Raw genomic sequence first — 72089 nt, 5'->3', positions numbered from 1 at the left:
TGTAGTCTTGGGGTTGCTGCCGGGTGAAGGTTTCCTTTTGAACAGGTCTGAATGAAGAGCGTCCACATGTTTGGTACTGTTGCAGAGAGAACATCTGATGGCGATCTTACAGTCTCTAGCTAAATGATCGAAGGATGCACAACACTTAAAACAGATATTATGCTCTTTGAGAAATGACTTGCGTTCTTCAATAGGCTTGTCCTTAAATACTCGACATTTGGAGAGAGAGTGTGGCGCATTATGAATAGGACACTGTTGATTAAGATTGCTTGCTTTGATGTCTGTAGCTAAGACGTTGGATGCTATTGCGGTCTTCCTCACGGCAATAGGATGCCTTAAATCCTTGAATTTACTGTTGGTGGCAATACCCCTTGAAGTACTTACAGGAATGGTGGTTGTATCTGGATAGAAGAAGCTTGGGTCATTCTTGGATCTTGCAACCTTCCACACGAACTCTGAAAAATAAGAAAAGGGAGGGAAGGAAACACGATGCTCATACTTATACTTTGATCCTACACTAGTCCACTTTCCCTGAAGATGACTAGGCAACTTTGCTACAATAGGATTTACGCCCTGAGCAGTGTCTAAATAGCTAAGACCTGGTAAACTAGGATCTAACTTAGCAATTTCAAGTTCTTGAAGGAGGTCACCTAACTCTCTAAGCTTATGATTGTCCTTAACAGAGATTTTAGGAAAGTCGTTTAGTCTCTGGAATAAGGCAGATTCAATGACTTCGGGGCTCCCATAGTCTTGTTCTAGACGTTCCCAGGCAGCATCAAGGCCTGCTTTAAAGTTATAAATGTAGACAGATTTAAGTCTCTTTACTTGTTCTGAAGATTGACGCCCCAACCACTTTATTAGTAAGTCAAGTTCTGCTTGAGGATCAATGTCCAAGTTCTTGGTTACCGCCTTAAATGTAGATCTCCAACTCCTGTAGTTTTCTGGGCGGTCATCAAATCCAGATAGTCCAGTTGTAATCAACTCTCGTCGAATCATATACTTGCTGAACTCTGCAATGTCAGTGCTTTCAGTTTTTATAGCCACAGGGTCTACTGATGGTGCGCCGTCTTGGACCATGGTTGGTATCTGATGTTGGCTGGTAGGTAGAGAGAAAGGTGTTGCAGATGGGTTTAATCTAGGTAAGGGTCTGTCGTCTGAAGGTCTCTGAGCATTTGAAGTCAAAGAGAGCTGTATCAAAGGGGGTATAGAGTTCATTCTGTAGTCTTCTGCTGTGCCCTTGTAATCTTGCACATAGGGTTGTGGTGGCACATGAGCTGCGTAGGTTGATTCACTTGATTTTGTGACGTGCGGTAGTTGTGGAGGGTCTCTGTTAGTAGGTGCGTCTAGTTGACCAGCTTGCTTTGGTGACACATTGCCTTCTGATCCACTTGCTGGATGATTATGAGAAGAATCTCCAACTGTAGGTGGGACTGTATTGTCGTGGTTCTGAGTTAGGACAAACTGTAGGGTCCTTTCAACAGGGTCTTGACAAGCAGGCAAGCTGGTACAAGCTGCTCCTTCTTCTTCCAATAGGGCTTGTTCCAAGACAGATAACTCTGCTAACGCTACTTCCTTTTCTCTATTCTTCTGAAGAATTTCTAGCTGAGCCTCTGTTTCTGCTTGTATTCTTGCATTTAGCTTCTGCCTTGAAGGCTGCTTCTTTTTCAGAGCAGGCGGCTTGAACCTGGGCTACTGCAACCTTTTGGCGAGCTTTGAGTATTTGGTCGCTCAGTATTGACCTTATAGAGCAGGACCGCAATGACTTAGAAGAAGATTTATGATATGAGCGGGCAGACCTAGAAGATTTTCCTGAGTGTCTGGAAGAAGCAGAATTACAGGATGTAGTTTCATGTAGCTGTGCCAATCTCCCTTCTATCTGTGCCTTTGCTTCAAGATATGTGCTATGCCTCTGCTGGTCATTAGAAGTAAAGTCCTTTAATTCCAATGCAGCTTCCTCTATGTTGGAATGTAACAATAGGGAATAGTACTTCTCAGAAAGTCTTTTATAATTCTCAAATGCCTTCTTAACCCTTGAGAGAGCAGTGTTCAATTGCTCAGAATTGATGCAAGTTTCATTAGTGGCTGTTATACAACTTAAAGTCTTTTCCCACAATGCAGTCAGGTTACTAGATGTTTCTTCCTTACTTGCTTCATAAACCTCCCTTGCCTTCAAGGATGGATGAGGGGCTCTGACAGGACGAGCAGAATGAAGTAAGGAGTCTGCTTTATCTTGACTAAATGCAGGTAATTCTGTGAGATCTCTGTCAGACATAATAAGTACTGTATTTCTGGTGTCTTGTTAGAAATCTGCCAGAGCTCAGCTCTGTAAGTAGTGACTTCTGTTATTAAGCAGGCTGGGCTGAGGTATTTTTTGTTACAATAGTGGCTAGTGCTGGAACTAGTTCAAACTTGATCACCTCAGAAGGCTGTAACAGTAATGAAGCATTCAGTAGGTGGCTGGTTTCATATGCAGAGTAATGCTTCTGGTTACACACAGGTGTGGTACTTACGTTTCTGAAGCTGGAAATTTACTATTCTGAAGCTGCAGAGATACCTGTGTGATGAAACAACTGGAAATTTACTTCAAGTACTTCTTGGAAATGTACTCTCTGAAGCTGTGTATTCCTGGAAATTTACTGTTCTGTCTCAGCATCGATTGTACCTGTGACCTTCTTGTAGACCCCCAGTCTGTAAGTGTGTGCAGCAGGTTGAATGATGACTTTAACAGATAGTTTACTCAATGAATAAAGACTCCAGAGGTGTTCTCCAATGCTTCTTTATGCTTCAAGTTAGCAAAGGCATAAACATAGAGGCTTTTTCATAGTTAAATTTCCAATGAAGTTACACAGCTTCCACACTCTGCAGTCTCCTCATAACAACAAAACAAAATGGCAGTTACAGCAGGAAAATGGAGGATGGGAGAAACCATCTAGCCAGAAACAGCAGGGGTGCAAGGAAGATACCAATAACATAGCATAATATAACATGTAATAACAACTGCTAGACAGTTAAAGCTGTGTGGCAGCACATATAGTGTGATACCGCCTATGATGAAGTATCACATAAAACGTGCGCACATTATCACCCACAAATTGTGAATAGTGGAATGTGGAACATTCACAAAGGTGCACTGACCAGGGAGAGATAAAGTGACCAAACAAGCCCGTCACCAGGTATAGAGATTAAATATGCATTTACCAGAAAGCAAAAAATAAAAAAACAACCAGAAGGATAATTTTCCTGAAAAGATGCTAAAATCCACCAGTAACGTATGAGTCCCATCAGCAAAGGGAAAATCCTGATATAGTATACGCTTACCAGATAGTGTGGGCCTATGATACTATACATCATATAGGCTAAGCAGGCATTATATAAATATCCATATAGGCTGAGCAGGTATTATATGAATATCCTCCACATGTAAAAGGATAGGATCCATAAAGGGGTGATCAACTAGATAAAGTAGTGTGCCATCACCATATGAAGTATAGTCTTAAACACTCTTACCAAAAATGATGGACCCGTAATACTATACAGTAGACAGGTCAACAGAGCGTAGCAGGAAAGATGTATATGGATTCCTCTTTAACCAGCTGTTCACAGGAGAAATATTGAAGATCTCGCAGGCACATGTGGATGTGGAAAGATGAACTCCACGTTCAATGACCATGTAAGCAAGCCAAACGAAAGCACATAGTGTAAAACTGCTATATTACGTTTTATTAAAAAAGGACATGTACTCACAGACATCCACAAGTATACAGCATGATAGGTTCAAATTTGGCCAATATGATGTATCCTGACATGTTTCGCTTCACCAAGCATTATCAAAGGCTGAATCCTTTGATAATGCTTGGTGAAGCGAAACATGTCATTGAACGTGGAGTTTATCTTTCCACATCCACATGTGCCTGCGAGATCTTCAATATTTCTCCAGTGAACAGCTGGTTAAAGAGGAATCCATATACATCTTCCCTGCTATGCTCTGTTGACCTGTCTACTGTATAGTATTACGGGTCCATAATTTTTGGTAAGAGTGTTTAAGACTATACTTCATATGGTGATGGCACACTACTTTATCTAGTTGATCACCCCTTTATGGATTCTATCCTTTTACATGTGGAGGATATTCATATAATACCTGCTCAGCCTATATGGATATTTATATAATGCCTGCTTAGCCTATATGCTGTATAGTATCATAGGCCCACGCTATCTGGTAATTGTATACTATATCAGGATTTTCCCTTTGGTGATGGGACTCATACGTTACTGGTGGATTTTAGCATCTTTTCAGGACAATTATCCTTCTGGTTGTTTTTTGCTTTCTGGTAAATGCATATTTAATCTCTATACCTGGTGACGGGCTTGTTTGGTCACTTTAGCTCTCCCTGGTCAGTGCACCTTTGTGAATGTTCCACATTCCACTATTCACAATTTGTGGGTGATAATGTACGCACGTTTTATGTGATACTTCATCATAGACGGTATCACACTATATATATTTTCTTTTTATGTTACTCATTACAATCTGGTCTGGATGAGGAGTTCCTCTCTTCTGCCCCCGGTGGAGGATTATACATTCAGGAAACAGCACCAGATGACATCTTCTTCAAAGACACCTGAAATTAATTTTAAAGCCTAAGTGACTTGCTTGCCTTATGATAGTGTAAATCCACTTGCTCTAGTAAGCACATATATTTACTATTACAATGGAGAACAAGATTTCTACTCTTTTATTTGGACTTTAGATATTTATACTTTTTGTCACTAGTGACCATTTTTTTCACCCATGGATTGCATTTATGGAACATTTCAATAATGAACTTTAAATTATCAATTTCTGAATAGGGGAGTTTTCATATTTATTCACTTCAATATATAACCCTTTCAATGTTATGCACTTGATAATATGAACAGTTTTGGGTTCATTCTTCTTATAGCGCTGCACTTCATATTTTTTTTTTATTCTTTTCACCAATCTTTTTATCAGTCGGTAGTGCTGGCAGCTTTAGTTTTGTGGTTAGCGCAGTATTTACACCTTTTATATTTTGGCATATCAAGATGCTGATTAGACAGCATGATTATTGCCCAGATGTGCCTTAGGCTGGCCACAATAAAAGGCTACTCCAAAATGTGCAGTTTTATCACACAGCACAATGCCACAGATGTCGCAAGTTTTGAGGGAGCGAGCAATTGGCATGCTGACTGCAGGAATGTCCACCAGAGCTGTTGCCATGAATTGAATGTTCATTTCTCTACCATAAGCCGTCTCCAAAGGCATTTCAGATAATTTGACAGTACATCCAACCGGCCTCACAACCGCAGACCACGTGTAAACGCACCAGCCCAGGACCTCCACATCCAGCATCTTCACCTCCAAGATGGTCTGAGACCAGCCACCCGGACAGCTGCTGTAAAAAAATCATTTTGCATAACCAAAGAATTTGTGTAAAAAGTGTAGTTTAAAGTTTGCCGCAAGCCACCTGGGAGACACACCAAACATGTGGAAGAAGGTGCTCTGGTCAGATGAAACCAAAATCGAACTTTTTGGCAACAATGCAAAACGTTGTTTGGTGTAAAAGCAACACAGCTCATCACCCTGAACACACCATCCCCACTGTCAAACATGGTGGTGGCAGCATCATGGCTTGGGCCTGCTTTTCTTCAGCAGGGACACGGAAGATGGTTAAAATTGATGGGAAGATGGATGGAGCCAAATACAGGACCATTCTGGAAGAAAACCTGATGGAGTCTGCAAAAGACCTGAGACTGGGACAGAGATTTGTCTTCCAACAAGACAACGATCCAAATCATAAAGCAAAATCTACAATGGAATGGTTCAAAAATAAACATATCCAGGTGTTAGAATGGCCAAGTCAAAGTCCAGACCTGAATCCAATCGAGAATCTGTGGAAAGAACTAAAAAATACTGTTCACAAATACTCTTCATCCAACCTCACTGAGCTCGAGCTGTTTCGCAAGGAGGAATGGGCAAAAATGTCAGTCTCTCGATGTGCAAAACGGATAGAGACATACCCCAAGTGACTTACAGCTGTAATCGCAGCAAAAGGTGGTGCTACAAAGTATTAACTTAAGGGGGCTGAATAATTTTGCACGCCCAATTTTTCAGTTTTTGAATTTGTTAAAAAAGTTTGAAATATCCAATAAATTTCGTTCCACTTCATGATTATGTCCCACTTGTTGATTCTTCACAAAAAATTAGTTTTATATCTTTGTTTAAAGCCTGAAATGTGGCAAAAGGTCGAAAAGTTCAAGGGGACCGAATACCTTAGCAAAGCACCTTAACTGATATCTGTTTTTAAGTATATTTTTCTTTAGGATTGACAGTTTGAATTTCTGCAAATCGTGTCATTAATTATGGAAAAGGTAAATTCTTGTCTGCTTATAATTATTGGGTTCTGATAGAGATAATCATGATTACTGCAAATTTTAAAGCAAGTCCTATAAAATAGGATACTGTAAGTCTTGATAGTTCTACATGGTTACATCTGACACTTTGCAATCTTTTGACCACATTTGATTACATTTTCTTGATAATTGATTATGAAATTAGATAGGTACTCACATATGGGTTTCTCCAGCTCCCTTTGATTACCTAGGTTTGGGTCAGGCATGCAGAACATGATGACACATATATGTATGAGTAATATGTACACAGAAGCTGGGGTAAATATAGATAAAAGCGAATTCGTTTCCAGAATGTCTTTAGATTATGAGAGGAGCCCGGAATACATATATGGAGGAATGCACACATTAAGTGGTTAGCAGTTGGGCCTATGGTTGAACATTGTTTAGTTTAGATACAAAGTTCTGTAGAAGTTTAGTTGGGAGTTGGGTGGTGGTGTTTTTGTACCAATATTTTACCCTAAATGGGAAAGTTGATTTTTCCTTTTAGTGTTAGGTCTGGTCACTAGGGATCATGGATTTAATTGTTTGGAAATCTATAAGGGGCTATATGGGCATTATTATTAGTTATCAGCCAGAGAAAAGGAAAGTAGGTATCTACACATTAGATTAGATATATTTCAGATCCCCCATTTTTCCATTTAAGGTAAGCTGGGTAGGGAACAGAACTGATTATATATATATATATATATATATATATATACACACACACATGTGTGTGTGTGTGTGTAGGATAAGATATGTGGTGACTGGGAGGATGTATGGTGGACCACAGCCCCCCACAAGTAGGAGACCAGTTCAGTTAGGATTCCCCCAGATGACATACCTACCTATCAAAGAATCTCTTTAGCAAAGGTAAGTCAAGGAAGCATTATCTTTACAATAAGAAATCCAGAGGTCAGAGACAGTGGGGTATACAGGCTGGGAATAACTAAGTCAGGCACGGATCCACGGGCTGAAGTCAAACTTCAGGTACACCCTTTCCAAAGTGTCCCTGCCATCGCTACAGGTAGCTCACTCCCTAAGGTTGAAGATAGACAGGACAGCGAGGTAGTTGGGGTAGTGATACATCCAGAGGATGGGTTGAGCATAGAGAGTGGCTACTCTGACAAGAATGAATGGTTGGAATGGATGAAGTTTACAGCCAATTCGACTATGCCTCTGACTGTGTAGCGTGCGCCAGTGGAAGACCAAGGCTAGCAACTGTTCCAATTTCCTCGACTTTTAATATGACATGTATCTTATTGATTATGCAAGGAAAAGCAGACAGTGAGAAGGTACAAAACAGAAATTGATACATTTCCGGTGACTGGTGTGACAGTCTAAGGGGAATTTTACTGTTTTAATAATACTCTTAGACCGGCTGCACAAGAATTTAGGTATTGTACAACTATATATCAGGTCAGGAATGATGGAAGCTTCCCAGACTCACTGTTTACCAATCAAACGCAAACTTTAGCAGACACCTGGCAGTTGTGTGGAGATAATAAACTAAGGCCTTTATTGAGCTCAAACTGGGATGGGACATGCACGCTGGTGAAAGTAGTTTAACACTTTTTAATCTTCGCCGCCAGATTAGGTGTTCCTATATGGGATAAGGCCCTAGGCAAGAAATTAAATAAGCTAACCAAGAGTGACATCCCTGGGGGAAGTTTTGATAGATCAGTATACATAGATGCTATAGGAGTACCAAGAGGCGTCCCAGGTGAATTTAAAGCAAGAAACCAAATAGCTGCAGGTTTTGAATCAATTTTTCTGTTTAGATCTGTAAATAAAAACAGAGTGGATAAACTATATATACTACAAACTGCAGCGATTTGTCAACTACACACGTGATGCAGTCAAGGGCCTTGCCGAGCAGCTTGATGCCACCTCACTGACAGCCTGGAAGAACAGAATCTCTTTGTACATGCTCCCGGCCGAGAGGGGAGTGGGCCTGTGTAATGTTCAGTAGCACGTGCTGTACATTTATCCCCAAAAATACTGCCCCAGATGGCAGCATCTGCCGAGCATTGAAGGGCTTGGAGATGCTGTGTCAAGAGTTGGCAGAAAGTAGCGGGATCAAGGACCCCTTCACCGGATGGATGGAACACTGGTTCAGAAAATGGGGCAAGTATTTGACCACCTTAGCCACTGCGAATGCAGTGGTGCTGTAAGTATTATTATGCGCAGGCTACTGTCTGGTACCATGCATGAAGGGACTCATCGCAAGAGTGGTGGATAGAGCTGCGAGCGATGTAATGTATACAGTTCTGTCCATGCAGGACCCTAACTTACATGATCGATCAAAAAGGAAGAGGGGAGGAGCGCCACTGGAGTGCAATTAAAAGTGTTATTAGGAACAAACAGGATACGGTGACTCACACCTGGGATCAAATCTGAACAATCGCTGTGGTGCCCTCCGTGGGGTAGTCAGATTGCTGGCAGCTTTCTCTTGGTCCGGTGCAGCTCGATCGTCCGGTAGGGGTCCGAGGGTAGTCTCAGGCGGCTTCCGGGTCGGGACAGCAAAGGAGTTGCAGAGAGCTGTTGTGGCGGCGGTCGGCAGCGTCTGACGTCACGGGCAGTCTGGGCTTCGTGGGCGTATCCGGGCAACACTACATGTTTCGGAGCATGCGCAACAAGCCGTGATCAAGCATGCGCACTCAAGCGGTGTTCTTGATGGGCATAAAATTGTTAAAGATATAAGTGACCTCTAATTTCCCAGCATTTGACCCTCACAGCACCGTGTTGTCATTGTTCAGCCTTGATGGTCATTTCACCATCAAACAAACATGGCGGCAGAAGCCATGTGCGCACATCTGTATGCCCATCAAGAACACCACCTGAGTGCGCATGCTCGATCACGGCATGTTGCGCATGCTCCGAAACATGTAGTGTTGCCCGGATACGCCCACGAAGCCCAGACTGCCCGTGACGTCAGACGCTGCCGGCCGCCGCAACAGCTCTCTGCAACTCCTTCGCTGTCCCAACCCGGAAGCCGCCTGAGATTACCCTCGGACCCCTACCGGACGATCGAGCTGCATCGGACACAGAGAAAGCTGCCAGCAATCTGACTACCCCACGGAGGGCACCACAGCGATTGTTCAGATTTGATCCCAGATGTGAGTCACCGTATCCTGTTTGTTCCTAATAAAACTCTTAATTGCCCTCCAGTGGCGCTCCTCCCCTCTTCCTTTATGCTACACATTGAGCCGCTTCGCTCACCCGGATAAGTAGCCCAGAGTGCCGCCCACCTCTATATCCCCCCATCCACCTGGACCAGTGGATTTTTACATCCCCACCCTTCCCCCCTCCATACCGAGGTCTGCCCAACAACATACTACACAGGCACTTGAACCTTTATTTCATTCCCCCCCTTTAAGGCTTCTCTAGCCTCCAACCCTTTGATGTGCCAATTTGCTGATTGACTTCCACCTGACTGTAATCCCCCATCAGCAGCCACTACAGAGAGTAGCACCCCTTGTGAGCGCTGATTTATATACTTTTTATCTACATGATTGATCAAGTTCAGCCTCATTGCCTGTATGAGCGAGTGATGCCGTTTTTATAAAGGCCCCCACAAAAAAGAGACTTCAGGAGTGAGAGCTCGAGTAAGAATCTACATTTGTAGGTTCAACAGGAGGGAGATGTTGGAAGAATGGGCTGAGTCAGGAATCTTTCACTAAAATTATATTACATATATATATATATATATATATATATATGAACCTAGAAATGTAGATAGATAATAATACTTTATATAAATCGCAGTAGTTAGAGTGCTGCTTTAGGATAACCTATTTCTATGTATGTTCAGGTTGGGGGGTTTCCATACCCCCCCCTCCCGTGTGAAAGGGGAGATTGTTTGTTCTTATTCCTATAGACTTAAAACCTTGAAAAATAACAGAAGCAGAATACTAAATTCCAAAGGACCAGATCAAACCAGAGATATTACCATCAGACTAAGATGAGCCAGCTCATCTTCCTCAAGTTCCATGTCTATTTTTTGTGCCAGATACAGGCATAGACACAGACTGCTTGCCTGAACTCTGTACTTATCTCCATGCGCATGTAAATAAAACAAATCTCCTTGTTTTCCAAATTGCCGGAATTCAGTATTGAGTTTTTTAATCAAGGTTCACAACTTCCCTTACTCTGCCAAGCACTGCAACATCTGAAGACTGGTGAGTTTTACAGGGCAGGGGGGAAATTTGTGCTGTAGGTGATTTTTATTTGACTGGGTAGACATTTACAAGGAAGCAGGGGGAAGTTGGTTTGTGGAGGAAGATGTGTGTTCGTTACACCTGACCTCTGAAATCTAGGTTACACATGACTGACTTCTGAAATCTGCTACAAACTTCACAGTAAGACCACTGTTACTACCAACATCCAAGTTGCTTACTCTGACCCCTGAACACTGAAGATTCAGCCATGAATACTGGTAAAAATCCTTGCATTGCATATAATTGGCCTTAGTCCACAAAGCAGCACCATAATTTATACCAAGTGCATACAGTGCATATTTGATTAGCAACAAACTAATTACAAATTATTAAATTCTGAACACTGATATATTTGTCCATGGGAGAGCCATTAAATTCATAAATATGACCTGATTCTTAAAGTATAGGCGGCACTGAAGATCACATTTAAAAGCAATAGCACTTCCGCCTAGCAGCACTAGGGTCATAAGTTTGAATCCCAACCACAGTACCACCTGCCTGGAGTTTGCATTTTCTCCCTGTGCCTGCGTGGGTTTTCTCTGGGTACTTTGATTTCCTTCCACACTTCAAAGACATACTGGTAGGTAAATTTTCTCCCATCTAAATTGGCCCTAGTATGTATAAATGTGGGACAGGGACCTTAAGAGTGTAAGCTCCTTGAGAGCAGGGACTGATCTGAATGTGTAAAGTGCTGCATAAATTGACCGCTATATAATCACCTGTAAAAAATAAATGCTCTCGACTTGTAGAATCCTAGAACAATGACGACTCCAAACATTCTACTAATCATTGTTCAGCTATGAGGGGTATTGCTCATTCATTTGCAGTTTTGTTTATCTAAATATTTCCATATAGAATGGCTGTGCATGAAGAACCAGACACCCATATAACCCTAACCAGTGAATAAATGCTTAAAGATTAGCCAAGTGCATGCATATTTAGGCAAAATCAAACTTACATTTGCCAACCCACTATGGTCATTTAGCTGCATGCTTACAGAAAGATACATTAACACAGGACCTGCTCGCAAATGTAGACACAGCACACAGTGTTTAGATAAATGGACTTTATTAGATGTAGCAAAGGACCCAGATTTCTTGAATTATCTGTAAAAGAAAACATTTGATATATGTTAGTATTGCACACAGGTTAAAAAAAAAAAAAAAAAAAAAGGTTTGACCAGACACGAGATTTCACTATTATACGTGGTACACTATTGGCACTTTTCCACTGCAAGTACCGGCTCGGCTCTACTTGGCCCGGTTTGGTTTTCCACTGCATGGTACCACATGGTACGGTGTTGGAACGGTTCGGTACGGTTTGCTTTTCCACTAAAGTAGTACTAAAGTAAGTGGGTGGGATAACAATGATTCTCTGACTAGTAGTGACAAACAGTCAAGGCTGCATGCAAAGGATTGTGGGATATGGTACCGGTACGGCCCTGTTGGAACCATAACTGAGGTGGTTCTGTTTAAGCGAGCCGTACCATTCCATGCAGTGGAAAAGCGCCGCCGTACCGAACTGTTCCTACACCGTACCATGCAGTACCAGCAGTGGAAAAGCACAAAAGCGAGCCAAACCGTTCGGTTCCATGCAGTGGAAAAGCGCCATATGTATACTACTATACACTCCAGCACAGATAATTGCTATGCTGCAGTTTCTGCATGTCAATGCAACGCCCAACTACAACAGCAAACACTGGCCCTACTGTAATAGGAAGTACAGGGACATTTTTTCTGATAGCACAGCAATTATACAGCTGATCCTTCCAGCTTATCTGACCCTTTTTCAGTTTTTGCACACATTTAAAAAAATAATTTCAAGCCTAAAGATTAGTTCTAATTCCAAACATTTTGGAAAGCAGAAAGCCTAAATAGTTTCAAATTTTTTTTAATCACACAGTATTAGCACAATAGTTTAAGAGTTCAAATACAACAAGCATTTGAGCTTAGTTGCACATCTAGAAGCACTCTCGTTTGCAGTCCAACACCAAGTAGTTCTAAAAGAGCACCCACCCCTTCTCTGATTGGCAGACTGCAGAGGCAAAGCTGGTACAGCTACAGCTGTACCAGTTGTTGGTGGACGTGTATTAGTCCAGTAAGCGAGTGATAGCAAGTCTGTCTTCCTCTAATCCTAAACAGTTAGGAGGGCTGAGAGAATAATGGCGACAGAGCTAAACTCACAATTATACGGCGCTAGTGAGGTTGCTCTCTAAGGATAAAGATTAAGGCTTACAAACATTATATTCATTTTAGGCCAGACAAATGCATTGGCCAATTTGGTAAAATAAAAAAAGGTTGCAATAAATGGATACCAAAACATGATAAAACTTCATGCACCCATGAAACAACAAACTTCAGTACCCACAATTTACATAGACACCTTAAAAGCACCTACACATTTACATAGGTGTCGCTTTAAAAGCACCTACAGGTTCCCCAACTCCCCCCCACCTTTTTTTTTTAAATCACAGAGGGGACCAAAAGTCCCTCATGTCAGTGGTCCTCAACCCTGGTCCTCAGGGCCCACTAACAGGCTAGGTTTGCAAGATAACTGAAATTCATCCCAGGTGATATAATTTGCTGCTCAGTGATTTCAGTACTCTAGTCTGCATCTCCCCAAGGTAATACTTAAAATCTGGCCTGTTAGTGGGACCTGAGGACCGGAGTTGAGGACCACTGCCTTATGTGATTGCTGAACTTCAACAAGTTCAGCATTCTCCAACAGGTTCTTTTAACAAGACATCAGGGGTCTATTAGACCCCAATGCCTCAGCCACCTTCCACTGAAGCCAATTTGAGCACAGATTGTTTCCGTGTTCATCCTAGATAGGGGATATAAGAACACAAGTTTGCTGGTCTACCCTCACCCCACCTCTCCTACTTCCCTACCCAGCATCACCCACCATAAGGGGGGCCTGTGCCTGCAATTGGGGTCAGTGGAAGCCATCAGGTGGTGCACAGCTACTAGATCACTTGCACCCTAAAGCCAACAGTTGGCTTGTCAGATTTACATGCACTCCAGAGATAAATGTACTAACATTTTACTCTTCAAGCTGCTGGACTGTTCCTTTTTCTGAGACATAGATACCATCCAAGAATTTTCGGATATCCTTGTTCTTTACTGTGGTGGCTTGTTGGATCAAAGCAGCTAAAAGGAAAAAAAAGGCAGTGAAAAATGCAGAGCATAATATAATTGAGAATACTTTAATATCACAGGTAAGCCACACAATGAAGTACAATAGTAAATAGTTTGCCAGAATGCTGAAAATCAAGTGCTAAAATGAACACCCACAACCAATCTGATCTAAATTCCATATTTAGGAAACTAGACTGATGCTACATTTACACAAGGATAACCCGATGTTCTAAACCGGGGGTCTCCAAACTTTCTAAACAAAGGGCCAATTTACTGTTCTACAGACTTTAGGGGGGCAGACTGTAGCCAGTGAGTAGAAAATGCCCCAGCATCCATGGGAGTATATCTCAAGCTTGGTGGTCAGCGGGTGTAAAAAGAACACCACACCTGTGGTCAATGGGAGGAATACTGCCCCATCATTGGCATTAGTGGGAGGAATAGTGCTCCATCATTAGTGTCAGTGGAAGGAATAGTGCCCCAATGTTTGTGTCAGTGAAAGGAATAGTCCCTCGTTGTTGGTAATAGTGGAAAGTGCCCCATATCAGTGGGAGGAACAGTGCCAAAGTCTGGATAAAAGCAAGAAAGGGCCACAGTTTGGAGACTGTTCTAAACAATGGCCCAAATAAAATGGATAATGGCAAATCACAGCTGGGTAGGAGTCAATCACAACTTCAAATGCCCAATTAAAAAAAGGAGCAGATGCTGGCTTTTTTTGAAAATGCTAGTTCCCTGGCTGATTTAAGTACTTGCATCACAGAGCAAGAACAGGCTTAGCCAATGATGAGGCAGAGTCCCGAAGAGTCGGGGCACTCGTGCACATTGCTGGATCGAGATGGGGCTCAAGTATGAAGGTGGGCTGGGGATGCATGCAGGTAAAAAACCTTAAGCCTTTGGAACCACTTTAGCTGGTTAAGTCCCATCATTTAGCTACAACCCAAAACTAGAAAAAAAAAAAAAAAAAAAAAAAAAAAAAAAAAAAAAACTGCCTTCAGTCTGATTTGAGTTGTATCCTACGCTGTACTCATGTAAACATTTGTGCTAAAATGTGCATGCGTAAAGCATAAATGTACACATGCACCGATGCCTAGCAAATTCAGGGTCAACATGTAAACATCTAAGTGGGAGCAACACAGGACAACTTGTCATTTTGTGCTTGCGCCGCTTTTTACACACTATGGATGTTTACTTCTCCCTCTGAGTCCCCGTTCACACTGGGGCGACCTGTCAGACGACCTGGTCGCCTGACAGGTCACCTTCCATAGAGAAGTTGCGGACCCGTTCTAATAGGAGCGACACAAGTCGCTCCGACTTAGAAAAAGGGTCCGGAGCTTCTTTGGGGCGACCCGGAGCGACCTGCATAGACTTCAATGTTATGAAGTCCGTGCCGGCCGCTCCGAGGTCGCGGTGCGAGCAGCGCGCCGCGACCTATGAGGTCGCCCCGGCAAGTAGCGTCGCCCCAGTGTGAACGGGGCCTGAAAGTCATCCAAAAGTGACTCTGCACCAGCCACTGCGTTTGATATAAATATCAATAGTATGTAATTGTAAATGCACAAATCTCATCTCATACTTGCACAAGTATTCCCCTACTCAGTCCATATGCAGTATAGAAAACATGCTTGCAAGATCCTATGTAAATACACCCGGTAAACAAAGCCTACCGGTTCTGTCAATGTATGCACAGTAATGTTCACCATGGATCAAATTTGATTCAGGTTCCCCTCACCCACAGATTTGAAGTCAGCAAAAGGGAATCAATAGGGTTTCTAAGTCATAGGAGATAATAGGGTGAAATTTCCACCCCCGGGTAGCATAAAATATTGAAAATACCCGATAGCAAATCTACAAAACTACTTTACTTGCAAAATGTGCTGGCACCATAATTGACTTCTCCAAATGCCTGGGCAATGATCTCTAAATGTCTAATGTAGCAGTTTACATCACCTTATCAGGCAGAGCTCCACATTCCAGCACTGCCATACATTTGAGTAGCGTTGTACTGAACTGGGGTTAACGGTCAGATCAGGAAGTACTTTAAGTGGTCAAATAAACCTCATAGGCATAAATCTATAATGTCCCTGTCAATCACAGTAAGAGCAATACCCCACTGAATACTGTTCAGTCTATTACAGGCACTAGGTGAATTGTGTCTATTTAAAGCAAAACTATAGGCAAAACTTTCATTTTTGGGTAGAATAAGGGAGGGTTATAACCCTTGTAAGGTTCATTTTTTGCCCTGATTGTCACAATGTGGAGATTTATCCATTTCATGTCTCCACCAAAACAGGAAGCAAGGAAATCCCTGCAAATTAGGGGAATCTCTTGGGCACCCCCAAGTCAGCAGAACTAGTGCCTCAATGGGATGATTTCCCCATTTTTCTGGGGACAACCCAAATTTGCCATTTTCTTTTACTTTCAATAATAGTAAACAGGACAAAATCAGGTGAAGCTCCCTTAACAGGGACACAAACTGCAATCAAAACTGGAAGGTGTTCTAACACCCCACTCAATATGAAACAAAAGTTTTGCCTTTAGTTATATTTCAAGCAAATGTTTGCTTCAGAGCTTTGGATTTTCAGAGGTTTGCTTATTAACATACCAGAGTTAGAAACGAGCTCAATGTCATTGCCTTCGAGGATAAGCTCATCTTTCTGGGCTTGAGACACGGCACAGACGACACCTGCAAACAGATAAAGACCTCATTCAGCCTCTGTCAGCAAAGAGCACAACACAATTCAAATAACAGGGCAATTATTGCTTAGCATCAAAGAACAGTGTTAACGTTAACATTTCAGGTGGCTATCCAATAAGAAAAATGTTTTTAGGATTTTCTCAATCAGCTGACTTTCTTCCAACAATCAAACCACACAGGAAGCCTACGTAGTTTTATAAGAATAAAGAGAACCTGACACTATAGAAACCTAGTACCTTAAAAGTTCATTCTTAGGGTCAGAAGATAATGGCATGACCCCACACAAATGACCTAGAACAAGCAAGCTGCCAATAAACTTTCTTGATCTGAATACTTATTCTTAGACACCTAATAAGCAGAAAAGCTAAAGTGTGTAATTAGGAGGATTGAGGTTTCCTTGGTTTCTCCTACATATTCCTGTAAAAGATGAACTCCAGCTTTTGATACACATTACATAGCTAGTTTGGATCAGCTTGGCTTAAAATGAACCATGTCCCTACATGTGAGGCTGCTGAATGTGTAGACTACATACCGTACTGTGTTCCAGGTTCGAGCAGAGACTTCTTGTCTCATACCCGGAACACAGTAGAGTATGAGGCGGTGTTGTAAAATTTTGTCGGACCCGTGAAAAAAAAAAAAAAAAAAAAAAAAAAAAAAATCGGACCTCGTCACTTCCGGCTGGTGCGAGCCCTGGTGCGCATGCGCACAAGGTCCGAGGAAATTCTAAGACTTGGCGAACAGCTGATTGAGAGGAGGGGCTGAGGAGGGACGCACACACCGCAGCGGGAAAATTGCTGTCACGGGCGAACCAAAGCTGCTAGAGACCCCAAAATTATATCGCAGGTAGCCAAAACGCTCCCCTATAGCTGATAGAAATTTGGGGTCCCGGGGATGAAAGGGCGCGGAGTAGTGACCCCGTGGGTCTCAGGGATGAAAGGGCGCGGAGCAGTGACCCGAGAACCACTGCTCCGCACCCTTTCATCCCCGAGACCCCATAATTTTAACACCTGTAGGGGACCGTCTTGGCTACCTGTGATACAATTTTGTGGTCTCTAGCACATATGGTTCGCCCGTGACAGCAATTTTCCCGCGGCGGTGTGTGCGTCCCACCTCAGCCCCTCCTCCTCTCAATTAGCTATTCTCTAAGTCTTAGAATTTCCTCGGACCTTGTGCGCATGCGCACCGGGGCTCGCACCAGCTGGAAGTGACGAGGTCCGGAATATTCATGGGTCCGATAAAATTTTAGAACAGCGGCACTCAGCCATTCAGAGAAGGCAATGTGTTCTAGCAATGAGTACAAAGCTTTCTCTGACTGGCTGAATCAGAGGCGGAGTGATGTCACAACTTCTAACTGCACTAATCAGAGTAAGCTTTGTATTAATTGCTAGAAAACATCGCTTTCTCTGAATGGCTGAGCGCCGATCAGATGATTTTACCGTGTTACAGGAAGTCCCGGCTCGAACCCAAGACGTACAGTGCAGTATGCTGTATGTAGCCTCAGCTACATAATTTTATACAGTACATCCAGCAGCCTCATGTGTTAGTGAAGGACAGTTCGTTTGGGCCAGCTAAAGTCTGATCTCTGAAGGATCATGCAATTTAGGACTCAAATTATAAAGATTATCGAAACAAAAATGAATATATCCAGGATCAAAACTCAAGAGTTTCAAACTAATCACTTCTCAAGTATTTCTCTACTCCCATATTTTTCACAGCAAAGCAATTTTTGTTGCAAAGACAAGTAAAAGATGACAGCCTAAGAGCTTGGATGAAACAAGCCAGCAGTGGCAGTTCCTGCTTTTTCTATTCCAATTCTGTTGCATCAAACATGATATTTCCAACTTAAAAAACTGTAAAGTAAACGCCAAGACCCAAGCCTCCAACTTTCAGCTGAGTGACCAAATTGAATACTGAAAATGCTTTTTACATATTTGGGCAACCAAACTGGTATCATGTCTATTTTTCCAATAACATTTGGCATTCATTGTAGCTGCAGGAACTGTAAAAAAATGTATTTTCAAAATGTTCAAAAGTGGCACTTAATTCCTTTCACTCCCACTTCCCTTATTTTCCATGGCAACAGGAACACTAGCAACTGCAAGCTGTTAAAGAGTCAACAGCACTGTGATCCGAGGATAAGCTACTCCTACAGCTATAGAACAGCAAGATGTTTTATAATGCTCTTACTGCTTGTTGAGAATAAGCAAAAACTGTTTTACTTGAAAGATAAATATAACCCTAAAATGCAAAACTTTCAAGTTTGGAGTAAAGGAGGGTTATAACCCCCTGAAAGGTTTATTTTTGCTATCTTTGCCCCATTGGGTGAGATTTACCTTCATTTCCTGTCCGATAGCCAGAACAGGAAGTATGGAAACCTCTGCAAAGTTAATCTCTTGGGGACCCCTAGATCACCAGAACTAGTGTTCCCATCTTACTATTTTGGGGACAATCCAAAATTTGGGATTCTTATTACTTTGAATGATAATGGTAAACAGGACAAAGGAAGAATATTCCTAACAGGGACACATACTGCAATACAAACCGTCAGGAGTTTTAATCCACTTCCCCTCTATTCAAAATAAAGTTTTGCCTTTAGTTAAACCTTTAGCAAAACTGTGGCATTTTCATTTCTGCACACTAAGTCATCATTTAAGGCGGCAAAAAACCTTAAAGCCACCAGAGTATTTATGTTCTGAAACCAGAGGTCCTGCGAGTTCTAAATGTGATCAGGCAGCCCTATAGCGGACAAGATAATTTTTACATTGAAGCCCTCAGCCAGCCGCATAAACTAGCCACAAGCTCATTTTACACGCTTTTATAGCCAGGATGTACTACACACCCATAGGAGCCCAACTAAAGTGGTGCACCGAGATTGCAACCGGTGTTGTCAGCCCTGCTTGGATTCCCCTCTGCAGACTAAAGAAAATGTCACCATAGTTATGGAGATGAGGGGGATTTTGCAGTTTAGCTTGTAAAAATTCAAGCAGCATTACCTGAAATTTCAAGGCCGCAGAGGCAATAAATTTTTAATGGGTGCTAAATATTTTACCTTGCATCCTCACATTCTCCGGCTTTATCTGCTACTATAAAACCAGATGCATTCTTCAGCACAAGGCAACGAGTGACTCACTTTCATTAATTTACCAACACTTACAGTGTAAAATATATGAAAACACGCAATTTATGCTGAAAAATGCACAGCTGGACAGATCATCAATATCTACTTAATGTGCTCCATAACATTACAAGATAATCCAACATTAAAAAGGACCGAAGCGCTTCACTGTCAAATACTTCACAAAATTTTATGCCATTTTACACCTTTTCAGAAACGTGTTCTAAAAGTTATGAAACAAGTAACTAGTTTTTCCATCAGGAAAAGCAACCTTGCGTACCTGGTCTCATGCGTACTCTGCGGATGTATTTTTCACCCAAGAAGTTCCTGATCTCCACCAGGGATCCAGTCTCCTGAATAACTACGTTAATGGGAAAGTGAGCGTACACCGATCTCATCTTGTAACGAAAACCCTGAGTAAAAAAAAAAAAAAATCAAGCTGTATTTATAGTAAATGCTAGAAGGAGCAAATTAAATTTTACAAGCACAACAATATAGCCTTTTCATTGTGCATATATAATTTCATTTTCAGAGGTTCACTTTTATATTTAACCACTTGCCGACCAGGCGCTGTATTTTTACTGCACGTCAGCTCTGTCCCACAAAATGACGTACCTGTATGCCGCTTCATGAGCAGAGCAGCCCCAATCCTTTTTGGGCCCCACCTGCCACAAGCCCCCATAACGGGGGCACTCGTGCATGCTCCTGAGCCCCCCTGTTTGTGATTTACTGCAGCAAGAGCCAATGGCTTCCGCTGCTGTCTGAGCCACTGAAGACTAAGCTGAGAGTCTCTGCTCCCGTGCAAATCACAGGATCAAGATCTGGCTCAGGCAAGTATAAGGGGGGCTATTTGCTAGCCGTTTAAATACTGTAATCACCGGACTAATCCACCCCAAATCAAACCGGTTTCATTCCAGGCCGCTTCACATATATTAACGCTAGACGACTGTATACTAATTTACAAGTCCCTAATGATTCAGATGCCCCAAGTGTGCTTTTGGTCTTAAGACACCCAACAAGGCATTTGACTCTATAGAATGGCCAGTCTTAATAAAAGTATTACGTAAATATGGCTTTGGAGAAAACTATTACCTGGATAAGGATCCTTTATGCCTCACAACGAGCAAGTTTGAGGGTGAACGGTAAAAAAAACATCAGCCTTTTTCCATCCGAGGTATGAGCTACGGATGCTCACTCTCCCCTCTGTTTGCTATGGCCATTGAATCCCTAGCAGAGCTACTAAATCTCTTCCCCATTAAAAGGGCTCCAGAATGGTTCATTGGAAGAAAGTTTCTTTTTATGCCGATGACATGCTCTTATGTGTGTCCGACCCGTTGTCTGGTGTGCCAATTGCCCTGAAGATTATTCAAGAATTTGGGCAATTTTTGGGGTTCAGAGTCAACTGGACGAATTCTTGTATATTTACTATAGATGTGGGACTCCCTTTCTTTACCCCCGGATTGTCTCTTACAGCTTATACATTAGCTTTATTTGGGGATTCATATTCAACTTCCCCTATCAAAAAGCTTTTATATTTCTTCCTTTTGTACCAAATTAACCCAGTCACTGAACCTCTCACTGGGCAAGTAAACCTTTTTAAAATGGTATTTTTACCAAAATTTATGTCATAGCCAACGCTACGATCTACATGCAAAAATAATTTTCAAAAGAGGCCCACCTTGTCATTTTTGTGGCACCCGAGTGCTCCCCGGCTAGCCTTGGACACCCTCCAAATCCCATTATCTAGAGGAAGCTTGGCACTCCCGAATTTGCGACTAATTCAATTCGTATATCTACACTGGTGGCTTTTCCCCCAGATGCAGCTACAGCTACCGAAGCGGCCGTCTCATCCTATGAAAACGTTATGCAACCTTTTCTACAGAAAAACTACTCAGGGGAACCATAACTTTGAAAGCTTTCCTACTCATAGCGTCTCCAAACCAGCCGTTTTGGTTTAACTCTCGCTTACCACACTTTGCACTAGGCAGAACGAGGCTTAAAGTATCTCCATTTATAGGACCATTGGATGTTTAAAACATTCGCTCAATTGCAGGGCAAGTTTGGATAGCCTCCAACGTGGCAACTAAGCCTGTCTCCATGTATTATGCCCTGCTCCTGGATAAAACATCCCCACAATTAGAAAAGGTCAGAGAAATGGGTGACAGCTATACCAGACCTCACCCAGGAGGAATGGAATACAGTGTTTATCTCCTATCCGGACTCAGTAATTTCTGCTAAAAAAAAAAAAAAAAAAAAAAACCTGATCCAGTTAGATATCTACATCGCACATATTCTACCCACCAAAAGGCTTTTCTTGATGTGTAGGAGAGTCTCCCCCACATACCATAAATGTGACAGAACAAGGAGACTTCATACACATGGTATGGGCATGTGATAGTGTCAGGCCTTTTTGGTCAGCAGTGACTGCATTTATCTCAGAAACCTTTGAACTGCCTAATATTTGTACCCCTAAATGGTGCCTTTTGGGTGTGTTTGATGATGTTCAAATCTAACAAATCTAAAGTGTTTTTACATTTACTGTTTTACTATGCCAGAAAAGGAATGTATTGTATTGGACTAGGTCAGAGCCCTTAAATATTGGTTTATGGAAATGTCTAATCAAAACCTCCCATTACATAAATTGACGTATGAGGCTAGGTGGTGTCCAACAAAGGTCACCAAGATTTGGGGGCCCTGGTTGGATACACAAAATACTAATAACTCTGCTTAATTTGATAAATACCCCATGAGGTGGTTGACATTACTCAGGAAGTTTTTTTTAATTCGGGATCTTACTGGAAAGTTTGGGTGTCCATTATGGCTTTCCCGGTAGGGAAGTAAAGCAATAGATGTGCTAATCTACTCTGGTTGGTTTGTTCACTGCTTTTGCCAGATGCATGTTTGAGTACCCTGTCAGTCCTTTGCCACACACTGTTCAAGCTGCTCTGATTGCCAGAATCTACTTTTATGGAAGGCATATGTATATGATTTATGCATCTTGCACTGGGTCTTAAGTATAAGGGGGGCTGCAGGAGCTGTATGCAGAAATCCTTTTAAAGCGTTTGTTACCCCAACACTTCATATTACGGCTATGTACCTGCTGTACCATGTACTTGTATGAGAAAGCACCCTGCTCTCTGTATTGCTTCCTTTATGTGAAATCCTTGGTGTTCCTGCTAGTCCTTCAGCTTTTAGAACTACTTTAATCCATTTCAGTTTCTCTAGTACAGCCTGTTTCCTCTGCAACTGATGTTCATTTTTGCTACGCTCCCACAACCACTGAATGTTTGCTGGGTTCAGATTTTTCTACTTCAATTAACCTACATTTAGGTACAGAAGGGGGGATGCAGGATACTGTAAATATCCGCTGATGAAGTCCCTCCACTTGGGACGTAACGCGTACGGAGTGTAGGAGTTGTGACACCACCGGCTGTCTGACGGAATACTCTGTACAAGCTGTTTTACCTCGCACTGGGCTCCGTGCTTTTACAAGAAGCCCAATTGTGCTTTTTAATAAAATCGTTTGTCAATACTTCACTATGATCTGCTCTTACTTTTTGCCTGGGCTGATCGTATGGGTTTATAGTGATTGAGAGAACTACTGAATATGGTCTGCCTTGTCTGGGTCTGATGTCAAGGAAAGCATCCGGTCGGAACTCCAGTGATTATCCCGCCTTGGAGGGATTAAAAAGCACTTATGAGCTACTGTTACTTCAGGGGTCCATTAGCAAGGTGAGAGGCCAGTATATATGGTGAAGGATATGCACTTTTTCATCAGATATACATTTCAGAGCACCTTCTCTACACGGGCTTCTCTTGCATGGACTTTTTTCCTTTGACATGTTTATTTGTTTAGCGCTGCACTATTTCATTTCCTATTTGTACTGTTTGTTGGTTATGTAAATTGCCCTTAAAAGTACTAGCTGCTTTCATATAGTGTTCTTTATTGGTATATGCGCTGATACAATTCTTTTTGCCAGGATACCATAACTATAGTAGCATAATTCTAAAAAAAATATTAAACTTACCAGTGTGACTCCTTTGATCATGTTTTGCACATGGCTGCAGATTGTGCGCACTGTGGCCAGCTCCTTTCTGTTACCCCACCATTTGTCAACAAGGAGCTGCAAGAAACACATAGGTACTGAACAGTTTTAAAACAATTTAATGAATTCCTGTGATATGCACACAACACAACAACCTTTCAAGCAATGCAAAAGGACTCGAATCTAGAAATATACAAGCCTGCAAACTCCCCACCCCCATAAAAAACCCACATGTGATCTGAACCAAAACTTCAAGCAAAATGTTATTTAAAGCTGCAGTGTAGAAAGTTCCCGTAAAAAAAGTTTCCTTAAAAGGGGTTGTTACTTACTGCGATTTCCCAATATTTAAACTCATTGAGACCAGATCATATAGCTTCCACTATACTTTCAGCCTGCTGTGGCTTTTAAACAAGAGGGCCACACTCTTTCCCATATCCATTTACAAAGCAGAGGGAGTTTGTCAGTGGTAGGTTTAACAGACGAAAAGGGAGCAAATATGGAGTTTATTCTTCAGGTTTAGGCCAGCTCACATTAGCCTGTTGTGGTGCCATTCATTTTGAATAGCATGCCATCACATCCTTGCATGATGTGCGCACAATACCCATTTGTTCTTGGATTATGGCAAGTAGCAGTTTAAGTTTTTTTTAAAGATAAGTTCACCTTTCAAAAAAAGAAGGTACATCTTTTTGCAGGAAAAACATGTGCAATTTTTTTTTTTTTTTTTTTTACACTGCAGGTTGTAGGCATTGCAAACACAATCAGCAGATCTTGACTGCAGTGCCAGGATTCTGCAGACTCTTCAGTAACGGTCAGCCCTTTTGGGAGGTAGGGGCAGAAAGCGGACTTAAAAGCAGAAAGTTAATGAACCCACAAGAGCACTCACCAGCACCCTCGCAGTTCATTCACAGTGGCCGACGGTACTTGTAGTTCATTTATTTACAGGAAACTCTGAATGATGCTGCTGTGTGGGCAGATGCCTTAAGATCCCCTGCCCATGTAGAGCTTTGGAAGTGGGATCATAGGAGCATGTTACAATCTAAATATGGGTGTAACATACTCCTAAAGATGAACTTTAAATGGTTAGATTTTCTCCCTTTTAGTCTGTTAAACTTACCACTGAAAAACACCCTCTGTGATAGCATGTGCAGGTGATAGATACCCTTATGGAGACATCAGAGGTCCATTAGAACCATCTCCCCTGCCCTCCACTGTATCGAAGCACAGAACCTGCTTGATTGGCTGCTGGCCCAGCCACAGCAGTCAGGAATTGACCGCTCTTAACACAGTAGTGACTAAATGCTCATTGCTTTTAGGATCACTCAGAGGAGATAAAGGAACAGTTGTTCCCCAAGCCCTCCCACAGTCCAGAAACCAAGGTGAGTGGCAGCCCTTCACGATACCATTAGGCCTTATTTAGACATGCGACGGGGAGGCGATACAAATGTGCACCTGGGTCACGTTTTTACTCCCGGCCAGCCACCATTACTTTAGCTGCAAAAGGTAACGAACAGAGATGGGTATAGATGACATGGTTGTGTGATGCTTTTGCGTGAAGAAAAATCTACCTGACATGTAGGGATCGGCAGGCAGATGTCCCAGCGAATGCAACACATTCAGGTGAATGTAAAAGTGACACAAATGGGCAGTTGTCAGCAAAAAAAAAAAAAAGGTTGATGAGGCGTCATAACGCTTTCTCTCCACCTGTCAGTCACCTATGAAGAGCAATCTGAACACGGGATCTACCCTAAAGTGATCAGGTGGCCCTACAGCCTGGATACCTTACTGAAAAGCCAGAAGCTGGAAAAATGTAAAAAAGTACCAAACTCACATCTCAGATCCCGGATAGGCATGAGCTTTTAACCACTTGAAATGCAGGCTGTATATAAATGACCTATGGATGGCAAATGGTTAAAGCGGAGTGCCACCAAAAAGTGGAAGTTCTGCTGACATGCCACATTTGGCATGTTAATTTTTTTGGGGGAGGGGTGAGCGGGTACCTCATTTTGACAGGTACCCGCTCCCAAAGTTCTCTCCCCCCTCCCAACTTCCCATGTAAGCGCAGTGCGCACCCGGCTGTGAAGCCACAAGCTGCCGCAGCCGGGTGCCCACTCTAGTGATGCCGGGGAGATAACTGAGGCTTCAGGCGGCCATATCGCTGGATCATGGGACAGTGTGTTTGTTAAAGGTCAGCAGCTACACTTTTTGTAGCTGCTGACCTTTATTAAAGACAGAAACTGCTGGAACTCCGCTTGAAGTCACCTATAACAAGTCATGAAATGCAGCACTTACCCTCTTCTTCTTTCTGCCCAGTAGACACAGCTCTACATTTATGTGGTTGAAGTTTTTCCTCAGAGTTCCTCTGGGCCCCTTCACAGTTACTGTGCGGCCCTTCAAGGAAATGGCAACTGTTAAGAGAACACAAATTGTCAGAATCAAATACCACCCAAACAGAATCAGCACTGCTACCAGTGTTTTAATCCAGTGCAGCCAAGCAAGATCAGCATTCTTACACAAGACACCTACCCTTGTCAGGGATGTCAACAGTCTGGTTGCTGAGAATGGTCTTCATTCTGTAGGGAGAAAAAAATTATATTAGTAAAATAATTACTCTACAGACCTTCATACTGCCAAAACATAGGCTTTACTATTCAGCAGGAATTAGATAACCCGGTACAGGTCACAGGAAGCTGCTGAACCATTTAGAAAGCACAGTCTTGAGCATGCGCAGTATGATGCCAGCTGCGAGCCAGCAGGAAGTCACAGCCGACTTCCCACACAAGACAGCAGTGTCGGGGGCCCAAAGACTGGTGAACAACCAGCCCAAGTGATGACAGCGCTGCACCTCTGGACTGCCTAAAGTCAAACTATTCTCACCCAAGCTCCAGCGATTCAGTGTCCTGGGACTCCTTGCATGGACATCTTTGGGCAGCTGGCTTCCAGGTCTTGATCGCTGACCAGGGATGATGTCACTCCCTTGCATACACAGCAGTTGAGATTCAGAATTACCTTATATAGTAAACTGCGCAGCTCACTGTACAGGGGCACACAGGCAGGTAACTTTAATGCAGGAGACAAAGCATGACTCCTCAGTATTTAAATTCCTGCCTGTTCGCACATTTTTGGCCTAAAGTTCCACTTTATTAAATGCCAGCAGTGACAGTATTTGTAGACGCTGATTTTATTTTTTTTTTTTTTACAACCGGCTAAAGCTCCTCTTTAATGCGACTTTAACACTTACGCTCCTTATACATCAGTGCTCCTATCTGGAACTTCCAGATGGCGAGGGGAAGCTGCAAACTTCACATGGTTGCACACACCAGCAACACTTGGTCCCTCACCCCCAATAGCACAACCCATGTGCACCACCATCTACATCAGCTGTCCATTCCATCCCTTGCCCAGCCCCAGGTAAAGACTATGCACACTAATCACATAACCCCCACCCATATGCACAAGGCACATCATGACCCTTCAACTGAAATGTGGCTCCATGGGAGACAGTGGAGCCACCTCCAAGATGGAAACCCCAAGACAAGAAACCTCCAAGAAGAATGCACAAGTGACAACTACAGCCAGAGCAAAGCAAAAACTAGGCATGTTCTCTAGCATGCTGATATATTTATATCCCCCCATTTCACTGTCAGGGTAGAATACTTTAAGCTGAGATTTTCCCCTTCTATATTTTGGGACAATGTAGTAATAGAGCCTGTGTGATACATCCATGGAACAATCCTATGAGAAAGGCAGAACGGAAAGCCATCGAATACAACCAGTATAGCAGTGTCCAACAACATGTGGTTTGTATAGCTGGCACAGAGCAGCATGAGATTGTCCTGATCATAGAGATCAGTGTGGAGGAAGGAAGGGAGACATCTGATAACAGACATCTGGCCACCAACACTCACTGCTCCCGTCCTTTCCAGGGACAACCAAACAATGCTGGGGAAACCCAACAGCCCCATAGCAGGTAATGGGCCATAAACAGCTCCCATTCCCTCCAGGGACACCCAGCAGCCCCCATAGCAGGTAATGAGCAGCAGGCAGACAGCTCCCATTCCCTCCAGGGACAGCTGAACCATCCTAAGGACAGCCAGCAGCCCCATAGCAGGTAATGGGCTGCAGACAAACAGCAGAACCATCCTAAGGACAGCCAGCAGCCCCATAGCAGATAATGGGCTACAGTCAGAAAACTCCCATCCCCTCCAGGGACAGCAAGAACCACCCTGAGGACAGCCAGCAGCCCCACAGCAGATAATGGGCTGCAGACAGCTCCCACTCCCTCCAGGGACAGCCAGCAGGCCAATAGCAGGTAATGGGCTACAGACAGACACAGCTTCTATCACAGGGAGCGCTCCATGGTCTGTAGGCCCAGCAGAGGACAGGATGACTTGTATACAGAACCCCCAGGGCCGGTCTCAGCCCCCATACCCGCTCTATACTGCTCCACACACTGTGCGCTCTATGCTGTACACCTCGCCGGGCTCTTTAGAAGCTCTATACACCAGGATGGAGGTGGATTTCCCTCTCTATCGCCTCAGCCGCCGCCATCTCCTTACCTCGCTGCTGACGGGGAAAAGGGAAGACGCGTGTCGTCATCACGTTTTTATACAGCCGGCGACGTACAGTCCCAAAGCCACTTCCATGCAGGACTCGTAGAACGCAGCCACAATCTGTCGATTACCGATAATCTAATTGCAAAGTGTGTGAATGTTTTAGTTACGAGGCTGCAGGCTATAGAGGATTTTTTTCATGTGTCCAGATATAATAGAAACACAAAAAGCTTAGTTTCTGCCTGTATAAAGGTTGTTAACCTTTAGAGTTAATAAAGCCATAGAGTAATGACTGGCTACGGATACCTGGAGGGGTCAGCTTACCCTACTTAGTGTACGGATCGCAGACTCGATTAGCAGACTGCCGAGCTCCGGTGATTTGTCAGGTTGTGTTCCCGGAGACGATGAGGCTGATCGGGCTGAGAAGAGGGGCGGAGCTGCTGAGGTTTACCGGGGTGAGATATCACTGTACCTCTACCGGGAGACTTTAGGTTGTTGGAGCTGATTAAAGCGTCTCTAAACCCCAAACCAGACGTTTATTATATTGCAGTTTACCAATTATTTGATGTGGTGGCTGCATTTGTTTTTTTTTTAACCACTTTAGCTCCGGAAGGATTTGCCCCCTTTCTGACCAGGCCACTTTTTTCAACTTGGCACTGCGTTTAACTGACAAATGCGTGGTCATGCAACGCTGTACACTAACTAAATTTACGTCCTTTTATTCCCACAAATAGAGCTTTTTTGGTGGTATTTGATCACCTGTGCGATTTTTATTTTTTGCACTATAAACAAAAAAAGTGCGACAATTGTGGAAAAAAAAAAACAATATTTATTACATTCTGCTATATAACATTCCCAAAAAAAAAATCAAAATTTTTTAACATTTTAGTCCAATTTGTTTTCTGCTACATATTTTTGTTTAAAAAAAATCGCAATAAGCGTATTTTGATTGATTTTCGCAAAAGGTATTGCGTCTACTAACTACAGGAAAGATTTGTCATTTTTTTTTTATTAGCAATGGTGGCCATCTGTGATTTTTCGGGGGACTGCGACATTGCGGCGGACAGATCGGATCCCTGACTGACATTTTTGACACTTTTGGGGGTACCAGTGACATTTCTACAGTAATCAGTGGTAAAAATATGCACTGTTAGTGTAATAATGCCATTGGCAGGGAAGGGGTTAACCCAAGGGTTAATGTATGCCTAGATGCTTACTAACTGTGTGTGGGGGGGGTTCTGTGACAAACACAGACAGATCGCAGTTTTAGCTTAGCTGAATCTGCAGATCTGTCCCTGCATGTCTCACAGAAGATCCGCCTGCTTTGTTTACATAAGCAGGCGGGTCTTCTCTCCGTTTACCGGACGATCGGGGGAGGAAGGTGGCAATCACCGCCTCTCCTCCTGCGGCCCGCCTCCCGCTGTGTCTAAACACAGCTGGAGCGTGCCGCCGAAACCCCTTCCCCTCCAGTCATGTAGTACTACGTGACTGGACCCAGGGGAGTAATATTACTGTGGGCAATCGGTAAGTGGTTAAAGAGGGCTTACCTATAGGTAGTGTAAATATTTCCTAAACTTGCACCGTTTAGGAGATATTTACTGAGCTAGCAGCCAGTTACGTCACTGGCGCATGCGCTCTGAAGGAACGGCCACCCGTGCCATTTCTTCAGAGCAGTGTGCCGTGACTGCCGACTCCCGCACACATGTGCAGGAGTGACGTCATCTAGGCTCCGGCCAGTCACAGAGTCAGAGCCACGAACCCGGAAGGAAGACCGGGTAGAGATAGATGCTGCCTCCAGCGATGGCATCGCTGAATCACTTAGTTTTCAGGTAAGTTTAACATAATGTTCTAGTATGCGATGCATACTAGCACATTATGCCTTTGCCTTGCAGGTAAGAAAAAAGTGCAGCGGTTTATAACCGCTTTAACGGGCCAGTAACACAGCTCCTGTCTTATACAGCCCATACATAATAAAGGAACAATTCTTCCATCCACACACTCGATATGGATCTGGTGGGTTATGGTATTGTGATAGCAGGGAGCCAGAACATGCAGATCAGCACTGCAGGTTATAGCCAATGGTTTTGAGAATGACACAAATATTAGTTTTCACAAAGTCTGCTGCCTCAGTTTTTATGATGGCAATTTCCATATACTCCAGAGTGTTATAAAGAGTGATCAGATGAATTGCAATTAGTTGCAAAGTCCCTCTTTGCCATGAAAATGAATTTAATCCCAAAAAAACATTTCCACTGCATTTGTGAAGAAGACTTCAGGGCGCCCAAGAAAGTCCAGCAAGCGCCAGAACCGTCTCCTGCAGTTGATTTAGTTGCAGGATTGGGGCGCCACCAGGACAGAGCTTGCTCAAGAATGGCAGCAGGCAGGTGTGAGTGCATCTCCACGCACAGTGAGGAGAAGACTTTTGGAGGATGGCCTGGTGTCAAGGGCAGCAAAGAGGCCACTTCTTTCCAGGATAAACATCAGGGACAGACAGATATTCTGCAAAAGTTACAGGGATTGGACTGCTGAGAACTGGAGAAAAGTCATTTTCTCTGATGAATCCCCTTTTTGAATGTTTGGGGCATCCAGAAAAAAAAACCTTGTCTGGAGAAGAAAAGATGAGCGCTACCATCAGTCCTGTGTCATGCCAATAGTAAAGCATCCTGGGACCATTCATATGTGGGGTTGCTTCTCAGCTAAGGGAGTGGGCTCACTCACAATTTTGCCTAAGAACACAGCTATGGATAAAGAATGGTACAAAAACATTCTCTGAGAGAAACTTCTCCCAAACATCCAAGAACAGTTTGATGATGAACAATGTATTTTTCAGCATGATGGAGCACCTTGCCATAAGGCAAAAGTGATAACTAAGTGGCTTGGGAAACAAAATATCAAAAGTTTGGGACCATGGTCAGCAAACCCCCCAGACCTTAATCTCATTGAGAACTTGTGGTCAATCCTCAGGAGGCGGGTGAACAAAAAAACACAATTTCTGACAAACTCCAAGCATTGATTATGCAAGAATGCGCTTCCATCAGTCAGCATGTGGCCCACAAGTTGATTGACCGCATGCCAGGGCGAATTGCAGAGGTCTTAAAAAAGAAGGGTCAACACTTCAAATATTGACTCTGCATAAAATTAATGTAATTGTCAACAAAAGCCTTTGACACTTATGAAATGCTTGTCATTTTACTTCAGTATACCATAGTAACATCTGACAGAAAGATCTAAAAATACTGAAGCAGCAGACTTTGTGAAAATAAATATTTGTGTAATTCTCAAAACTTTTGGCCATAGTTACATAGTTAGTCAGGTTGAAAAAAAGACACAAGTCCATCTAGCTCAACCAATAAAAAAAGAAAACCCAACCATACAATACCATGTACACAATCCTATACCTGCAGTTTATCCAGAGGAAGGCCAAAAACCCCAGCAAAGCATGATCCAATGTTGCTACAGCAGGGGAAAAAATTCCTTCCTGATCCCCGAGAGGCAATCGGATATTCCCTGGATCAACTTTACCTAAAAAAAATGTTAGTACCCATTTATATTATGTACACCTAGGAAAGAATCCAGGCCTTTTTTAAAACAATCTACTGAGCTGGCCAGAACCACCACTGGAGGGAGTCTATTCCACATTTTCACAGCTCTGACTGTGAAGAAACCTTTCCGTACAGAAGTCAATTGAGAGATCAGCTTCTGACTCCACTATCTATGGAGGATAGATTCATGATTATTCCCCCAAGGGGCGGATTGAAGTGCACTGGGGGCGTGTCCTGGCTAGGGATGCACCAATCCGATATTAGGATCGGAAATCGGCGCCGATACTGCCACAAAAGCTGGATTGGGGGATCGGTAAAATTAACCGATCCACGGACCGATCCGGTTTTGCTGAGTCCTGGCTCAGCCATCCCTTACTTGGTGTAATAGTAGTAGTATGGGATGGGAGCCGCTACTTCCTGTATAGGTCCGGCTCACAGGTGGAGTGATATCAGATGCACTCCGCCTGTGAATGGAGGAGCCATACACCTAAAGCAGTGACTTTGCTCTTTACTGCAGCTGCATGCTTTATGTGTGTATTTCTGGATAGGTATCGGCAGATACACAATGCCAGGTATCGGGACAAAAAAAGTCGGATCGGTGCACCCCTAGTCCTGGCTGAGGCTGCCATTCAGCTCACTTCCTGCACATGGGTCTGCTTCATGATGTGCGGCTTATGGATCTTTTTATTATCTATGAAGAAGCAACAGAGACACCTCTGGTCAGCAGCACTGTCTGGGGATGGCAGTATTAGAAGACTGAAATGGATTTGATCATCAAATTGAAGCTGAATTCCACCTACTACTTTATAATTAGCTACAGCAGTTCTTTTCCTATTTGGATAAGGGTTTTACATGCATAAGTAAAAGCTGATCATAGTAAGCACCCCTGTCAGTAAATGGTTTGTCTCAACCTTCATCTTGGAAGGAATTTCCTGTTTTGGTCCAAAACATGCAATTCTGCCTCAATGTACTTTTTCGAGTTTCACATAAAGGAGACAATTGACAAAATAGAGCAAACAGGTGTTTAGGTGATACAACCTTCCCACATAACAGCTCCACCCAGTGCTCAGACCCCAGGGCTGCCGACACTACCAACGTACCAGAATAAGGAAAGGATGTTCGGCACTCAGGGTGACATCCAAAAAATAATATTCCTTTATTTAAAAAGTATGTACAGTGGTGTAAAAACAGCCTACGTGTTTCGGACGATAATCCTTAGTCATGGCTAATGTTCGAAACGCGTAGGCTGGTTTTAGCAGCATTGTACATGTTTTTTCAATAAAGGAATACTATTTTTTGGATGTCACCCTGAGTGCCGACCGTTCATTTCTTTATTCTTGGACAATTGACAAAATGCTTTGCAGTTCAGAAGCCATTTATAGATACCTAAAGGATACTAGCATACATTTAGATGTGTCAATGACACAAGAGGATCCAACCAGTAGAAGCTTAAAGTGGATGTAAACCTGATTCATGAAATTTGACCTAGGCACATATATCTGCAGTGTTTTCTTATCTCTCTCCAAAGCACTAAGCCCAGTGTGTTTCTGCTGCTCTGTTCTTCGGTTATTAGCATGACTTCTTACAAGTTCTCTGACAACTGAGATAAATCCAGCCTGAAATTTGTGTCGGGATGGGTGCTATAAATAGATCAGGTGTACATGATATAACTGGGTCTATTTACAGCACAACTCTGCATATTCCTTCCTTCCTCTGCATATGTAGAGAGGGGGTGTGTGCCTTTCCTCCAATCAGCTGTCACACAGTGTATGCCAAGACTCCACACCCAGTGCTGAACAGGAAGAAAAACATCTCTAACACGATGTCCACTTTCTAAAGAATATAGCAAGCTGAAGACAGCAGATATTCCTGTGTATCATCTGAGGCTGTTCACTTAACCACTTCCGGACCGCCCACCGCAGGTTTACGTCAGATAGCGGCCAGTCCTCTTTCATATAAGGGTGGTCCCAGCAGCGGATTCGCCGCGGGATCACCCTTACGGTGTGGTGAGAGAGGTGACCCCCCCTCCCACTGCGTCCCGGTCGTTTTCCCCGCTTACCGGACACGCCAGCCAGGAAGTCGAGTGAGGGCAAGATGGCCCTCACTCGACTCTATGGTCTTGGAGGACTGGAGCGACATCAAACGTCGTCTCCTAGCAACACTTTTAAAAAGCCATTTTTTTTCCATCATCTTCCATCGTCCTCTTTTTGACCCCAGATCTCACAATAAAGAGGTCTTGTCATGCTTATTTCTATAACAAGGGATGTTTACATTCCTTGTAATATGAATAAAAATTATCAAAAATATAAAAAAAAAAAACTGTGTAAAAATAATAGAAAAAATAAATAGGAAAAGAAAAAGAAATGAAAGCGCCCTGTCCCCGTTTGCTCACGCGCAAAGGCAAACGCATGCGCAAGTCCCGCCCACATATGTAAACGGTGTTCAAACCACACATGTGAGGTATCGCTGCGATTGTTAGAGCAAGAGCAATAATTTTTAGCCCTAGACCTCCTCTGTAACTCTAAGCTGGTAACCTGTAGAAATTTTTAAAGTGTCGCCTATGGGGATTTTTAGGTACCAATGTTTGTCACCATTCCACGAGCGTGCGCAATTTTGAAGCATGACATGTTGGGTATCTATTTACTCAGTGTAACATTATCTTTCAAATTATAGAAAAAAATTGAGCTAACTTTACTGTTTTCTTATTTTTTTATTAAAAAAAGTGAATTTTTTCCAAAAAAAATTGCATTTGGAAGACCGCTGCACAAATACGGTGTGATAAAAAATATTGCAACGATCTCCATTTTATTCTCTAGGGTCTCTGCTAAAAATATATATATATATATATATATATATATATATATATATATATATATATATATATATATATATATAATGTTTGGGGGTTTTAATTTATTTTCTAGCAAAAAAAAACTGATTTTAACTTGTAAAAAACAAGTGTCAGAATTAGGCCCGATCCTTAGCGGTAGTAAACTTTACTACAGCTTTACTAAAAAAAAATATTCCCTGCAAGGTAATATCAAAATGTGCTAGTATGCATTGCATACTAGCACATTATGAAAGACTTATCTTGAAACAAAGCCCTTCAGTGGCGTGCTTTCACCTCTGACAGGGCTTCTATCTTCACCCAGTCTTTCTTCCAGGTTTGCAGGCTCTGGCCCCTTGAATGGCTGATCGGTGATGATGTTACTCCCCCACATGTGCATGGGAGTCTCGGCATCGCAGCATAGAGCTCTGAAGAAACTATACGAATATGCTGTTCCTTCAGAGTGCATGTGCCTGTGACGGCATTGGCTGCAGAGACACTAAATATCTCCTAAACGGTCCTTGTACCTACAGGTAGCCTTTATTTTAAGCCAGGGCTCGACAATCCCCGGGCGCCAGGTCGCATTTGCGACTAGAATTAGCGACCTGGCGCCTGGGGGTGCCCTGCAGAAGGTGTCCTGTCATTTTTGCCCGGACTTCAACGCACGGAGTGCACGGACTTCCGGGCCGTCCGAAAATTGAGGCCCCGGCTTTTCGGCCTACTTGAGATGACAGGCTTCCAATGGGGAACTGGCGCCCTCTTGTGGAGGCCGGGAGTAATGACTGTTTCCACTGCCTTTTTGTTCTCAATTCATTCATTACCATCTCCCTGTCCAGTTAGTTACCTTTGACAGGGAGTGTGGTCATTATTATTTAATTTATTTTTTAAATGTAAAAAAAAAAAAAAATAATATTTTTTTCTTTTTTTTTTAATTATTAAAAAAATAAAAAAAAATATTTTTTTTTCCAATTATTAAAAAAAAAAAAAATATATATATATATATATATATATATATATATATATATATATCTATCTATCTATCTATATATCTATATATATATATATATATATATCTCCTTTTTTTTTTTCCTCATCGCCATGCCACAGCCGAAGGCCCCTTTCACACGGGCTGTCTGATCAGGTCCGCCTGTCAGTTTTTCAGGCAGACCTGATCGGACCCTTGATTCTCCTCTATGGAGCAGTAATCTGCCGCCATCTGATCCTGTCCACCAAAAGCAGACGGATGGTGGTTCTATTTTCTATCCATCCCGTGGATCGGATCAGATGGCATCGGATGGAAAGAGACAGACAGTCTGTTTTCATCCAATTGTGCTATAGAGGAGAGTGGGGTTCTAGTCGTATTTATGTGTAAATTTAGTATCCGTTTTATTAAATAAAGCTTGGTTGTTAGTTTAAAAAAAAAAAAAAACTGGCTCCTAACTTTTTTAGCTGGCTCCTAGATTTCAGGAAAATTTGTCAAGCCCTGTTTTAAGCTAACCTATAGCTATAAGTGTCCAGTGGGAGTTTACTACTGCTTGAAGGCAAAAATTTATTTTTTCAGGCACTTTTGTGAATGTCTAAGAAACAAAATAACATGATTCTTCTCCTATGCTATAAGTCGTACAAATAAAAAAAAAAAAAAAAAAAACCTTTTAATAGCATGGTTACGCTCAAGTAAATTTTTGTTTTAATTTTGCCCAATAACGTATAACTGTTTTTTTACTTTTGGACAGAGTGGAGAGGGATTCAAAGTCCTTTCAGGTTTTTTTGCTGTCTGTGTCCCTGCTAGGGAGATTCACCCTCTATCTATTCTGTTTACCATTATCATCAAAAGTAAAATAAATTGCCAAATTTTGGGTTGACCGTTGAACAGGAATAGAGAGGAAATCTTCCAATGGGGACACTTGTCCTGTTGACACACCGGGTATAGCTCACCTTTTGTTTTGGCTGCGGAACATAAAGTGTAGGGAAAAATCCCCTATGGAAAAAAAAACTGATTCTCCCTTACTCTATCATGGGTGCAATGCCTTACAGGCTACAGAGTAAAATAATTAGAGGTGCACCGAATGGAAATTTTGGTGCTGAAACCGAAAATTCAGGATGCACTTGACAAATGACAGTTTGTAAAAAAAAATATATATCTATATATATATATATATGTTTTCATATATATATATATTTAATTGTACTATATTCAACTTTTTAATTAATATCATGAATTTAAATTAATATTAATTTATTGTTGACCATTATCGGCACGTTTAGCGCAAAAAAAGTGCAACCCTTTAAATTCTATGTATGTCTTCACAATGGTCCGTTGCGCTTCCATTGTGGTGGAAAAATCTTGCTTGCTGTATTTTTGGTCAAAAAAGTGCACCAAAAACGCACCTCCCCACTGAAATGCATTGAAAACGCAGAAAGAACGCATCAAAAACACACCTGTGTTATGTTTTTGATGCAGGTTATTGAGTCATAGGACCTATGAAGAACACACCATAAGGTTTTCATTGATGCGACATAGGATCCGACTTGAGAGACCTCAAGTCGGATGACGTGAAATTTAAAGCGGAGTTCCACCCTAAAATTAAACTTGCCTCCATCTTCATGCCCGGGGTCACCTGAAAAACAAATGGATAATAGCAATTTTTTTTTTTTTACATACCTTGTTTAGAAGAAAATATATTTACCTTACTTTCTCTTCCTCCCCTCGGCGGCCACGGCGATTCGTCACTTCCTGGCTTGCAATGATTCCTAGGAGCTGAACGTCATCGCTCCCAGGAATCAATGCGCCTGCACCGGCCCCGACGTCAGAAGCTGTGCAGGGATGACGCTGCGGCACCGGAAGTGAAGGCGGGGCCGGTGCAGTGCATCGTGGGACCGAAGAAGACGGAAGAGAACACAGAAGAGGATCGCGCTGGCTTCAAGCTGCCCACACCTGAGATGGCAGCGCTGGACAATACTTTTTCAAGGTAAGTATTTCTTCTAAAAGGTAAGTGCAACCCGGGACAGATCAGAGGCTAGCCATTGTGGAATGTACTAGCCCTGACTGTCCCAGGGGTATTTTTATTAAAAAAAGCTTTTCCAGGGTGGAACTCCGCTTTAATGTTTCCCTATGAGATCTGTCTTAACTGATACTACACAAGTCTGTCCAATTTTGGAAAAGGTTCCTGCACTACTTTGATAGGACTTTAATGCCACAGAGTACAAAAAGTCACATCAAAATCAGACTTCAAAGTTGCAATGAAAGTCGCGCGACTTTGGAGTCGGGCTAGTGTGAACCAAACCTAAGCGCAGTAAAATTGTGGCAAAATTATGTGCGTTTTCAGTGCCATTATCAGCACCTTTTTCTCTATTGGAAAAATGGCGAAAACACCATTTTCGGCCACTTAAATTTCGGTGCATCTCTAAAAATAATAAAATCGAATTTTTTACCTGCAAAAAGTTGTGCATTTTTTTTATTTATTTAAAGGTGCACTTAGCCTTTAAAATGAATTAAATAGCATTTTCAGTTTGTGGTGTTTAGGAACAGTTAAGCTCCGCTTTAAAGTTAGAATGGGAAAACATCTGGAGGGTGCGGTCAGTTCTGGAACAAAACATCCTCCCAATGTTTCAAAACTTTTTTGGTGGAACGTGGTGCAGATTTAGATTTCAGATAATTGAGATGAGAGAGTGTTTCATGATTCTAGAGGGAGTGATACAAGATCCAAGCTTTTAGCCCGAAAAGCTTATTCAATTTTTGTTTTTGGAAACCAAGTTACCACGAGGCCTAAATAAATGGAATATTAACCTTTTTACTGATTTTCGCAGAGATTATTTAGATATATACAGTATGTGCATGCATTTTGAGTATTTGCCCTCATGGTAGTTGTGTCTAGGGATGCACCGAAATGACAGTTCTGAGCCGAAACCGAAAATTCTGGATGCCCTTGGCCGAAAACAAAACCGAAAATGACTTTTTTTTTTCCCCCAAATGATTTTAAAATAGTTTTTTTCTATCATTTTATTAATATTAGACTTGAATTTAATGAATCTGAAATTAAAAACTACAAGCCAATAAAATAAATATAACCACAAAATTATTATACCAATTTTTCAGCACTTATTGTCACATTTGCATATCTGATACAAATTTATTCTTGATCTGTTGCATTATTTGCACATTTTCTTGATCATTGTTTAGTATGCGAATCATGATGTTATATTTCATTTGATTATTGCTGTTCACATTTGATTACTATCTACTACACTGTGCATGCTGGGTCCTCTCCTCGGGTGGTCACTGGTTGCCAGACGCCAGTCGCCTGGCCATCCTAGCAACCAGTGTAGCTCACACTAAAGCGGGCCGGCGCCGGCGGAGGAACAAAGCGGAGCGGTCAGCGGAGATACCCCCCTGACAGGGAAGTGAGGGGCTCACTTCTTACAGCTATTAGCGGCCATTCATTTTCGCCATCTTTAACCCATTTTCGACCGAAAATTTGGGTTGCCGAAATTTCGGTGTACCACTAGTTGTGTCCATGGCAAAACTACTCTCATGGCATTTGATCTCATCTTGAAAGCTAAGCAGAGTCGGTCTGATTAATCCCTGGGAACATCAGGGGCTGTTTCTTCTCTGGATTATACTATTGCGTTGATTGTTTATTATATTTTGCATTTTTTAATTTTCAATCTTTGATGTGTAATCCTGCCGTGATATAAGTGTCTTGAGGTTTTATTATATTTTCTCCTGTTTTAACAAGCAGTTTTTAAAGGGTAAATACATTGGCTCTCCCTGCTGGTTGTTAACATTAGTTACTATGTTTAAATATGTTTAATTGGTTGGTTCAAATGGCAGGAAGTGTTACCATACAGGTGATGTGTGATTTCATGAGACCTTTAGCTAGTCAACAATGGATTCGATAAAGACTTGAATGGTTCAAATGCTTCATGCAAAGGAACGTGTTTTGTTTTTTTTTTTGTACCTGCCTTGCATTGTTTTTAAACACATTATAACAAAGGATTTTGTTTTATATTTTGGCTATACTGATCCTTTTAGCCCCCGTTCACACTGGGGCGACGCTACTTCGGACCGCGACCTCCGAGGTCGCGGTGCGAGCAGCGCGCCGCGACCTCGGAGCGGCCGCCACGGACTTCATAACATTGAAGTCTATGGCGGTCGCCTCCTGGTCGCCCCAAAGAAGCTCCGGACCCTTTTTCTGAGTCGGAGCGACTTGTGTCGCTCCTATCAGAACGGGTCCGCAGCTTCCCTATGGGAGGCGACCTGCGGCGACCTGTGAGGCGACCAGGTCTCCTCACAGGTCGCCCCAGTGTGAACGGGGGCTTATGGTTTCACATTTTACATTCCTCTTATTGCCTGAACAGAGTGGAGGGGACACAAATAAAGGTGAGTATATGCTGCTGGGGAGTGTGGGACCTCAGTGGTCCTTCTACTTTCTATTTCATGGATAAACTAAAGTGGGATACACATTAGTAGAAAATCTGCAGAAAATTCAGTTCGAGGTAAAATCGTACGATTTTTATCGTCTGTCCCCAGACGACCAATTTTCATTTAATGTGTATGCAGTACGTCCACGAAAAATCGGATACAAACCACGCATGATCTGAAGTTGCTGACGACCCGGAAGTCTAGGAACAAATGTCCCAAAAAAAAAAAAATCTGACGAGAAATTTCGTGAACATTTATGCATTATGCACTGTCAACTAAAAACGGTAATGAACGCTGAGCATGAGAGAGAAAAATCGGAGGATATTTTGTCCGATTTCCGTCAAGTGTGTACGGGCCTTTAGTGGTCACTTCACCTTGCTGAATTCACTTCAGTTTGGGGCCAGTGAATTTATGATCTGTTGAGGATCTCATTGTTTTATATTTCAGTAATGGACATACAATATTGTATAATCATGCCATATTAGATGCAAGTCTTTTTTTTTTTTTTTTTGCAGCTGGCAGAATACAACACATCTTACAGAGTACTGTCTAGTTTGTCAAATGATCAAAAGGACCTCATCCAAAATGGGCCCGACCTGCGTGAGTTTATATCAGGAGATTTAACAGACAAAACCACATGGGCTGAATACAAGGGAAATCTGAAGCGCCAGAAAGGAGAGCGGTAAGAGTGACACTTATTTGATTTTTAAAAGTTAGATTGAGCCAACTTAGTTATCTTTAGGGCTCGTTCACACAGGCAAAAAACAGTACGTTTAGGTGTGTACAACAGATAGTTTTGTTCGCCTCCAAACGCAGCACTATAGTAATCAATGAACCCATATAGAAAGCTACATCTCCTTATGAAAATGTGCACTGCATTTAGTTGGACACAAAAAAGCAGGACACGGCTGAAAATCTTACACGTGTAGATCTGCAGATTTTGCTCACAAACGTGTATAAAGGCACATACATGGGAGAACTTTATGTGCCTATTTTAGACAGGATCTTTGATCCTGAGTACACAGAATTTTTTTTTTTCCGCCTGTGAGAATGAGCCCTTAATGATTGCTATGTAAGAGGCCAGCTGGAGATGCTGATATATTCTTTTATAGTCTGTTTCACAGTGTGAGCATTGATCTTCCCGGTGGTACTGCAGCGATGTCCCATTTCTCCCAGTGAGGATAGAGGGTGTTCACGCCTTGTCGTCTTTATTCAGAAAATGTATTGTTTTCAGTGAATGCAAGGTGTCCTTTGGACAAGGGTAGATTTTGACACTTCCTCTCCAACTTTTCCAATCAGAGGGCACCTCATATTCATTAAAAAGAATGCAAGACACTTCTGAATGGAGGAAGTGCAGAGCAAGCAAATCCTTATTCTCACTACAAGAGATAGGAAGTCACTGCAGCATTGTCGAAAGAGCAAAGCTCTCACTGTATGCGGACAATGACCCGGTGGATGACCGCTCACTGTTGTTAAGATCCATACATTTATTGAAAAAATCAAAACAGTCCAAATGGCATAACGCACCGTAAGAGTTGATGCCTTGCCAATGGACGCTTAATCATAAACTCACTCTGTGGAATGGATAGCAACTGATGATTGGCTGCTGTTATTTGTATGTAGTACAGGTCATATAAATTATTGTAACACTTCAGAAATATCCTTGGACTGATTTGCAGATGGATGATTCAGGATTCATTCACACCATATGTGCAAAAAAAATGATGGGAAAAACTTCCATAAAGCAAGTTTTACTAAAGCTTTTTGCAACAGTGCTGCTTGGACTAAGAAAAAGGAAACACCCTGAAAGCTTGTAAATGTTGGTGCTAACAAACAAAGTATCACAGACAGTACTCTGTTGTGTTAGTTGCAAAGCCACTAATACAACTACAATCAGCTTAGGCATCTTCACTACAATGATGCCCTATAGCACATATGTCAAACAAAAGTATAGATGAAGCTTTGGTTGAGGGGTGGGGTTGCGGTTGCACATTGTGCATAGCGCACCCCTAAACCATGCACTCTGTACACAGTGCACCCCTGAACTCTAAACCCCTACACTCTTTATACCCTGGACTCTACATTCTGTATGTAGTGCACCTCTAAACCCTGCACTCTGTACACAGTGCACCCCTAAACTCTACACCCCCACAATCTGTACACCCTGAACTCTACATTCTGTATGTAGTGCACCCCAGAAACCCTGCACTCTGTACACAGTTCACCCCTAAACCCTGCACTCTGTGCACAGTGCACCCCTGAACCCTGCACTCTGTGCACAGTGCACCCCTGAACTCTACACTCTACATCCCTGCACTCTGTACACCATGTACTCCTGAACTCTGCACTCTGTGTATAATGCACTCCTGAACTCTGCACTCTGTACATAGCACACCCCTAAACCCTGCACTCTGTATGTAGCGTACTCAACCTTGCACTCTGTACACAGGGCACTCATGTCTGCCTATCAGAGGAGCAGCAGGTAAATTCTATATTGCTCTCTGCTTAACAGGGAGCAGTATCTGTGAGTTAGGTCTGCTCAGTGTGTGATTCATGTGGTCTGGGGGGAGTGTCCTCACTGGTCCAATGGGGAGGCACATTGGACAGTGGAGTAAACCTGGCCAATGAGTACACAGGCTTTGATACAGCCCCAGCGATTGGCACAGACTGGTTGTCTCAGTGCATTGTGAGGTGTGGTATAAAAGCCAGCACATGTGCTCGGGGTCTTTGGCTGGTGAGCAGAGTCCCGGAAGGAGAGTGGCGGCTGCCTCCTCTTCTGCAGCGGTTGGTGTATGGTCACAGGCAGTCGGCCTGGTGAGCCAGAAGTGAGGAGCTGAACCCAGAGATCCAGAAGAGCTGACTAAGAGGAGTTGAGACACTGGTGAACCTGAAAAGCAGTATCGTGAGTACAGGGGATCGTGTCTAAGGGCCTGACCAGGAAGGGGCCACTCCGGAGTAGAGAAGCCAGAGGACGGGTGTCAGCTGGTGGAGTGTTGGGGGGTGGGGGTGCTAGGCAAGTACCCTGAACTTTACCTCAGATTCATCTAGTGGCCTCAGCATTGTGAATAGTTCTAGCTTTGGAGTATCCCACTCTTCCATTCTCCCATCCCCATATAAAATAAAACAACAAAACAACAACCCCTAGACTGATCATTGACTGAGCTGGAAAGTAGTGTTAAGTTTCTGCATGAAGTTGCTACCGGTAACCCAGAGGGACCCAAAAAGGTGAGAAATCCAGCAGCCCTCAAGGGACAGTGCTACATTAGGCCTCCTTTTTAATATTCTCGCCCCCCCCCCCCCCACCCCATTTAAACATTCAAATACTAATAATTAACACAGTCGTATTTTAATGTCATTACAAAATAATTGTAGTAAAAGTAGAATTTGTATTTTTTCTAGGTTTCATTCTCTTTGCTCAGCCTTAAAGCATGGACTCTTTATATCTTACAAATGTCCCAATATTTATTCTTTTCTGGTACTGGAGTAAGAAATCTTACCTTTTTTTACAGGTTAAGACTCCCACCTTGGGCAAAGACTTCAATGCCAATGGGTAAAAATTACAATAAACTGAAAAATACCTTACGGAATCTGAATCTCCACACTGTAAGTATAACACACTATGAGAGTATACATTTCTGAATTGAATATGCAGTCTTGCCTAGATGCATTGCCAGCTGTTTTATTGTATGTTGCACTAACAGTTGGATTTCCATAATGGTTGTTACTTACAGTACAGTCTTTAAAGTATAACTAAAGGCAACCTTTTTTTAGCTTTATTTTTAGTTTACCACATTATATTTACTAAGGAAAATGAGTGCAACTGCCCTTGCAAAGTGCACAGTATATTTTCCTTTTGAAAATTCTCCTTTTGTGTTGTTGCCAGAACAGGAATAGAGGGGAAATTGTTTAATGGAGACACTAGTTCTGGTGATCCTGGTGACAACCAGGGATTCCGTCACTATGGAGGGATTTCTTCCCACTTTCTGTTTTGGCTATGGGACAGGAAGTGAAGCAAAATGTCCCCAATGAGATGGGGATGGCAAAAAAAAATTCAGATTGGTTATATCCCTCCCTTACTCTGTCCAAAATGAAAGAAAACAGGGTTTGTCTTAAAATATTATTAAACCTTTCTTTGTTTTTTTCTATTAAAATAACAAACATGTCTATACTTACCCGCTCTGTGCAATGCTTTTGCACAGAACAGCCCTGATCCTCTTCTTCTGTGGTCCCCCGCCAGCGCTCCAGGTCCCTCCTCTTTGGCGGGTGCCCCCACAGAAAGCCGCTTAGCATGGGGGCATCTGTGCATGCTCGCTCCCAAGCCACCTTGTCTGCATCTATTGACACAGAGTGGATGGCTTGCATCCCCCGCTCCTGTGTCACAGCCTATGACAATGGCTTCCGCTGCTATCAATTTGCCTAATAAGGAGAGAGACAGAGGCGAGAGCCGATACTCTCGTTCACTTTTTTGGATCTGATCGGGCTCAGGAAAAAAAAAAAAAAGGGGGGGGGGGGATCTGCAGCACAGAATGTTTTTCACCTTGAATGCATTAAGGTGAAAAACCTCCAGGCTTTAGAACCACTTTAAGTTCTACTTTAACTGAATGTCTTAAATCTACAAAGAACGGTTAACACTGAATTCAAACCAGATTTAAAAGCACGCCAAATAATGCAGCTCTATATTCAGTAATACATAATACATGTTTGTTAAATGCAAGCAGTGTTACCGAACTGCAGCAGGAGAAAAAAAATCAGGTCTCTTGTCCTGCTGTGTGATGTGCCAGAGCTGTATAAATTGCAGATCTGGATGGACAGAAATACTAATCTTTTGGCAGGGAAAACTGCTCCAGTATAAATATTTTCTCCATTAAGCTGTTTGCCTGGAGTTTAGCTTGAAGTGAAAAAAATATATATACAGTTGTGTTCAAAATAATAGCAGTCCAACATCACTAGCCAGATCAATCACTGTTTTTGGTAAAAATTATATTTCTACATGGCAAATAATTTACTAGTAGGTGTAGTAGAGTAATAGAAAACCAACATACCCAACAGTCATGGCATGCATGCTGCTAATTCTGTGGAATTGAACCATTAATTGAAAGGGGCTTGTTTAAAATAATAGTAGTGTGGAGTTTAATTAGTGAGGTCATTCAGTCTATGAGAAAACGGGGTTCAAGCAGGTGGCCCTTATTTAAGGACGAAGGCAGCAAATGTTGTACATGCTGGGCATAGCGCATTTATCTCTGAAAATCTGAGTAAAATGGGTCGTTCCAGACATTGTTTAGAAGAACAGTGTACTTTTATTAAAAAGTTGATTGGAGAGGGGAAAACCTATAAAGAAGTGCAGAAACTGATAGGCTGCTCATTTCAAATGCTTTAAAATGCAAATCAAAACCAGAAAGATGTGGAAGAAAAACAGAGAAATACCATTCAAATGCATGGAAGAATCGCCAAAAGGGCAAAGACTCAGCCAATGATCGGCTCCAGGGTGATCAAAGAAGGTCTAAAGATACCTGTGAGTACTGTAACAAATTAGAAGACACCTACAGTGCATCCGGGAAACTATTCACAGCACTTCTCTTTTTCCACAATTTGTTATGTTACAGCCTTATTCCAAAATGGATTAAATTCATTATTTTCCTCGAAATTCTACAAACAATACCCCATAATGACAACGTGAAAGCAGTTTGTTTGAATAGAGTCCCACAGTTAACAGTGCATGTCAAAGCACAAACCAAGTCATGAAGTCCAAAGAATTGTCTGTAGACCTCAGAGACAGGATTGTATTGAGGCACAGATCTGGGGAAGAGTACAGAAACATTTCTGCAGCTTTAAAGGTCCCAATGTGCACAGTGGCCTCCATCATCTGTAAATGGACGAAGTTCGGAACCACCAGGACTCCTCTTAGAGCGGGCTGCCAAGCCAAACTGAGCGATCGGGGGGAAAAGAGCCTTAGTCAGGGAGGTGACCAAGAAATGGATGGTCACTCTGACAAAGCTCCAGCATTTCACTGTGGAGAGAGAACCTTCCAGAATAACAACCATCCCTGCAGCACTCCACCAATCAGTCCTATAAGGTAGAGTGGCCAGGTGGAAGCCACTCCTCCGTAAAAGGCTCATGACAGCCTTCCTGGAGTTTGCCAAAAGGCACCTGAAGGACTCTGAGACCATGAAAAACAAAATTCTCTGGCCTGATGAATCAAAGATTGAACTCTTTGGCCTGAATGGCAAGCTTCATGTCTGGAGGAAACCAGGCACCGCTCATCACTTGGCCAATACCATCTCTACAGTGAAGCATGGTGGTGGCAGCGTCATGCTGTGGGGATGTTTTTCAGCAGCAGGAACTGGGAGGGGAAAAATGAATGCAGCAATGTACAGAGACATCCTTGAAGAAAACCTACTACAGAGTACAATGGATCTCAGACTGGGGCAAAGGTTCATTTTCCAACAGGACAACAACCCTAAGCACACAGCAAAGATAACAAAGGAGTGGCTACGGGACAACTCTGTAAATGTCTTTGAGAGGCTCAGCCAGAGCCCAGTCTTGAACCTGATTGAACATCTCTGGAGAGACCGACACTCCCCATTCAACCTGATGGTGCTTGAGAGGTCCTGCAAAGCAGAATAGGAGAAAATGCCCAAAAATAGATGTGCCAAGCTTGTAGCATCATACTCGAAAAGACTTGAGGCTGTAATTGGTGCCAAAGATGCTTCAACAAAGTATTGGGCAAAGGCTGTGAATACTTACAGTACATGTGATTTTTTTTTTTTTTTTTTAGTTTTTTTAAATAAATTTGCAAAGATTTCAAACAAGCTTTTTTCATGTTGGCATTATGGAGTATTGTTTGTAGAATTTTAAGGAAAATAATGAATGTAATCCATTTGGAATAAGGCTGTGAATACTTTCCGTATGCACTGTATGTGAAGCCAAGCTATCAGCAAGAAGCCCCCGCAAAGTCCCATTGTTGAAAAAACGACATGTGCTGAAGAGGTTACAATTTGACAAAGAACACATTGACTGGCCTAAAGAGAAATGGCGCATCATTTTGTGGACTGATAAAAGCAAGATTGATCTTTTTGGGTCTAAGGGCCGTACACAGTTTGTCAGACGACCCCCAAACACTGAATTTAAGCCACAGTACGCTGTGAAGACAGTTAAGCAATGGTGGTGCAAGCATCATAGGAGTACGTTTCTTATACTATGGTGTTGGGCCTATTTATCGCATACCAGGGATCAGGGATCAGTTTAAATACATCAGTACTTGAAGAAGTCATGTTACCTTATGCCGAAGAAAAAATGCCCTTGAAATGGGTGTTTCAATGAGACAGCCACCCCAAACACACCAGTAAGCGAGCAGCATCTTGGTTCCAGACCAACAAAATTAAGGTTTTGTAGTGGCGATCCCAATCCCCAGACCTTAATCCAATAGAAAACTTGTGGGTTGACATAAAAATGCTGTTTCTGAGGTAAAACCAAGAAATGCAGAGGAATTGTGGAATGTAGTGCAATCATCCTGAGCTGGAATACCTGTTCACAGGTGCCAGAAGTTGGTCGACTCCATGCAACACAGATGTGAAGCAGTTCTCAGAAACAGTGGTTATACAACTAAAATATTAGTTCAATTATTCACAGGAATAACTGCAAAGAGAAATCTTCAGGTTTTTTTAGTTTAGTTTATATAATAAATGTTTGAGTTTGTAAAGAAAAATGCAGACACTGCTATTTTTTGGAAAAGCCCAATATTCCTTTTTCTTCACTTTCTGTAACGTAATAACACATTTGAAACATTTTTCTTGATGTGTTGATTTGGAATAGACTGTACAGTGTTCCCAATGCATTTGCGTGTATGAAAATAAAAGCTATTATAAGGATTTTGAACTTTACTCACTTTTTTTTATATACACACTGCTATTATTTTTAACACAGCTGTACACTGTTCCATACAGAGTAAGAGTTTTGACGTCTTTTGTAATACCAGAAATCATAGAAATATCATTGCGTTATACCAATTGGTAATGAAGTTTTTATTTTTTTAACATTCTGATTAGTAAATATTTGGAATAAGATTTGCATTGAGAGTCCATTCACACTGCCGCGACTTGTCAGGCGACTTGTGTGCCCTCATGTCGCCCCAAGTCGCTTGACATAACAAATGCAATGTAAATCAATGAGAGCCGTCTTAATTGGCACTACTGAAGTCGCTCCGACTTCAGAAAAGGGTCCTGTACTACTTTGAGGCGACTTCTATCCGACTTGTGCCAATAGACTTCAATGGGAGTCGCCTCCAAGCCGGATCCTTATCTTATTTGAAGCGACTTGTGATCCGACTTTCCAGGAAGAAGAAGGAAAATTAACCAGGCATTCCTCACATTCCAGCCATGTCTACAGTTCCTATATACCATTATCTCTGCCTGGTCTGTGTGAGTGGCACTGGTGGACACAGATAAGTGGCACTGGTGGGCAGTGGCACTGGTGGACACTGATATGTGGCACTGGTGGACACTGATTCGTGGCACTGGTGGACACTGATTTGTGGCACTGATATGTGGCACTGGTGGACACTGATTCGTTGCACTGATACGTGGCACTGATATGTGGCACTGGTGGACACTGATTCATGGCACTGATATGTGACACTGGTGGACACTGATTCGTGGCACTGATATGTGGCACTGGTGGACACTGATTCGTGGCACTGATACGTGGCACTGGTGGAAACTGATTCGTGGCACTGGTGGGCAGTGGCACTGGTGAACACTGATTCGTGGCACTGATACGTGGCACTGGTGGGCAGTGGCACTGGTGGGCAGTGGCACTGGTGGACACTGATTCGTGGGATCGAGGGATATGCAGTGTAGTTAGGGTACTATATACCACTATAGTTAGATTCAATAATCTAGTTTCTGTAGGGAAAGTGTTAAGTGTCAGGGTGACCGTAGTGTAGTTTAGGGTGAACTGACTCTGACTGCTATGCCAGGGTGACAGAACTCATCCATGTCAGGGTGACCGCCATAAGAAAAAGATAATTTTTCTTAGAATTATTAGTAGAGCAGGGATGGGGCTCCGCTCCTTTTATGCCAGGGTGACAGAACTCATCCATGTCAGGGTGACCGCCATAAGAAAAAGATCATTTTTCTTAGAATTATTAGTAGAGCAGGGATGGGGCTCTGCTCCTTTTATGCCAGGGTGACAGAACTCATCCATGTCAGGGTGACCGCCATAAGAAAAAGATAATTTTTCTTAGAATTATTAGTAGAGCAGGGATGGGGCTCCGCTCATTTTACACCTGGGCGTTTTTGTTTCAGGCGTTTATTGGGCTTTTTTGTGGACGTCTTTGGAGGCAGGCATGACATCTGAACTTCTGTGTAGGGGTATATATACACACACACATATATGTATATATACACATACACACATATAGGTGTGAACGGAGCGGAACCCTATCCCTGCGCTACTGAAATTATTTGCAGGGATGGTGTTACCCTCCTTTCACACCTATATATGTGTGTGTGTGTATATATATATATATATATATATATATATATGTGTGTGTGTGTGTGTGTGTGTGTATATATACCCCTATACAGAAGTTCAGATGTCATGCCTGCCTCCAAAGACGCCCAAAAAATGCCCAATAAACGCCTGAAATAAAAACGCCCAGGTGTGACAGGAGCGGAACCCTTTCCCTGCGCTAATAAAAATTCTAAGAAAAATGATCTTCTTTTTCTGGTTCTGGACATGCTACAGAGCCGAAACTTCACAGGTACACCTTTTAGACCCCCCAGAAAATAAATCCAAAGAAATCTTTTTTTTTTTTTTAAATAATTTTTTCAATAATTGTCTCTCTATCAAAAACGACAATTTTTAAGAACTTTTTTTTGGTGGGCAATGAGGCAATGAGGAACACATCATATTCTGATTGGCCAAATGCAAAGTCGTACAAAGTCGTCTATCATATAAGTCGCGCTGAAGTCGCCATGAAAGTCGCGCTAACAAGTCGCCCCTTATGAGGCGACTTTCTGGTCGCGGCAGTGTGAATGGACTCTGAGGTTGATGGTACATTTAAAAAAAAAAAAAAAAGCTTAGATGTGTGTTAGACATACCGTGTAATGTAATGCTGCTAGTACTATTGGGTGTATTTCTGGTTGTGAACATGCTGATAATATATTGTGTATTAATCAGGTATGTGAAGAGGCTCGGTGCCCCAACATCGGAGAGTGCTGGGGTGGTGGAGAATATGGCACTGCTACAGCAACCATCATGGTGAGGGAAAGCTTCATTTTAAACTACCGTTTTAACAAATTGTTTCTGTATTTTTGATTGATGTGGAACGATCCAAAAGTAGTGTAAAATAACAGAAAACTCCTGAGAACTAGTGAATACTATTTGTACAGTGTAAGATGTAATGTAATAAATACTAAAACCAACAATGTCCAGCATGAATCACATTCAGCAGCGCTTAATATGTATATAACATATCCTGATCATATAGTCCTCATGTAAGAGAGTTAAACCGCCAAAACAGTCTCTATAAAACAAGCCAGTGTTTCCTCAAATATTCGGTGTTCCCGGTGTTCTAAAATACTCAATCCGGTATAAGCCTTCACCACACCATCAGTGACCCCTTAAGAGTGGGCACTCACCAGAAATAACATGAAAATGCGCATGTAAGCATTGGTTGTTTGGACCCTTGATGCTTCGGACCACATCTGCTCTCACCAGAAGGACTCAGTTTGCCGGTCTTTGTCAGAGAGATCAGCTCATAACCATAAAAGATTGGAAAGATAGGAGGCACAATAGTGTGATACCGTTTCAAAAAAACTTTATTTAGTACCCACACTTACACATAAAAACCCCCACTTCCAATATGCTTACATCAAAGATAGAAATATTCAAGCCTGTAATTGGTAATCACGATGTGATGGCCTGCTCACCGTTCTTGCACAGGATCTGACCGTGTGGCTCATGGATAAGCTCCGGAGTTTGACCAAGACCTTAGTGACTACCAGGGAAACAGCGTGCCTGTGTCCTGATGCGTTTCGTCGTGTGCGACTTCAACAGAGGACACAGACACACTGCACACTGCTCCTTATATGTACCTTGACAGATTAGGACTGGTTCTGCCCATTTGTAATAACTCCTCCCTTTGGGAGGGAACTCATGGTGCCATTTTCGCGCCAAATGGTACACTTCCGGTTTCACCGATCCCGGAAGTGACGTCTGTTGTTTGTTTGTATAGTGCATCGGAATGGAAATCTTCCCTGTGCGGCCCACTTGATGCCCCGGTCTGAGGACATGAAGGACAAGTGCACTAAAATCATAAAAACAACATACCTTCATATATTCTAATTGTATTATGTACAAATTTGTCAATTGTGCCTTAAAAGAACAGTATGTTTTTTTTCTTTCAGAATCATTCTTGCCTAGGTGGATGCAGTATCAGTCCAAAGCTGCCTCTGTCCCCGCCGGCTCTAACACTGAGAACTGAGTGATCAAACACCGCAGATCACTCAGTTCTCAGGGTTCCCAAGCAGAGAGCTGGTGACTGTTAGTCACCAGCTTTCTGCTCTGCTCCCCCCTGCGCTCACTGGAGCGCTGGGCTGCGAAGGGGGCGGCAGCAGCCGGCTCAGGCTGTCAGTGGCTCTGGAGTGCCAGTCCAGGTATGTGGGCAGATCCCATCTTCATTGTTGCAATCTTACCTGAGCCTGGACTGGGTCTATGACGTCAGCCGACATCGGGCTTTAGCTTTGTCTGCTGAAAACGGGTAACAGGAGTGTAGAACGAACAGGCTTTGACTGTACTTCTCCTTTAGGTGCCTATCTATATATCAGGCTGGGGAGTCACCACCCCTGTAAAACTAATGTACAGTTATTGAGAAAGAGGAGCAAAGAGGTACGCTGCTTCTAATTAGGAAGCAAAACCTGCATATATATTGAGTAAGTGTGGATGCAGCAGTACACATTTATAACTGCTTACTATACATAGAAACAGGTTTGTATGTTTTTTTTTAAGTACTAACTGACATGTATACGGTGATTCCATTCACATGTCTCCAAAATTATTTTAGATTCATCTTAAAGGGAAGCTTTAATACTATGGGGTCTATTTAGTTAAAAAAAAAAAAACACACATTTGGACCTATGTGACAAACATTGATAAACAGGTAGGTGCCTGTTTTTGACAGGTACACATCCTCACTTCCGGGAGATCGCGCCACAATCACTTGGATGTTCGGCCTCTTTCCCCCGCCGCCAAGCCATTCAGAAAGTGCAGCACGCTTCGCACATGCGCAGTAGGGAACCGGCTTTGAAGCCGCAAGACTTCACTGCCGATTATCCTTACAGAAAATGGTGGCGGCAGCACTCGAGAGCCGCTGGAAACATCAGCTGGGGTGTTGACATCGCTGGATTCTATGACAGGTAAGTGTACTAATATTAAAAGTCAGCTACATTATACAGTATGTGTAGCTGCTGACTCATAATGTTTTTCTGGGCTCTGACTAGGCCATACAAGGACATTTACATTTTTTTTCACATTTTTCCTCAAGAATTTGATGGTATTTTGCCCCATCCATTTTAGCTTGACAAGTGCTCAAGTCCCTGCTGCAGAGAAACACCCCATAACATTATATCTTTCTTTGCTTTGTGCATTGATCCAAATCATTTAGTGGAGGGGGATTATGATGTGGGGTTGTTTTTCAGGGGTTGGGCTTGGCCCCTTAGTTCCAGTGAACTCTTAAGGCCTCAGCATACCAAGACATTTTGGACAATTTCATGCTCCCAACTTTGTGGGAACAGTTTGGTGATGGCCCCTTCCTGTTCCAACATGGCTGAGCACCAGTGCACAAAGCAAGGTCCATAAAGACATGGATAAGTGAGTTGAAGAACTTGACTGGCCTGCACATGGTCCTCACCTCAACCCAGTAGAACACCTTTGGGATAAATTAGAGCAGAGATTGCGAGCCAGTCCTTCTCGTCCACATCAGTGCCTTACCTCACAAATGCGCTTCTGAAACAATGGTCAAACATTCCATAGACACAGTCCTAAACCTTGTGGACAGACTTCTCAGAAGAGTTGAAGCTATTATAGCTACAAAGGGTGGGCCAACCCAATATTGAACCTACGGACTAAGACTGGGATGCCATTAAAGGTCATGTGCTTGTAAAGGCAGGTGTCCCAATACTTTTGACAATATAGTTTATATATAAATCTTATGCCATGGGCATATTATTGTCCATTAATTGGTTATTTGCAAAGCAAATATTTTATATAAATAGTAATAAAAGGAAATAAAGTATCAATTTAAGGGCTCTTTCACACGGGCGGTCCGATCAGATCCGCCTGTCAGTTTTTTAGGCGGATCTGATCGGATCCTCCATGCAGCTCTATGGGGCAGCGGGTGTCAGCGGAGGTCACCTCCGCTGACACCCGCTGCCATCCGCATCCGATCCTGTGCTGAAATCTGGACGGATGGAAACCCTATTTTTCCATCCGTTCAGTAATCGGAGCGGAGCGGATCTGATGAGAGCGGACAAGCGGTCCGCTCTCCTCCGATCCCCCATAGAGGGCAGCGGGTGCTGAGACACCTCCCTCTCCGCTCTGCAAGCGGAGACGGAGCTGTCACCCGCCCGGCTCAGCGGGGATCGCGGATCGATCGCCGCTGAGCAACACGGATCCGCCTGCGGAGGCGGACCGTGTGAAAGAAGCCTAAAGACTTCAAATGGAAAATAAACAAATAAATCTGACACAGTGGTCTATTTTTAAGACATTTGAAAGAATATAAACATTGACTAGTTCTTGAAAAACGTGGCCCTTATTTTGCTTAATACAGTGATTTTCTACGATCATCAGTTCTATCTGGTGGCCATAATATGGTATTTTTGCTAAATTATAATATCAAATATTTCATTAAGGCCACTAGACGGGACTGAGGATCATAGGAAATCACTGTATTAAGCAAAATAAAGGCAGAATTTCTCAAGGACGAGTGAATGCTTGTTGAATTCTTCTCATTTTTTTTTTTTAAGACCCCTTTGTGTCAGATTTATTGATTTATTTTCCATTTTAAGTCTTTAAATTAATACTTTATTTCCTTTGATTACTATTGAAATAAAATATTTGCTTTGCAAATAATGCATTAATAGACAAAATGTCCATGACATAAGATTTATATATTGTGTGTGTCTCTTTATTTTATACCCTGTACAGAATAGGCAGGAAGGGAGGAGAAAAAAATGACCCTTTTCACTCATTCAGCTGGGTGTGTAGTTTGAGCTTCATCTATGGAGCCTTATAGACTATGGTCTTTTTTCAGCAAAGCAGTTCGGATAAGCTTGCCAATGGAGCCTAGAGTTCATCCTGCTGTTTGGAAATCATTTACTTGGCTGCTGGCTGGCTTTCTTTAGCCCTGAACATAATAAATCTAAAAAACTTGGGTTTTTTTGCTCTTAGAGATGTTTGATGTTTTCGTACATTTAATGTAATATTTTAATGTTTGTTTCTTTCTGTTTTATTGCCAGTTAATGGGAGATACATGTACCCGAGGTTGCCGATTCTGTTCAGTAAAAACTTCCAGACAACCTCCTCCACTGGACCCAGAGGAACCATACAACACCGCTAAAGCCATAGCAGAATGGGGACTGGACTATGTGGTTCTCACCTCTGTGGATAGAGATGGTTGGTATGCTTATCGGCCGCATTCAGTAGGCATATGTATACAGAACAAAACTCAACTATTTCTCTTTACTTGCACAAAAATGAAGGCTTGTCCTATATGTGAGCTGTATGTTCTCCTAAGTCTCATCTAAGGGAAAGAATATCCATTGTTATATCATTAAGATGAATAATTCTGATCTGGACTATAGCTTTTACTTCTGGCAGAAGTCCCAGAGTGAGATTCTCTGTTGTCATGGGTTGACCCTTATGTACGCTCAGTGGCTCATGTTTTTAGCATTTTCTTATATGGAAACTAAGGTGTATTTTCACCGAGTACACAAGCAACTTCTATTGTTTTCAGGCAGTCAGAGCAGACTGAGGGGGCAGAAAAACGTCTGCTTTTTAGAGGCGTTTGGTGTTTCTTTTTTTTACACCTCTGAAAGCAGCTCTTATGTTATTTGATGTGCATATGCTTATATGTGCAGCATTCTTGGGCATATAAAAATGCCCCAAACCTGCATTCACAGAGGATTTTTTTTAGCGTAATTCACTCCCATACGCTAAACGCACATAAACACGTGCAAATGTGCATACTACTGTTTCAGTAGCTAGAATAAATGAATATTCTAGCCAATGCAATGAATTTATGCTCATACGCTTCTAAACGCCATATGCATATAAACACGTGTACATGGTTAACATTTAAGGCATTTTTTTTCTGCCAATTTCTGGCAGCACATTTGGAGCATAAATGCATAAGCCTGTGTTCATATAGCCTAAAAAAATATGCAGTTCTATAGCATAAAATACATTGTGCTATACCCTGTGTAATATTGGGAATATTATTTCCCACAGTTGTGTATACAACTATAAACTGTAAACTTTTGAAAAAAAAAGTTTCCTCCTGCAAGGCAATATCATAATGTGATAATAAGCACTGGTACAATATGAAAGACCTTAAAGAGGAAGTAAACCCTCCTCTGACACTTGTACCTATAGGTGAGCCTATATTAAGGCTTACCTATAGGTACTGTAAATATCTCCTAAACATGTACCGTTTAGGACAGGGATCCTCAAACTACGGCCCTCCAGCTGTTGCAGAACTACACGTACCATGAGGCATTGTAAAACTCTGACATTCACAGACATGACAAGGCATGATGGGAATTGTAGTTCCTGAACAACTGGAGGGCCGTAGTTTGAAGACCCCTGGTTTAGGAGATATTTACATTTCATGCAGCCAGTGACGTCACTGGCGCATGCGCTCTGAAGGAACGGCCAATCGTGCCGTTCCTTCAGAGCCCCGTGCCGTGACCGTCGGCTCCCGCGCGCGTGCGCTGGAGTGACGTCACCGCGGCTCCGGCCAATCAGATGGCCGGATGCCGTGATCCTGGAAGACGGGCGACTGGACATGCCGCCCGTCATAGAGGTAAGAGAGCGGCGCGGCGGGGGCTCGTTCTAAGGTAAGTATTTCATAATGAGCTAGTATGCGATGCATACTAGCTCATTATGTCTTTCTCTTTCAGGATGTAAAGAAAAAAAAAATGTTTTTCTCGGTTTACAACCTCTTTAAAACGAAGCCCTCCAGCAGCACACTGTCACCTCTGCAGAGGGTTCCATCTTCACCCAGTCTTCTTTTCAGGTTTGAGGGCTGCAGCCACTTGAATGGACGAGCCTTGATGACGTCACTCCCGTGCATGCATGTGGGCGTCTCAGCCACGGCACACAGCTCTGAAGGAATGGCACAGGCATGCCGTTCCTTCAGAGCGCATGCGCCGGTGACTTAACAGGCTGCTGCTCGCTAAAATATTTCCTAAACGGCGGCTCTCCCAGGTCTCTTCCTCCTTATTGTCTCACCTCATACACAGCGTGGCTCAGGAGTGAGCCTGTTCGAGTACCCCCATAGCAAGAGGTTTGCTTTTGGGGGGCACTCTGTGGAGGGGAGAAGCCAGGAGCACCAGCGGGGGATCCAAGGAGAAAAGGATCAGGTCTGCTCTGTGCAAAACCATTACACAGAGCAGGTAAATATAACATGTTTTTTTGGGTTTTCTTTTTTGTTTTTTATTCTTTCCTTTAGAATCACTTAGGAAGTGGCATTTTTTTATGCCCATTGTGCATGTGGCCTAAAGCTGTTAGTTTATCTTAGATACATGCTTAGTTTTCCATATTTGCCCTTTTTTCATATGCATTTCTTCTTAGATCTCTCAGATGGAGGTGCTGAGCACTTTGCAAAAACTGTGTCTCACTTGAAAGAAAGGTAAATGCATAAACATGTCGGAGGTCAACAATCAGTTAATTCAATCAAACTAATTGCTCTGTGACAAAAGATTGTTAAATCTGTTGTACTAAATGCTCCTACTGGGCTCTGTATAACCATCCTAAGATGGAGTTAGAAAGGTGCATTAAATAAAGTATTATGGTAAGACATGGGGAGCAATATATTTTTTTCTCACTCTTGTATGCATAGATTTTCTGTAAACATTTTTACTTTTTTTTTTTTTATTGCAGAAATCCTAAAATACTTGTTGAGTGTTTAACACCAGACTTCCGAGGAGATAAGAAAGCTGTACAAACCATTGTTCATTCTGGTCTAGATGTCTTTGCTCACAATGTGGAGACTGTGCCAGCTTTACAAAGGTACTAATGTATACTTATCAATGGTATGTCTTTCTTAATTAGCACAAGTATGGGCTAGTTGGAATTACCCAACCTAGAACAGAAATAGTTGTTATTCCTTTAACCATTTGCCGAGCGCTAGCAGTACATATACTGCAGCAAGTCGACTCTATTGCATGAAAGCAATAGCAAGCCGGGGGGCGTAGGCCACCGGAGGCACGCACGTGCGCTGATTGGCTAGAGGGAGAGCCAATCGGCCAGACCCATGTACACAATGTCTGCCGGCCAACAGCGATTACTCCCCAGAGAGACAGAATGCTGGTCTGCCAATGTAGACAAAGCAGACCGCTGTTCTGTCAGAGATGAACAAAGTGATCTTGTGTTCCTGTTATTTAGGAAAACAGATCACTGTGTTCATCTAGTGAGTTCATCCCCCCCACAGTTAGAAAACATCCCCTAGGGGCACACTCAACCCTTTGATCGCCCCTGGTATTAACCACTTCCCTGCCAGTGTCATTAGTACAGTAACAGTGCATATGTTTAGCACTGATTACTGTAGTAATGTCACTGGTTCCCTCAAAAGTGTCAGTTAGGTGTTTGATCTGTCCGCCGCAATGTCGCAGTCCCACTAAAAATTGGTGACCGCCGCAATTACTAGTAAAATAAATAAAAATGCCATATATCTATCCCCTAGTTTGTAGACGTGATAAATTTTGCGCAAACCAATCAATATACACTTATTGGGATTTTTTTACCAAAAATATGTTGCAGAATAGATATTGGCCTAAATTGTTGAAGAAATTTGATTTTTTACATTTTTTTATTAGATATATTTTATAGCAGAAAGTAAAAAAAAAATATATATATATTTTTTTCAAAATTGTTGGTCTATTTTTATTAATAGCGCAAAAAAAAAAACAAAAAAAAAACCGCAGAGGTGATCAAATACCACAAAAGAAAGCTATATTTGTGGGGAAAAAAGGACATCAACTTTATTTGGGTATTGCATGCATTTTGTTTTATAAAGGCAATACTAGGAACAGGAAATTGTTAATATCTGCACACAGAAAAGAAAATCGTGCGCAATTAATCACATGCTTTTAACACATAAAAGCAATTTATTCTCTAAGCGATTTTCCATTCACTGAGATAAAAATCTCCAGTGTAGCCCTAGCCTAGCTGGTCACAAACAGATCACCAACATTTTATTGTGTCAGGGTCATCACACTATTAGCTGAAATTTGTTTATTTGACAGATCAAAACCTGACTAATTATTATTATTTAACTTTTACAGATGTTAAATTTAAAGCTGAAGTTTAGTTATAGACCATCTGGCATAGTTACATTGGTCCAGCTTGGAGCAATGCTAAGTATACATGTGCCATACCTTGCCAATTTCCATGGAAGCTGGAAATCAGTGTAGTAGGCAACACTATTACAGTGATCTCTGCTGTCTTCTGGGTCTCTTGCTAAGCAGCTGCCCTGGTGCTTAATCAACAGAGGAGGTTCCTTGCTGACCATTCAGAAAACTCCTAGCATTTCCTCAATGAATGCAAAGTTCTCTGATTTTAAGGTTGAAAAGTGGGACAGTGACATCACACTCCATTTTGTCCTATCAGAAAACACTTTGCGTTTACTGAGAGTGCAAAGTGTTCTCTTCATGGTGCCCATGCTGATCAACCAACCTCCTGTGTTCACTAAGCAGCAGGGCAGCTGCTCAGCAAGGGATCCAGAACAGCAGAGATCACTGTAGTAGCAGTGCCTACTACGTTGGTTTCCAGCTTTCGCAGGGTTTGGCCAGGTTTGGCACATGCATACTTACATTGGTGCAAGCTGAACCAATGTAACTATGCAAAGCAGTCCCTTCCTAAATTTCAGCTTTCATTTTACTGTGCATGTTATCCTGCTTATCGTTTTTTTTCAAACAGAGCTGGCAATCTAAAGTCCTTACTGAAGTTTCGCCAGCATACACACATTAGGGCAGGGATCCTCAAACTAAACAAAAGGCCAGTTCACTGTTTGGGAGCCAGGTTGTGTTCTCTGTAGGAGTATACAAAAAATGCCCTGACATCGGAGGTAAGTAAACCTGCCCCTACGCCAAAAATTAGTAGAAATACAAAATACTCCTGTGTCAGGGCAAGTAAAAAAAAATTTTCCTAAATTATGAGTCTGCGGGAGTAATAAATGCCCTTAAATCATGGGTCAGCGGGAGTAATCAATGCCTTTAAATCATGGGTCAGCAGGAGTAATAATTGCCCCTAAATCATGGGTCAGCGGGAGTAATAAATGCCCCTAAATCATGGGTCAGAGGGAATAATAAATGCCCTTAAATCATGGTTCAGTGGGAGTAATAAATGCCCTTAAATCATGGGTCAGCGGGAGCAATAAATGCCCTTAAATCATGGGTCAGCGGGAGTAATAATTGCCCCTAAAACATGGGTCAGGGGGAGTAAAAAATGCCCCTAAATCATGGGTCAGTGGGAGTAATAAATGCCCCTAAATCATGTGTCAGTGTGAGTAATAAATGCCCCTGCGTCAAGGGTCAGTACACATACAAAATGTCCCTGCATCAGTGGTAAGTGGAAGTAAAGAATGCCCCACATCACTGGGAATTAAAAATGCCCCAATATCAGTGATTAGTGGGAGTACAAATTGTCCCTACCTCCGTGCTCATTGAGAGAAATAAATGCTCAGGGTCAGGGGGAATAATCCATGCACTGGCATCAGTGGAAGTAAAAAATTTTGCTGTTTTTGGTGGTCAGTGGGAGTAATATATTCCTCAGTATCATTGTCCAAAGGATCCAACCATGCCCTAGTGTCAGTGATAATGATGGGCTTAGGTGTGTTTGGAATGTTCCTGCCAGGAAGCCATCACTGCACACCACCAATAATAGACAGTGTGTGTACGTGCAGCTGTGGACCGGGAAATGCCTCACTGCCTATGATTGTCAGTGTGCAGTGATGGCTTCCTGGCGGGTACGATCTGAGCACGTCTAAACCCATCCCTAGTCAGGTGCTGAAAACCATGCCCCTGCATCAATTGTCAGTAGAGGTACAAGATGGCCCTGCTTCAGTGGTCACTGAAAGCATTAAAACCCTAGGTGCCAGTGGTCAGTGAGAGTAATATATTCTGTGTCAGTGGTCAGTGAGAGTAATACATGCTGTGTCAGTGGTCAGTGAGAGTAATACATGCTGTGTCAGTGGTCAGTGAGAGTAATATATTCTGTGTCAGTGGTCAGTGAGAGTAATACATGCTGTGTCAGTTGTCAGTGAGAGTAATACATGCTATCAGTGGTCAGTGAGAGTAATATATTCTGTGTCAGTGGTCAGTGAGAGTAATACATGCTGTGTCAGTGGTCAGTGAGAGTAATACATACTGTGTCAGTGGTCAGCGAGAGTAATATATTCTGTGTCAGTGGTCAGTGAGAGTAATACATGCTGTGTCAGTGGTCAGTGAGAGTAATATATTCTGTGTCAGTGGTCAGTGAGAGTAATACATGCTGTGTCAGTGGTCAGTGAGAGTAATACATGCTGTGTCAGTGGTCAGTGAGAGTAAAACATGCTGTGTCAGTGGTCAGTGAGAGTAATAGATTCTGTGTCAGTGGTCAGTGAGAGTAATACATGCTGTGTCAGTGGTCAGTGAGAGTAATACATGCTGTGTCAGTGGTCAGTGAGACTAATACATGCTGTGTCAGTGGTCAGTGAGAGTAATACATGCTGTGTCAGTGGTCAGTGAGAGTAATACATGCTGTGTCAGTGGTCAGTGGGAGTAATACATGCTGTGTCAGTGGTCAGTGAGAGTAATACATGCTGTGTCAGTTGTCAGTGAGAGTAATACATGCTGTGTCAGTGAGAGTAATATATTCTGTGTCAGTGGTCAGTGAGAGTAATACATGCTGTGTCAGTGAGAGTAATACATGCTGTGTCAGGGGTCAGTGAGAGTAATATATTCTGTGTCAGTGGTCAGAATGGTGCCTCTATATCAATGGAAGGAACGATGCCATTTTGTCAGTGGTAGTGGAAAATGGTGCTCCATCATTGCTTTTCTGTGGTCAGTTGCCTTGTTATGCTCCATGTTGGGCACTGCTCCTCATAGGGATGTTACAGCTAGGACTATACAGGCACCATAACATGTATATTTAGATGAAAATCACTCTATGTATATATCTATTATAAGTACAGTTTGCACATATTTGATTACATATTCAATATTTCCCATTTACCTGATTAAAAAATGAAACACAACTATTTTGAACAAAGTTGTTTAACTTCTGTACATAATAAAAAAAACATAATGCATTCCCTTTAAATGCACGGAATTGTCTATCTTTAATCTTCCAGGCATGTCCGTGACCCTCGGGCTAATTTTGAACAGTCTATAAGTGTCTTGAGGCATGCAAAACATATCCATCCAGACATTGTAACAAAAACCTCCATCATGCTGGGTTTAGGAGAGACAGATGAACAAGTGTATGAGACAATGACAGGTATGAGATAAATATTGTTATATGTACAAATGCCATTGACTCTATAGAAATATAAGTGATTTTAGCCTACTGCAAGAGAAGTTTAAGTGAAATCCTAGCTTTGCTTAGATGCTGTAATGAAGAGAACAGCCAGTAGGTGTCTCCTCACCTACATTTCCATCAGCAGTTTTTCCTGCTGCATAGTTTAAAATTCTTAAACCAAAGACTAAAGCCTGCCATGCTCTATTCGTTTTTTTTTTTTTTTTTTTAGTTCAGTCAGCAGGCAGAACAAAAAAAAATGAGACGAAACCTCCATCCACACAAAGAGATGGATGAAGGAATCCCCCTCCCTCCCTAATAATGACTGCTAGGCTGCAATATATCAAAATGTTGTGCTTGAGTCTAATTACACTTACTCTAAACTATAGAAGTGATTCTTCCACATGGAAAATAGGAGTTGTCACTTCTCTCATGATATGTACATTTACATCAGTATACAAACTCTCTTATCTTTTTTAGCTCTGCGAGAAGCAGATGTGGACTGTCTGACCCTTGGCCAGTATATGCAGCCAACTAAACGTCATCTAAAGGTAATAAACCACTTCTGAGATGAATAAACATAGCTAAAGTAAGTGTGTCACTACCTTAATTAGTAATCCTACAATAAAAGTTACAGAGAACCTCTGCATGCAAGTTTTAAATGTATTTGCACTTTTGCAGCCAATTGGGATATCACCTACTTTATGTTTGTTACATTATCCCATTCACATAGTATGCATCTGGAAAGTATTCACAGCGCATGACGTTTTCCACATTTTGTTATGTTACAGCCTTTTTCCAAAATGGATTAAATTCCACAAACCATACCACATAATGACAACGTGAAAGAAGTTTGATTTAAAGCGGAGTTCCGTCCTCAAAAACTACTTTGGGCCATCCGCTTGCTTTAAATCCCAAAAAAACAAAACAAATGGATACTCCCGATTTTTTTTTTTCTTTACTTACCTTGTTTTTGAAGAAAATATACTCCCCTTCCTTCTACTTCCTCCCTCTGCGGCCGCGGCCCGCGCCGTCACTTCCTACTTACGTTGACTCCTGGGAGATGAACATCATCGCTCCCAGGAGTCAATGCGCCTGCACCGGCCCCAGAAGCTGTGCAGGGATGATGTGCCTGCACCGGAACTGACGAGCTGGACAGGTGCAGGGCATTCCGGGACGAAGAGGATGCCCTGGCCCACACCTGAGATGACATTTTCAAGGTAAGTATTTCCTCTAAAAGGTAAGTGCGACCTGGGACAGTTCAGAGGCTATCCATTATGAAATGTACTAGCCCGGACTGTCCCGGGGGTATTTTTATTAAAAAAACATTTCCGAGGCCGGAACTCCGCTTTAAAATCTTTGCAAATTTATTAAAAATAAAACATTTAAAAATCACATATATATAAGTATTCACAGCTCTTGCCATGACACTCACTATTAATTTCAGGTGCATCCCGTTTCCACTGATCATCCTTGAGATGTTTCTACAACTTGATTGGAGTCCACCTGTGGTAAATTCAGTTGATTGGACATGATTTGGAAAGGCACACACCTGTTTATTTTAGGTCCCACAGATAAAAGTGCATGTCCGAGCACAAACCAAGCCATGAAGTCCAAGGAATTGTCTGTAGTCCTCCGAGACAGGATTGTATTGTGGCACAGATCTGGGGAAGGGTACAGAAACATTTCTGCAGCATTGAAGGTCCCAATGAGCGCAGTGGCCTCCATCATCCATAAATGAAAGAAGTTTGGAACCACCAGGACTCTTCCTAGAGCAGACCGCCCAGCCAAACTTAGTAATTAGGAGACAAGGGCGTTAGTCATGGAGGTGACCAAGAACCTGACGGTCACTCTGACAGAGCCCCAGCATTTCTCTGTGGAGAGAGGAGAGCCTTCCAGAACAACAACCATCTCTCCAGCACTCCACCAATCAGGCATGTATGGTAGAGTGGTCAGACAGAAGCCACTCCTCAGTAAAAGGCACATGACAGCCATTCCGGAGTTTGCCAAAAGGCACCTGAAGGACTCTCATACCATGAGAAACAAAATCCTCTGGTCTGATGAAACAAAGATTGAACTCTTTGGCCTGAATGGCAAGCTTCATGTGTGGAGGAAACCCGGCACTGCTCATCACCTGGCCATAACCATCCCTACAGTGAAGCATGGTGGTGGCAGCATGGTGCTGTGGGGATGTTTTTCAGCAGCAGGAACTGGGAGATTAGTCACGATTGAGGGAAAGATGAATGCAGCAATGTACAGAGACATCCTTGATGAAAACCTGCTCCAGAGTGCTCTGGACTTCAGACTGGAGCAAAGGTTCATCTTTTAACAGGACAACGACCCTAAGCACACAGCCACGTTAACAAAGGAGTTGGCACAACTCTGTGAATGTCCTTGAGTGGCGCAGCCAGAGCCCAGACTTGAACCCCATTGAACATCTCTGGAGAGATCTGAAAATGGCTGTGCACCAACGCTGGCCATCCAACCTGATGGAGCTTGAGAGGTCCTGCAAAGAAGAATGGGAGAAACTGCCCAAAAATAGGTGTGCCATGCTTGTAGCATCATACTCAAAAATACTTGAAGCTGTAATTGGTGCCAAAGATGCTTCAACAAAGTATTGAGCAAAGGATGTGAATACTTTGTACATGTGATTTTTTTTTTTTTTTTTTTTAAATCTTTGCAAATTTATTAAAACAAACATCTTTCATGTTGTCATTATGAAGTATTGTTTGTAGAATTTTGAAGAAAATAATGAATTTAATCCATTTTGGAATAAGACTGTAACATAACAAAATGTGGAAAAAGTAAAGTGCTCTGAATGTGTTCCAGATGCACTGTCATTTAAAAATAAACCTTTTTAAAATACTCTTTCTCTTACGTCCTCCGACAGTCGCCGCCACTTCATAATCTTCACTAATGGGGGTAATTGACCTTTGCTCCGCAGGAGTAGCTAGGCAACAAGATTTGTTAATATCAAAGCTTTTAGCATATCACACCCCTAGGGGGTGGTCCCCTCAGTCAATACCTCCCTGCTTCCTGCATTCTCAACCCAGTTTCTAATGCCTAGCTTAGGAGTAGCTGGCTGATCCTGTGCTGGGGCTTTCAGTCTCAGCCTTCTATCCTCTTTTTGATTTTGTTTTGAGTATTTTTCTCTTTCTTTTACTTAGCTGTTCTTTTTCTCAGCATTAGTTTAGTTTCTTCGGATGAAGATGATCATGCGGAGCTGGGTCTCGGACTGGCCACCCTGGATCCCAGGGTTCAGGGCCAGGGGCTTCCCAGCCTGCCATCGAGCGTTCAGCTCAAGTTTCCCTGGCATATTGAACGACCCATCCCTGTTCGCTGCAGGGATGCTGCCTGTGAGGTGGCTACCTCACCGGACGCCATTTGCGGTTTCGCACCGCAGTTCCACTGCGTCCTGGCTGCGACACTCCCTGTCCTCAGTGCAGTGGTTTGGTCGCTAGAGAAGGCTCCCCACGCAAACGGACTGGTAAGTGCAATTCTATGTGGGGGCCTGTCTGTTTTGGGTGTCAGTCTGTGACTGTGTGACCCTGCATGTCTGTGTATGTGCTGAGCTCCCTGTCAGTCTCTGTTGTCCAAGAAGGTTGCCTTTTTGGTGGCGATCACTTCGGCTCGCAGGGTATCGGAGCTGGCGGCCTTGTCCTGCAGCTCTCCCTACTTGGTGATTCACTTGGATAAGGTGGTCTTACGACCTAACCCTTCTTTTCTTCCGAAGAGGATCTCGGAATTTCACCTCAATGAGGACATTGTCTTACCTTCGCTTTGCGTGAAGCCTAAGCATCCAAAGGAGGTGGCTTTGCACGCCTTGGATGTTGTTCGGGCGATCAGAGTTTACCTGTCATCGACGAAATCCTTTCGCAAGTCGGATTCTCTATTTGTCCTTCCAGAGGGTCCTCGGAAGGGCATGGCGGCGTCGGTTGCGACCATCGCCAAATGAATCAGACAGACCATTGTGCAAGCCTATGCTTTGAAGGGGAAGGTTCCTCCTTTCCCTGTGAAGGCGCACTCTACCAGGTCTCTGAGTACGTCTTGGGCCTATCGTCATCAGGCTTCTGTGGCCCAGGTGTGTAAGGCGACGACTTGGTCGTCCGTTCACACCTTCTCAAAATTTTACAAGGTGGATGTTCAGGCATTGGCAGATGCTTCCTTTGGTCGTAAAGTTCTTAGTGCGGCAGTGCCTTAGGGTCCCTTGTTTGGGTCCTTGGCTGTTGGGGTGTTTTTACCCCTAGGTTACTTGTTCTTCCTGGGTTGTTGCTCCTGTTGAGCACGTTTTCCTGTTGCCCAGTTGGTTCTCTTACTTTAGTAAGGTTCTTTTTTCTGATGTGGGTACTGCGTTGCTTTAGGCGCGGCTGCGTTTTTCCCACCCCTCATGTCTACACTGCTCTGGGACGTCCCCATTAGTGAAGATTATGAAGTGGCGGCGACTGTCGGAGGACGTAAGAGAAAACGGAATTTTAGTAAAATCTTACCGTAAAATTCCTTTCTCTGAGTCCTCCGACAGTCGCCGCCCCCGCCCCTCTTTTGGGGTTTGTTTATGTACTTTACTGCTATGCTACTGAAACTGAGTTGAGAATGCAGGAAGCAGGGAGGTATTGACTGAGGGGACCACCCCCTAGGGGTGTGATATGCTAAAAGCTTTGATATTAACAAATCTTGTTGCCTAGCTACTCCTGCGGAGCAAAGGTCAATTACCCCCATTAGTGAAGATTATGAAGTGGCGGCGACTGTCGGAGGACTCAGAGAAAGGAATTTTACGGTAAGATTTTACAAAAATTCAGTTTTTGAGAACTCCAGGACTGTATAATCTTATCTGCTGGCAGATCTCATTATCAGTTGTATGTGTGAATGGAAACACATACAAAACATATATTGTAGTTGAATGATTGTAAGGTATTGAGGATAAAATAAATGTTGTGAATGTACTAATTTTCACTCAGCTACCATGCTTACTGCATAGCCTTGGCAGGTAACAGATGAAAACTTGATGGCTATTTCTTTATATCATCTGCAGGTTGAAGAATATGTCACGCCTGAAAAGTTTAAATATTGGGAAGAAGTAGGCAACAAATTAGGATTCCTTTATACAGCCAGTGGACCTCTGGTTCGGTCATCCTATAAAGCAGGTATGTCCAGCAGTGCTGTTGGAGTGACCAAACACGCCTCATATTTAGTCTGATCCCTGCTGAATCAGGCAAAGTTGAGCTGTGGTTGGCCTTTCAATTTAAAAATTGACTGAGCCGGGTAGAAATTTATTGGACAATTTGATAGGATGAAGTCACTGTTAGGGTATTTAGGCAGCTGCTGGTGCTGTATCCTCCTCTTGTGAAGGAGGAAACTATTGATTTTAAATGTGAGAAATCTAAGATCAATGGGTCAACTATTAACCCATTTCTCCATGCCAAGGTTCTAAGTATAATCCTGGACTCTGAACTATCCTTTCGGCCCCACGTCCAATCAATGTCCAAATCTTGCTGCCTCAACATCTTCAAAATCTCCCAGATACGCCTCTTCCTAATCAATGACACCACAAAGCTCCTAATTCATTCCCTGGTCTTCTCCCACCTCAGCTACTGCAACTCCTTCCTCATTGGATACCTTTACATAGGCTATCCCCCTTCAGTCCATCATGAATGCTGCTGCCAGGCTCATCCTCCTTACAAACTACTACAGTGTCTGCTACCCCTCTCTGCTGATCCTTCCAATGGCTTCCACTCACCCGAGGAATTAAAGTAGAAGTAAAGGCAAAACTTTTTTTTCAATTTTGGATAGAGTGGGTATGGATTAGAACACCTGTCCGCTTTTATTGCTGTCTGTGCCCCTGCTAAGGAGATTCACTCTCTGTTTGTCCAGTTTACCATTATCATTGAAAGTGAAATAAAATTAAAAATTTTGGGTTGTCCCCAGAAAAGTTATAGCAGGGAAATCTTCCAATTGGGTCACTCGTTCTGATGGCTTGAGGATCCCTTTTAATTTTGCAGGTATTTCCTCTCACTTCCTTTTTTTGGCTATGGGACAGGAAGTGAAGGGAAATCTCTCCAGTGGGACACAGATGGCAAAAAAATCTGACAGAGATTATAGTCCTCCCTTACTCTATCCAAAATGAAAAAAAAAAGTGTTGCCTATAGTTCTACTTTAAAGCGGAGTTCCACCCAAAAATGGAACTTCCGCTATTTTGCTTCCCCCCCCTCCGGTGCCACATTTGGCACCTTTCAGGGGGGAGGGGGAAAAGGTCCCCGTTTTTGACAGGTACCCCTTCCCCTCTTTTGGGACATGGGTCGTGGAGCAGTGTCCCGGAACTTCTGCCCCCTCCTACTTCCCCCTGCCGCCGAGCCAATAGGAATGCGCAGCGTGCTTCGCGCATGCGCAGTGGGGACCCGGCCGGGTTCCCTTCCCCAGAATGGCGGCGGCAGCACCTGAGAGCCGATACCAAAATCGGCTTCGGGTGCCGACATCGCTGGACTCCAGGACAGGTAAGTGTCCTAATATTAAAAGTCAGCAGCTACAGTATGTGTAGCTGCTGACTTCTAGTTTTTTTAGGGGAAGGCGGAACTCTTCTTTAAGTTCAAGATACAACAACTTACAAAGCCATCCACAACTGTGCACCCAGCTACATCACTAACCTTGTTTCATAATACCAACCAAATCATTCTCTTTGTTCCTTCCAAGTCCTCCTCCCTTGTCACCTCATCCCGTGCTCGCCTCCAGGACTTATTCAGAGCCTCTCCCATCCTCTGGAACTCCCTATCTCAACATGTTTGACTATTTCTTACTCTGTATACTTTTTGATGATTCCTGAAAACTCATCTTTTCAGAAAGGCCTATCCTGTTCCCCTTACAAATGTATATTTATTTTCTTCATCAGCCCATCCCCCACAGTTATTAACTTTTTCATCTCTTGACCCTCCCTCTTTGGTTGTAAGCTCTAACTAGCCAGGCCCTCTGATTCCTCCTGTATTAAACTGCATGTCCTCTCCTGCCGCCTGTAAGTACAATCAAGCAGCTGAACAGCCGCTATGATTGTTCTTATGGTGCAGGGAATCGCCGTCTGAAAAAAATCTGAATGATATCTGCAGCTATTATTCAAATATCCCCACTCAAAGCCCAAGATGTCATATGATGTACTGCGGTATGGAAGTGGTTAACATGTGTTTAGGCGCATTTGGGCTCATCAAGTGCTTGATCATTAATGGATTCTATTGGCAATATTAATTTATTCTGGGCATTGGAATGCATTAACGCTCAATTGTGCTTGACATAGCCAGTATTTTGGCACGTTTAAAGTATAGGCAAAACTTTTTTTTTTTCATTTTGGATAGAGTAAGGGAGGGTTATCCCCTGTCAGATTTCTTTTTTTTTTTTTGCCGTCTATGTTCTGTTGCAGAGTTTTACCTTCACTTCCTGTCCCATAGCCAAACAGGAAGGGAGAGGAAATCCCTGCAGATTAAGGGGATCCTTTGGGACCACAACTAGTGTCCTGAATGGAAAATGTCCCTTCTAATACTTTTCTGGGGACAACCCAAAATTTGGGATTTTCTTTTACTTCCACTTTTAACGATAATAGTAAACAGGATAAATAGAGAGGGTGACTTTCCTTAACGGGGACACAGACAGAATAAACATTGACAGGTAATCGAATCCCTCCCCTTTTAATCCAAAAAAAAAAAAAAGGTTTTCCCTTTAGTTATACGTCAATGTACTTGTAAATTCCATATCCCAGAGCAGGGGTCTCCAAACTACGACAGAAATGAAAATAGAGATGCTGAGCACCCTGCTCCTGCGCTCAGAACTGGGTCTTCAGGCTGCCTGTATCACGGAACTCACACTTGGCATCCACTATGGCTAAGCTTTGCTGCCCTCTACGACCGGGGTTGTCAACCAAACACTGCAAATGAAAACAAAGAAAGGGGCGCACCAGCCTAGCGCATTATCCTCAGCGAGCTTTTTAATAACATACATTTTAAAATCAGCTACTCACAAACATGCGTAATATTCCAGCATTTCAATTCCATAGAGCAGCATCTTTATGAAAGTCCAATGTCTCGTGGAGACGGAGGGCCCGCGCGCTTCGAGGCCGTGCCTCTTCCTCAGAGCCTGAAGGCTATGCCTGGGTCCAACGATAAAAAGCTTGCTGAGGATAATGCGCTAGGCTGGTGCGCCCCTTTCTTTGTTTTCATTTGCAGTCTCCAAACTACGACCTATTAGATATTCAGGAACTACAGTTCATATCATGCCTCTGGTAGTCATGTCTGTGTCTGTCAGGGTTTTACAATGTCTCATGGGACATGCAGTTTGGCAACAGCTGGAGGGCCGTAGTTTGGAGATCCCTGTCCTACAGTAAAGTACATGATACAGGTCCCTCCCCTCTATTCTCTGTTATATAACTGCTTGCTAAAAAAAAAATGAAGACTCATAGAGTGGGAGGTTTTGTTTGGAAACACTGGGTAGGAAATGGGAGGGGCAGTCCCAGCCAAGCTTTTGCTAGTGTCCAATCACCTGAAGGTATAGTCTAAGAATCCAATCCTGTGTCCTATACTTTACTCCAAGATACAGAATTTACAGGTATGTCCAAATTCCTATTATATTGCAGTTTACTAAACCTTACATATACTGGCTGCATTAGCTTTCTGTATTAGGCTTTTTTCCTTATTTTCAGCTGGCGCTCAGGCCAATAAATCTGTTATTTTTCAAATTCCTTTAACAGACTAGGCTGTCCAAAAATAGCAGTTAGAGCAACAGCAATAGTGACATCTAGAGGGTTGGGACAAACCATTTACCACTGACAGGGGTGCTTACAATAGTCAGCTTGTATTCATATATTTAACAACTCTATCCCAACAAAGAAAAAAACTGTGGCTACAAAGTCTTAGCTGAAGTTTGGCTTTAATTTGCTAGCCAAGTTCATCTAAATCTGCTAGTGCATCTAACTCTGCCCTCTCCCTGGATTACAGTGCTTCTGTCCAAATGTGTCTCCATTGCTCCTCCATCCAGAGTGGAGACACCCTAAGATAGGAAGCGTGAAAGGTGAAACTCATGCAGCCATGAAGTTAAAGGATTGGTTAGCTGAAGAATGCATTTACTTTTGGGTTTAATACCGCTTTAAGCTTGAGGACCTCGTATTTGTCATACAGCATTTCTCATTCCAATGTCAATAAGCTAACCTCTATTTTATTTTTTAGGTGAATTCTTTTTAAAGAATTTAGTGGAGAAAAGAAAGACAAAAGTTGCTTAAAGAATAAAGTTCTATTTTGTATGAACTGGTGGACTCAACAACCAGAATCGTGATGTAGAAACGTTGACATTCAGGAAAAATTTAGAAGGCCGAGGAGAATGAATATGACGGATGTACATCTTATCTGGCAAGGGATTTGTGATGGTTTTCATTGCTCTTGCAACTCTTCCGCCCAAATGCCTGCAAACCCGCCTGTTACATTTCTTCAAACATTTGCAATAAATTGAGCACAGTGCTTTCAAAACAACCTGCTTTAAACTACCGTCCATCTGATCAGAGGAAGTCAGTGCAGTACTACTAGTGACCACTGGGGGGATACACAAGACCAGATATACAGTATGTGTAAAATTCATTTTCCAGGGTAAATGCACAGTCATTACCTGAATATGTTTTGGTAATCCCTGCCTTCTTCTGTAATCTGATGTTATGGATACATGGACTGTGAACTCTCATGCAGAATCAAGGGCTCTATTTTTAATAAAAACACTGGAAATGGGTTAGAATTATGGGAACCATTCAGTAGCCTCAAGCAATTGGCAGCAATTTTGACAGTTTGTATGGTAAATACTGCCTTGTTCCATATGTGGTGCACAGTACTGCTTTTTCTCTCTGAAGTCAAGTGAGCATATACCCAGAGTCACTATAGAGATCTTTTGACTGTGTACTGCTGTACCTTGCCAGGCTAATCTCCAACCTGGCTCCACCCAGAACTGGAGAAAATATAAAACATGATATTTCATAGTTTTTTTGACTCAAGGTCACCATGGGGCCAGTCTTTGGACAGGAATTACATGCCCAAGTAGCCGCTATTTCCTATTTATAATTTCTCATCAGCAGGAGAGCTGGCTGCAAGTAAATAATTTCCTTTTAAGTACATTGTGTAAACATATTCTCTGTGATGAAAAACTGAAAATTGTAATATACTTACCGTAATTTTCCTTTTCTGGTGCCTATCCATGGCATCATACCTCCTGGGATAGGGCTCCGCCTCAAATCCTCCCTCAGGACCTGTGAATAGCATAAAATAAAGATGTAGTCCCTCCCCCAACATTCTCCGTAAAATAGAATACCTAGGGTGGGAGCGTATGCTGCCATGGATAGGCACCAGG

General features: G+C 42.6%; 2 protein-coding genes across 2 annotated transcripts; one reads left to right on the top strand and one right to left on the bottom strand.

The window, feature by feature from the left end:
- Positions 1–13667: 13667 nt before the first annotated feature.
- RPL9 (ribosomal protein L9) lies at positions 13668–28184 on the bottom strand. The gene is made up of 7 exons (XM_082275940.1): positions 28047–28184; positions 26142–26188; positions 25908–26023; positions 23601–23696; positions 19853–19985; positions 16365–16445; positions 13668–13780 (listed from the first exon to the last, which is right to left on the bottom strand). The coding sequence occupies exons 2-7, from the start codon at positions 26185–26187 to the stop codon at positions 13674–13676; spliced, it is 579 nt and encodes a 192-aa protein (XP_082132066.1). The 5' UTR covers position 26188; positions 28047–28184; the 3' UTR covers positions 13668–13673.
- Positions 28185–28487: 303 nt separating this feature from the next.
- On the top strand, positions 28488–71346 carry LIAS (lipoic acid synthetase). The gene is made up of 11 exons (XM_082243184.1): positions 28488–28623; positions 40475–40641; positions 43469–43562; positions 50139–50219; positions 54476–54632; positions 56811–56868; positions 57120–57248; positions 61570–61715; positions 62214–62284; positions 66763–66874; positions 70928–71346. The coding sequence occupies exons 1-11, from the start codon at positions 28573–28575 to the stop codon at positions 70978–70980; spliced, it is 1119 nt and encodes a 372-aa protein (XP_082099310.1). The 5' UTR covers positions 28488–28572; the 3' UTR covers positions 70981–71346.
- Positions 71347–72089: the final 743 nt, after the last annotated feature.

Source organism: Pelophylax lessonae, assembly GCF_965119305.1.
Source record: "Pelophylax lessonae genome assembly, chromosome: 1".
Taxonomy (NCBI): domain Eukaryota; kingdom Metazoa; phylum Chordata; class Amphibia; order Anura; family Ranidae; genus Pelophylax; species Pelophylax lessonae.
This window is presented reverse-complemented; position numbering and strand designations above follow the sequence as displayed.

Bases quoted from the DNA above. Each gene is read 5' to 3' on its own strand.
- RPL9 (XM_082275940.1), bottom strand. From the start codon at position 26,187: ATGAAGACCATTCTCAGCAACCAGACTGTTGACATCCCTGACAAGG. The intron at 26,024-26,141 runs GTAGGTGTCTTG...TTCTCTTAACAG, and splicing joins TGTTGACATCCCTGACAAGG to TTGCCATTTCCTTGAAGGGC. The intron at 23,697-25,907 runs GTAAGTGCTGCA...TGTTTCTTGCAG, and splicing joins TGGGCAGAAAGAAGAAGAGG to CTCCTTGTTGACAAATGGTG.
- LIAS (XM_082243184.1), top strand. From the start codon at position 28,573: ATGAGGCTGATCGGGCTGAGAAGAGGGGCGGAGCTGCTGAGGTTTACC. The intron at 61,716-62,213 runs GTATGAGATAAA...TATCTTTTTTAG, and splicing joins AGTGTATGAGACAATGACAG to CTCTGCGAGAAGCAGATGTG. The intron at 62,285-66,762 runs GTAATAAACCAC...TATCATCTGCAG, and splicing joins CAACTAAACGTCATCTAAAG to GTTGAAGAATATGTCACGCC.